This window comes from Hyalella azteca, unplaced genomic scaffold, assembly GCF_000764305.2.
Source record: "Hyalella azteca isolate HAZT.00-mixed unplaced genomic scaffold, Hazt_2.0.2 contig4178, whole genome shotgun sequence".
NCBI classification, from domain to species: Eukaryota; Metazoa; Arthropoda; class Malacostraca; order Amphipoda; family Hyalellidae; genus Hyalella; species Hyalella azteca.
In genome coordinates this window covers 1-72,089 of record NW_025934403.1, presented here as the reverse complement: position 1 = coordinate 72,089, position 72,089 = coordinate 1, and the positions used below count along the sequence as shown (strand labels likewise).

The 72,089-nt window shown below is 41.5% G+C and overlaps 5 protein-coding genes across 7 annotated transcripts; 3 read left to right on the top strand and 2 right to left on the bottom strand.

The window, feature by feature from the left end:
* Positions 1 to 891: 891 nt before the first annotated feature.
* LOC108677983 (CCR4-NOT transcription complex subunit 2) lies at positions 892 to 7,090 on the top strand. Its single transcript, XM_018166303.2, has 10 exons — positions 892 to 1,017; positions 1,547 to 1,839; positions 2,295 to 2,399; positions 2,654 to 2,792; positions 3,625 to 3,815; positions 5,017 to 5,056; positions 5,315 to 5,437; positions 6,078 to 6,201; positions 6,491 to 6,663; positions 7,010 to 7,090. Exons 1-9 carry the CDS (start codon positions 944 to 946, stop codon positions 6,644 to 6,646), a joined length of 1,245 nt encoding a protein of 414 aa, XP_018021792.1. The 5' UTR covers positions 892 to 943; the 3' UTR covers positions 6,647 to 6,663; positions 7,010 to 7,090.
* Positions 7,091 to 8,847: 1,757 nt separating this feature from the next.
* On the top strand, positions 8,848 to 13,885 carry LOC108677986 (peroxisome biogenesis factor 10-like). The gene is made up of 6 exons (XM_018166306.2): positions 8,848 to 9,139; positions 9,450 to 9,607; positions 10,256 to 10,507; positions 11,650 to 11,803; positions 12,311 to 12,455; positions 12,870 to 13,885. Exons 1-6 carry the CDS (start codon positions 8,956 to 8,958, stop codon positions 12,916 to 12,918), a joined length of 942 nt encoding a protein of 313 aa, XP_018021795.1. The 5' UTR covers positions 8,848 to 8,955; the 3' UTR covers positions 12,919 to 13,885.
* A 4,326-nt stretch (positions 13,886 to 18,211) lies between these two features.
* LOC108677987 (multiple C2 and transmembrane domain-containing protein) lies at positions 18,212 to 51,327 on the bottom strand. Of its 3 annotated transcripts, XM_047879911.1 has the most exons (16): positions 51,273 to 51,327; positions 49,159 to 49,267; positions 48,436 to 48,465; positions 30,312 to 30,463; positions 29,313 to 29,471; positions 28,878 to 29,064; positions 27,877 to 28,073; positions 27,395 to 27,520; positions 26,757 to 26,844; positions 26,052 to 26,197; positions 25,118 to 25,247; positions 23,623 to 23,715; positions 23,016 to 23,027; positions 21,453 to 21,559; positions 20,330 to 20,537; positions 18,212 to 19,189 (listed from the first exon to the last, which is right to left on the bottom strand). In XM_047879911.1, exons 1-16 carry the CDS (start codon positions 51,314 to 51,316, stop codon positions 19,109 to 19,111), a joined length of 1,869 nt encoding a protein of 622 aa, XP_047735867.1. In that variant the 5' UTR covers positions 51,317 to 51,327; the 3' UTR covers positions 18,212 to 19,108. The 3 variants fall into 3 exon arrangements, with proteins under 3 accessions (XP_047735867.1, XP_047735865.1, XP_047735866.1); XM_047879909.1 differs by lacking the exons at positions 48,436 to 48,465; positions 49,159 to 49,267; positions 51,273 to 51,327 and adding an exon at positions 32,351 to 34,050; XM_047879910.1 differs by lacking the exons at positions 23,016 to 23,027; positions 48,436 to 48,465; positions 49,159 to 49,267; positions 51,273 to 51,327 and adding an exon at positions 32,351 to 34,050.
* A 4,409-nt stretch (positions 51,328 to 55,736) lies between these two features.
* LOC108677982 (circumsporozoite protein-like) lies at positions 55,737 to 56,453 on the top strand. Its single transcript, XM_018166302.1, has 2 exons — positions 55,737 to 55,753; positions 56,015 to 56,453. The coding sequence occupies exons 1-2, from the start codon at positions 55,737 to 55,739 to the stop codon at positions 56,451 to 56,453; spliced, it is 456 nt and encodes a 151-aa protein (XP_018021791.1).
* A 167-nt stretch (positions 56,454 to 56,620) lies between these two features.
* On the bottom strand, positions 56,621 to 61,794 carry LOC108677981. The gene is made up of 7 exons (XM_047879908.1): positions 61,789 to 61,794; positions 61,473 to 61,538; positions 60,660 to 60,747; positions 59,751 to 59,861; positions 58,576 to 58,742; positions 56,871 to 56,973; positions 56,621 to 56,631 (listed from the first exon to the last, which is right to left on the bottom strand). Exons 1-7 carry the CDS (start codon positions 61,792 to 61,794, stop codon positions 56,621 to 56,623), a joined length of 552 nt encoding a protein of 183 aa, XP_047735864.1.
* Between the last annotated feature and the right edge of the window lie 10,295 nt (positions 61,795 to 72,089).

Here is a 72,089-nt window from a genome sequence, read left to right as displayed (position 1 = left end):
TGACCGTGCTCTCTATAGGCATGGATAACCTCTTTGTCTGAAGACTTTTAAATGGTTGCATTTCCTGAATCTCCTTAGACAACACAGTGTGGTGTCACCTAGTGTGATTTGTGTAACAGGTATATACCTATATAGCTAATATGTAACTTAGGAAGTGTAAGAATTGATACCTGATGTGATACAAGAATTGACATGAAATCTATTGAATCTCTCCTTTTTTAATACCTTATATGCTCAATGGAATATAAAACACCAAATGATTTATACATACAGAAGCATTTCAGTAAATCTAAGTATTGATCAGGTTTACTATATCAAAATAAGTAAAGTTGTTCAGCTGGCTTATTCTAAGAAAATAATTATGAGAAAAGGCTTGCAAATGAGCCAATTTTATGGATATATTGCAAATCATGGATGCATGCTTTAAGAAACTGAATGCAATAAATGACAAGAAGCTTGTTTTTAATGCATAAATTTTATGTATAACAAAAAAGATATAAATAAGTTTAAATGCACAATTAAAATAATCATTATTTATGAAGAAAGCCATTTAACCATGCTCCTCTCTTTGCAATGCACAACTCATTAGGCAAATTTCCTGTCCTTAGTCTTTTCTAAAGCAAAGATGAACCGATATACTTGTAAAGTAAAATTTGTATCATGTATTTTAAAACTTCCTGTTGTGTTTTATTATCAAGCATTTTATTGATGTGCAGTCCTTCAATGATCTTAGCTTAGGAAAAAAAGATTTTCTCCTCTGGTTTGCATTAGAGCTGCTTTAAAAGACTCTTTAGTTGTAGCTCTGTCCAGAATGCTGAAGAATGAAAGTAGTTTGTAGTCAGTAGGTATTTTCTTGTTTTAATCACTTAATGCAATACAATATTTTTTTTACAGATTTCCAGCAATTCTTTTGAGCCAAATTTAGTATAAAATTAATGCCAGGATGACTGGCAATTTACCTCCATACCAACAACGGAATCCTGTTAGTGATGTCCTGCAGCAAATTCATAGACTCAAGTAAGTTATGTTCATATAATGAATGAGATGGATGTTGTACTTGTATATCCATTCTTCTTGTTTTTGTTGATGAATTCATTTTGATTATGAATACTTCAAAAATATATGGTACCTATAATGATGATTATAGATAATTGGTAACAGAATGCCCATTCTTCAATGAAGATGTAAAAGTTGATGTATTTCAAAATTCAGATTTTTCTCTATTCATATAAGTAGGTATATTTAACATCTCGTGTGAATTCATTGAACTTCTGCACATTTTAAAGTTTAAACCTCAGCATTTTGGCTGTGCTGGTTTATGTTGAATAGGCTGTTTCATTGGTTGGTGTTGCAAATTAATATGCCTCTTAGCATTACCTATATTATGCATCTTGGGCTCCCAAGCTCTGTGTCCTGCAATAATCTTAGCGCGAGTCTTACAGGTCAAGTAAAACATTATTGGATATTCCTGCTCTCGACAATAATACAGCCAACAATGTAAGCATCACATAACAATTACTAATAATTTTTAATTTATTCTCAACAGTCCAATGGGAGGCCTGATGGGAAGAGGGAGCAGTGGCTACAACCCTTCTAACTCGGGCTCATCAATTTTGGGCCCATTAAATACAAACTTTACCGGCACCAACAGTGGCGGTGGGGGTTTTGGGGGTGGAAACTTCCCCACAAGCGCCTCAGAGACTGCACCCTCCCCTTTAGACTTATCTGAATTCCCCTCCTTGAGTCGTAGTAGTGGAGTGGTGGGAGACTCCATGACAGTTGGGGGCACTCATGGTGGGGGACGCACATCTTATGGTAGTTTGGGGCATGGCTGGGGTGGTGAGTAGCGCCTTTGTTTTTCATTTGGTTAATAAAAATAACAAGCATTCTTTGGCTCTGATTAGTTTCTCACATTACTAGGTTTCAATTCAATCAATATTGGTGAAGATCTTATATTTTGTGATTAAGATCAAGAAAGGGCAATGTCAGAATTAGTGTATAAATGACAATAATTAAATTGTGATTAGTTTGTGTGTATTAAGCCACTTTGTTCTGTCAAAGAATTTAAACACTACTTGAAGATTTTTCCTAGATTGTTTCTTTGTGAAGTCAATTTTAAATTATCTTGCAAACCTATATCAATATTCATCACATTATTATAACCCCCCAAAAATCGATTTATAGTTATGCTCTCAGAATTAAATTTAAAATACTTATGCATATTTTCCAGTAAAATTATGGCAATCCATCATGACTGCTTGAAACTTGTGCATAATATTTTTTTTACTGTGCAGGCATGGTGAAGCAGCCAGTTTCAGAGCCCTCCGAGTTTACTATGAGTAGTGAAGATTTTCCTGCCTTACCAGGGTCACATATGAGCAAAGCTAAACAACAACACAGTGAGTGGAACCTGATGCTGCTCTTCTTGTTGTCATTTATCAGTGCATTATATAGGTACCAAATTGAGGAGGTATGATATATACTGCTGTAATTCAACTACTTTGGCAGATAACATAGCTACTTAATAAATTGATAGTTATGTACTAGCAGGTAGTTAGTGAATTAGTCTGCATACCTACATCTCATTGTTATATGGATGATGAAAAGAAGGATTTTGTATTGCCCTCCAGTAAATTTGTTTGATTCATAACAGGCGAGGCATTTGGAGGCGACAGCAAAAAGTCAGGTGGTGCCAGCAACAGCGGGGGTGCTGCTACTGCAGGGTCTGGGGGAGCTGGTGGCAACAGCAATGCCGTCTCCTCAAGTAGTTCCTTAAACATCACTTCTGCAGGTCAGTTTGTGGCTTGTATGCTAACAAATTATTTTGTTTAAGTCTAGAGTCTTGCTTCTATGATTTTATTTCATAGCTGATACGTATGATAATTACAGTATGCTAGATACCTGCCCAACATGAGGCCTGGCAAAGCATTTTGTTTAAAGTTAAAGTATCACTTCTTGACAATGGAAACTTATTTTTCACAACAAATTCAAGATTGCTGTATTTTTGAGTATATTTTTATTTAAATGTCTCAAACATATTCGTGCAGAAATAAAGCAGTATAATGTTATGATAATTATTTTATAAGGTGATGTTGGTATGAGCAAATCAAAGCTTCTCCTACAAGGGAAAAATTGTGTCTCTAAGGAGGTAAGGAGAGAAGTTTAAACATGCATGTGTTAATTTGAGAGAACTGGGCCACACATAATGAAAATTATGATCAGAGAGGTGGGAACTTACGTGGATGATAAATTTGAGGATAAATGACACACCAGGAATTTATTGAGCATTTTTGTTCTAGTCTTTACAACCATGTTAATTAGGTAAGGCTTTTTTTTTGTATCACAATTCACTATCATAAACCCAGAAAGTAAAAGTTTGATTTTGATAAAATGTATTGATGAAGGAGAAGAAACAAACTTCTTGTTGCTGCGAATGGATGGGTTACGATGAAAAATATCAGCAAGCAACAGAAAATACTCATTTGAGCAAGTGAAAGTTAGTGGAATGTATTGAATGTTAGTGGGATGTATTGAATGCAGAAGCAGATGTCTCAAAATAATAAAATACAGTAAAGTATAAAAGCAAAGTAGATAGTGTAATGCTGATTCTGTGTCATGACTTGCAGGCTCAGACATGGGTGCCGGTGACGGCCGAGGGTCAGCTGGCGTAGGCGACAAGAACAGCCAGTCTAAACGAGGCATACAAACCTGTCCTGACGGTTGGTGCTCCTACTGCTTCTGCTTCCTGAGTCTGCTTCCTGCCCCTGCTTCCTGCCTCTGCTTCCTGCCTCTGCTTCCTGCCTCTNAGATCAGGCGTGTTAACCAGCAGATCAGGTGACAGTGAGGCGTGTTAACCTGCAGATCAGGTGACAGTGAGGCGTGTTAACCAGCAGATCAGGCGTGTTAACCAGCAGATCAGGTGACAGTGAGGCGTGTTAACCTGCAGATCAGGTGACAGTGAGGCGTGTTAACCAGCAGATCAGGCGTGTTAACCAGCAGATCAGGTGACAGTGAGGCGTGTTAACCTGCAGATCAGGTGACAGTGAGGCGTGTTAACCAGCAGATCAGGCGTGTTAACCAGCAGATCAGGTGACAGTGAGGCGTGTTAACCTGCAGATCAGGTGACAGTGAGGCGTGTTAACCAGCAGATCAGGCGTGTTAACCAGCAGATCAGGTGACAGTGAGGCGTGTTAACCTGCAGATCAGGTGACAGTGAGGCGTGTTAACCAGCAGATCAGGCGTGTTAACCAGCAGATCAGGTGACAGTGAGGCGTGTTAACCTGCAGATCAGGTGACAGTGAGGCGTGTTAACCAGCAGATCAGGCGTGTTAACCAGCAGATCAGGTGACAGTGAGGCGTGTTAACCTGCAGATCAGGTGACAGTGAGGCGTGTTAACCAGCAGATCAGGCGTGTTAACCAGCAGATCAGGTGACAGTGAGGCGTGTTAACCTGCAGATCAGGTGACAGTGAGGCGTGTTAACCAGCAGATCAGGCGTGTTAACCAGCAGATCAGGTGACAGTGAGGCGTGTTAACCTGCAGATCAGGTGACAGTGAGGCGTGTTAACCAGCAGATCAGGCGTGTTAACCAGCAGATCAGGTGACAGTGAGGCGTGTTAACCTGCAGATCAGGTGACAGTGAGGCGTGTTAACCAGCAGATCAGGCGTGTTAACCAGCAGATCAGGTGACAGTGAGGCGTGTTAACCTGCAGATCAGGTGACAGTGAGGCGTGTTAACCAGCAGATCAGGCGTGTTAACCAGCAGATCAGGTGACAGTGAGGCGTGTTAACCTGCAGATCAGGTGACAGTGAGGCGTGTTAACCAGCAGATCAGGCGTGTTAACCAGCAGATCAGGTGACAGTGAGGCGTGTTAACCTGCAGATCAGGTGACAGTGAGGCGTGTTAACCAGCAGATCAGGCGTGTTAACCAGCAGATCAGGTGACAGTGAGGCGTGTTAACCTGCAGATCAGGTGACAGTGAGGCGTGTTAACCAGCAGATCAGGCGTGTTAACCAGCAGATCAGGTGACAGTGTGGCGTGTTAACCAGCAGATCAGGTGACAGTGTGGCGTGTTAACCTGTAGCTCACATGACAGTGTGGCGTGTTAACCTGATGAGCCCATTAATTGCGTGATGTGTTGTGACACCGCACCTTAACATGAGCTTGTTTTCTTATCTTATGTTAAAGGCAACGTATTACGATGTCATTTACAGCTGTGTCACATGCAGCGCGTTAGTTTGTGTCACATACTGCACGACACTAACGTAGCTCTAGTCACAGCTTGTAGCATCCAATAACTTGACTCACGTTGCAGCATGTACGGCAGAGCTGGTAAGCTGGCGCCCATCCAGTTCGAGCGGTACGGAGAAGACCTTCTCTTCTACATGTTCTACTCCAATGCCGGCGACGTCTGGCAACTTATGGCTGCTGCTGAACTGTGAGCTCAACTGTAGGCTAGGCTTCATTAGCCTTTGTATAGAAACGATATTTTCATGCAATATTCTCGGACAATGGTGTTGAATTAATCAGAACAATGCATTTGATCAATGTTACTTGAGTACTTGCGACGCCCTGTTGTAGTTCGCTGGTATGCAAAAGGATTATTCAGAAGGGGTTGTAAGCCACAGAGGATACGTTATGCTGAGGTTATGCGGCGCCGAGATTTTATTACCCTGAGGATGTACTACACTGAGGGTGTACTGCACTGAGGGTGTACTACACTGAGGGTGTACTGCACTGAGGGTGTACTACACTGAGGCTGTACTACACTGAGGCTGTACTACACTGAGGCTGTACTGCACTGAGGATGTACTACACTAAGGGTGTACTACACTGAGGATGTACTACACTGAGGATGTACTACACTGAGGCTGTACTACACTGAGGCTGTACTACACTGAGGGTGTACTACACTGAGGGTGTACTACACTGAGGCTGTACTACACTGAGGCTGTACTACACTGAGGCTGTACTACACTAAGGCTGTACTACATTGAGGATGTACTACACTGGTTATGTACTACAATGAGGGTGTAGTACACTGATGGTGTACTATACACTGGTTATGTACTGTGCAGCTACAACCGCGACTGGAGGTACCACAAGGAGGAGCGCGTGTGGCTGACGCGCGCGCCTGGGATGCCGCCCGTCGAGAAGGCGCACGCGTACGAACGCGGCACCTACTTCTACTTCGACGTGACGGTGGGTCCCTACTTCTACTTCGACGTGACGGTGGGTCCCTACTTCTACTTCGACGTGACGGTGGGTCCCTACTTCTACTTCTACGTGACGGTGGGTCCCTACTTCTACTTCGACGTGACGGTGGGTCCCTACTTCTACTTCTACGTGACGGTGGGTCCCTACTTCTACCTTTACTTCACATGGGTACATATTTCATTTCTCGTTTCCTGCTTAATTTCTTTACTATTTGAGTGGATGAACTGCACACAAAATACCACTTTTGTTGCTGACTGCGTTGCATGTGTTGCAGAACTGGCGGAAGGTGCCCAAAGAATTCCACCTCGAATATGACAAGCTCGACAACCAACCCATGACCATCCCGCCTCTGCAGCAGAAGCAGCACCAGCAGCAGCAGCACCTTCAGCAGCAGCACAATCTCCATCCTCCCACCTCGGCACTAGCGTAGCAGCATTAGTCTCACTAGTACGTGGTTGCTACTAATGCTAGTTGCTAGTTTATTATTTCGCTACTAGTTTGTAAACTGAAGAAACTAGTGTTAGTAGTATACAAAGGTCAAAGGAGTAAGTTTAACCGGTTTCCCTCGCTTATAGCTTTGGCTCGAAACTGTTCTCTGTTACAGGCATGTTCTCTTGTCTACCTAAAAATCGTATGAAAATCAAGCAGCGTGAAACCTTTGATTTTGTTCTAAATTAGATTATTGAAGTACGGCAACATTATATACTTTATTTTAGATTCAGCCAAGTACATTATTTTTGGCACAAATGTTCATCTGAAACAGTATATGTCAATATTTTCCCTGACCTCCCAGGCTGTTCGTGCAATTACCGGTGACTTCGACGTGGTGGTGGAAGAAGAACGAGGGGAAGTGGAGGAGGAAGAGGGGAAGTGGGAGGAGGAAGAGGGGAAGTGGGAGGAGGAAGAGGGGAGGAAGCAAAGCCGTGTTGTGAGGAAATGCAGGAGGAGAAGAAGGGAAGAACGGGGCTCGTAAGAAGTGTACCCGCTTTTCCATCGTGTATTATTTAAATTTCTTCCTCTTTCAATAAAGATGACGTCTATAGTGGACCTGTCAATAACCTGTTGTTAGATTTTTAGCGACCTGTCATAAATTTCAACAATCTGTAAATGGCAACTACAGATTTGATTGTACATTTTGAATTATGGTTATAATTCGTGAAATGTGGTTGTACCATTGAAATATATTGCTCGAAATTTGATTACAATTAATTTGATTAATAGTTAATCATTATTCATTATATCTACCATAAAATATTCTGTTTTTCTTTTTTTTTAATTTTGATGCTACGAAGGTCTTACCTATAGTATCAATTCTTACCTGTCGTCTGGTCAAAAAATTTCTCCTCGTTGGATCTAATCCAAAATTGAATCTGACTTTGATACGTTTTTTTTTCGGCCCATATTGTCAGTGGTGGCTTGATTTACTTTAACACACAGACTCGGCTGAAATGCTTACTTAAATGCAATATGCACACTGTGCTGTGTTTAGTAGTGCCTCCTTGTTTACCTTCGCCCTTGTCCGCACCCTCTAATTTTGTCGCCTGCAGGGGAACACAAGGGGAACTGACGCTCCCCCAGGCCATATCCTCCCCGAGTCAAGTTTTTTTTTTTACTTGTAGAATGTTAATCAGGGGCCAAACTACCATATCCCGCTTTGATACACTCAGCGGTTTGAGTGCACGTAGCGACCTAAGTGCATCTAGCGACCAAAGTGCGCGTAGCGGCAGATTTTTCGTCTGCGATTGTTGAGTTGCTCCCAAGAAACCGTCAATTATTGGCTGATGGAGCTACGAACTCTTAAATGATACCAGGTACCTTATCGTCTATCCGTCTTGGTGCTCTTTTTACCTTCTGAAATCAATCTTATAATCCTTATCCTGAATCTTATACCTAATAATGAATCTAATGAAACATTAATTAAGACAAAATTAATTCTTTTTAAAACTCGGCAGCTGATAGAGTTGCCAGAAGGGCCACTACTTTTGCCGCCGTGCATTTGCCGCAATACTTGAAAACGATGTGCAGTGTTGCTGGTGAACCTAACTAGTGCCAAGACTGAGGGTTAGGTAGCACCACTAGTGCCAAGACTGAGGGTTAGGCAGCGCCACTAGTGCCAAGACTGAGGGTTAGGTAGCACCACTAGTGCCAAGACTGAGGGTTAGGTAGCACCACTAGTGCCAAGACTGAGGGTTAGGTAGCACCACTAGTGCCAAGACTGAGGGTTAGGCAGCGCCACTAGTGCCAAGACTGAGGGTTAGGTAGCACCACTAGTGCCAAGTCTGAGGGTTAGGTTGCACCACTAGTGCCAAGACTGAGGGTTAGGTAGCACCACTAGTGCCAAGACTGAGGGCTAGGTAGCATCACTAGTGCCAAGACTGAGGGTTAAGTAGCACCACTAGTGCCAAGACTGAGGGTTAAGTAGCACCACTAGTGTCGAAACTAAGACTTGATAGCGCTTAGTGTTTGCCGGCACCTTTAGTCTTTCTTTATTCACCGCTCAAACTCAAGTCTGTATTCAGTATCAATCTCCTGAATTGTCAGTGCATTTAAATAATAAATGATTCGCTTCATTATATCATTCAAATGTTTGTAAATGTTAATGTTCTAACGTATACTTCATAAAGCTTGTTTTCAGCTTATGCAGAAAAACCATGGCTAGTTTTACTTTGCTTAATTAGTCTTAGTTAGCTTAGTGTCTCTCGAGATGCAACGTTCACGTCGAGTTCAAAAATCCCTGTGATGGCTTCAGCTGTAGGAACAGCTGCTTCAGCTGTAGGAACAGCTGCTTCAGCTGTAGGAACAGCTGCTTCAGCTGTAGGAGCAGCTGCTTCTGCTGCAGCGATATATCGTGCCGTGCAGAAGGACGAAGCGTTCCTGCAGCAACTGCACGCAGCTGTTGCAGATGTTGTGCAGCGTCTTAAAGGTAACAATAACTGTCACTATTTACACTGATTTGACTGCAGCAATTCTGGATTTTACCCTTGTAAGCATATTCCCTCACCACCCTCGTACCGACCATTCCCTAGTCACCCAGTAATCCATTATCCGTGTATCCAACATATAACATAGTAATATATAACATATATAATCCACGTATCCAACATATAATATAAGATAATGTATAACATATATAATATATAACAAGGATAATCCACGTATGCAACATATAATATAACATAATATAATATATAACATATATAATGCACGTATTCACCACCCCCTCCTGACATCAGGCGGGGCGTTCTACCTACAGCACGACGCTGTGGTGACGCTCCTGACGCAGCTGACGTACGGCGCCCTGACGACGCTGTCGCTCAGGCAGACGTTGGGGGAGGAGTACACGGGGCTACTCCTGCTACATTCCTCCCGCGCATCCCTCCCATCCACATGGGTGAGTCCATACTTGTTGGGCTACGGGGTTGGGGGGGATAGTGAACTCTGGGGTTGTTGTTGTTGTGGTTCCCCGGTCTCGCTTTTACAAGAGACCCCCTCGCGTAAGTACGACACCACCGACAGGGGGTCGCTCAGAGCTGTAGGGCCGAGGTTATGTGGTGAGGTACCCCGGACCAGGGCCCGGGGTGGGGTTGAGGTCGGGGAGTTTGGCCGCCGAAAGTCGCACGCTTCCTCCGACGGGTGCCGCCACTGCGCAGAGGCAGGTTGATGGTAGTGGTGGTGCCTGGTTGATGGTAGTGGTGGTGCCTGGTTGATGGTAGTGGTGGTGAGAGGGGGCGCTCTACTCGAAGAAGCTCCCACATCCAGCGGCTGAACTCTGGGGTTGATGGTAGTGATGGTAAACTGTGAGGGGTGATGATAATCGGTGTGAAATGATGGTGAGCCATGCTTGACTGAATGATTTTTGATTTCAGATTGTCTACGTAGTTTTCAAAAACTAAAATTAACAATAAAAATGATTGTTTGTATCAATTGTATTATGATGACAGCTAAAACTGAAATATTGAAGACAATTAAGACTTGTATAGAGTTTAGGAATGATGATAGAACTTCTTCGTGCAAAATAAATTACTGAATTTTACGGCAGCGCCTGCACGCGGTGGTGTGGCTGCAGGCTCTAGGGGCGCCCCTGGGGCGCCTGCTGCTGCGCCTACTGCAGCAGTCGCTGTCCCAGGGCCTCCTGCACTCGCTCCTGCACCCACAGCTGTGCCAGACACTGCTGCTGTGCTCTAGTGCACTGCACCGCCTCGCTGCACCACTGCACCGTCTGCACCTTGCACTCTTCTTCATGCGGGGTGTGCACTACCACATCGCTAAGCGTGTCGCCGGCGTGCGATATGTGAGTCAAATCCTACCTCTCTTATCAGGCTTTATTAAGAGCGATAACAACTGATGTGATTACTCTCATCAGGCTTAATTAAGAGCGATAACAACTGATGTGATTACTCTCATCAGGCTTAATTAAGAGCGATAACAACTGATGTGATTACTCTCGTCAGGATTAAGAGCGATAACAACTGATGTGATTACTCTCATCAGGCTTAATTAAGAGCGATAACAACTGATGTGATTATCTGTGGCTTTATAATTTATTTCATCGTGACGTTCATTGCCGTTAATGTATTAAAAAATATAACTCAGTAGTCTCACTGCAGTGAGCGACAGAGAGCGCATTTTCTCGTCGACGAAAACTTGAGGTCACGGACGGACAGACGGACATGGCGAGCACAATAGTGCATTTTTTCCATAAATGGAAAATGCGTAAACTTCTGTTTTCTGAGGAGAAACAAGGATTTACGCTCAAGTAGCATTGATGAAGGCAATGTGTCTGCAGGCTAATTGTGACCAATTCTAGTTCTTAATACAATCGTATCATATAAAATTTAACGTGATCGCATTAGTCTTGTATTTCTTTATGTTCATAATTAAGTTTTATTCCCAACAACGGCTTCCAAGTACTATGATTTTACTCACCAAATTCAGTGAGAATTACCTCTGAAAATAATGCTGATATTCTCATCTTCAAGTGTTAAATGTTTATAATGATTGAATTCTTGTAATAAATATTGCGAGATTAAGACAGACTGAATGCTCAGCTTCTCAACGTGGTTTTCAATAAATCATGTATTGAAATATTTTGTATTATGATACCGTAGGCATATTTTTAAAAATAATACTTTTGAATAATTAAACATGAATTGCTTTTGGGAGTTCATAAATGGTCATAAGTCTCTGAAATTATAAATTGAAATTATAAATATTAAAGACGTTGCAAATTTGAAATTCCTTGTAATTGTGTACACGAATTCAAATGAACTGTATTATGAGAGCCATTTGAATGGATAACTGCATTGTCGAGGCCATTTAAAAGTGTCAGTGAATAGCTGAAGCCATTAGAAATTCTGACTGTATTTCTGATGTCATTTGAAGCTTTAATTGCATGTACTAATTTCAACTAGTAATTGCTTATGTCTGTTTCAGGTCTCGATACGAAGCTGGCTTAACGACCACAGCACCGACAGTTCACTGCGCTTCTTAGGTCGCCTGATGCTCCTGCAGCTGCTGCTACAGGCGGTGCCTTCCTTGTGCGCCGCCTGCAGCAGCAGCGAGCGTCCTGACGAGGGCAGGGACGAGGGTGAGTAGCGGGGACAGCAGCGCCTGTCCTGACGAGGGCAGGGACGAGGGTGAGTAGCGGGGACAGCAGCGACTGTCCTGACGAGGGCAGGGACGAAAGTTTTTAAATCCAGTCAAAAACAAGAGGCGTGTAGCCTGCGTTTATGAAGTGTCTGTGCAATATTCAGGCGTCATGCAACACTTGACGTTGTTTCACGTCTTCAAACTGCAGGTAACCACTGACTGGCGTTGATGATGACGTACGCGCTAATTACATGCAAACGAAGTTGTAGTTAAGACGTAGCGTTATGATGTCGTCACTCTTCCCGTCAATAAACATACACTACTGCTTTTTGCCGTGGGTATAGCAACCAACCGCGGCATGTTGCGTATAGTATTGCCTCCCTTTAGGAATACTATCCATTTACGTGCATGTGGTTAGGTAGACTACAACAACATAAATGTGGAAACGAAATAGTTATAAGTTAACGACAATACAGAAGCTTTTCAGTATATGTTTGCACTGCAGGTGTAGAGGTGCAGGACGCAGAGGTGTGCAGACTGTGTCTGTGCAGACGCACTAACGCCGCCCTCTGCCCCTGCGGGCACGTCTTCTGCTGGCGCTGCATCCACGGCGCCCTCGCCGCCAACCAAGCCCGCTGCCCTCTCTGCAGGTGAGGGGACACCCTGAGGGGCATCAGGTATTATTGTCTGAGGGGCATGAGGTATTATTCCCCGAGGGGCATGAGGTATTATTCCCCGAGGGCATGAGGTATTATTCCCCGAGGGGCATGAGGTATTATTCCCCGAGGGCATGAGGTATTATTCTCCGAGGGGCATGAGGTATTATTCTCCGGAGACACGTGGTGCCTTCGGAAGAGTTGTAGATTTCTGGGGTAGTTTTAATTGACTCATGAAGTACTTAAATGGTTCGCAGGACATCCTATCAAAATTAAGGAAGCTCCGAGGGCTCTAAACTGTCTTAATTGAGAGGACATCTCATTCCATAATATTTATAGCTATTAATGTATCGTTAATTTTATAATACGCCTACTAAAACGTCCCCTGTTATTTTCTTTGTTGAGCAGATATGCAGTGCAGCCGCGCGATGTCATTCCTCTGAAGAACTTCCAGTGATTCATTCCTCACGAGAGCGGCGAGAGGCATGATCCAGGCTGTTGTTGTCATTCCTCAAAATTAATATTTTTCGAGGCAGATCAGCGACTACATTGTGCACATGAGATCCGTCCTCGCACCCGTCAATGCATTGGTAGTATACCTAACATTGTTCAAATCATGTCTCATATTGAAGTATATATGGTAGAACGTAAGTACCAGGTCTCTAGATATTTGAAGATACCACGTGGTAAATAGCTCTACGATACCAAATATTCATGTTTTAAACCTCATCATGTTGAGGTATTTTGATACCGCACGGGTCCGAATACCATTGTAACTCGGTACTAATACTTTTTATTAATTAATAAGAATGATAATGCTTATAATTTTTCGATTATAACGAATGAAAAGCTGAAGGATGCACACCGCGGATAGCTGTTGTTCAGGTTGGCTATGCTGGACTTTTTATTTAAATTCTTACGTTTAGTATAGCTTTTTAAGATTTTTATCAGAAACAATTGCGTACTTCATCGTAATAAATGTTTGTTTTTACTTTACAACACGTAAAGTGTACGAAAAGAAAGGAGGTTTCCCACGCGGTCCCGCCTTTAGGCGGGCAAAGAAATTCGTGTCCAGGGCTGGAATGCTTAAAAAAATCTCATCAAATCGCATTATGTTATAAATGTATATAAGAACGTATTGGGCGTTATTGTGTGTATTGGGACTTGACTTGTTAAGCGTTCGATAAGAACGGGTTTAGCCTTAAGTGCAATTATTGGTGTAAGTTATTCGTTGTTTTCTCGGTTACTATTCTGGTCAGGGTTGGTGGACGCGTGTTCTTAGTGCGGCAGTGCACGTCACGTCAATAATTTACGTTAATTTACGGGGCATGAAACGTGCGCTTCTGATGCTGGAGAGAATGTCGTTTGTTGCGTGTGCCGTCGACGCTGCCACTTGCAATACAAATAATAATACTAATAATAATAGCGGTTTCAGCGTTTATTAGGCCGTAGGCACGTCGCCGATTCTGACCAGAAACTGGCGCACAGAGCTGGGATCGAACCCGCGCCTCTCTGCTCCAATCTTGGTACTCTGAACTTTAACCACTGGGCACTGTAGCCAATAATTAAGTTGTATTGCTAATGCCGAAAATGTTACAACAAATGACGAAGTTCTCATAACAAATGCCACTGTTTTCATAAAAAATGCTACTTACAGCGCACGAACTATGGTTTGTTAGGTCATGGCTTACCAAAAGTTCGTAAACATTAAATAATGAATGCAACCGATAATTGATAATTTAATGGAAGTGACGAGTCTGCTTCGTCTGAGAAGTCAGCTTGTTTATTATACTTTGTTTTGTTTTTCTATGTCCATGGCTGTGCTGATAAATGTTTTGAAGTATAAATACATGTAGGTTGAGAATACTGACGTGTGTTAATTACATTCCCAAGGTATGAACTATTAGTAAGATATTAATCTTCTTCAGGTCTTTCGATATGCGGTCACGGTTTACGCTTGTAAATCAATACACATTTGTGCCCGAGAAATCTTTAAGGAAAAATGATAAAAACAGACTAGACGAAGCTATGCAGGAGCATATGTTCAATCTTAAAATGCCTAGCAAATTACGGAGCAGGCAATAAGTCCAGCAGCTATCTCAATCAATCGTCAGCTATGGAAAGATCGGGTTCCAAAGGCCGGATCCCTTGTGAATCAAGTCACGAAAAGTTCAAGAATCGGCAACAGGCCATGGGCCTATTTCTTCAGCGCCGACACTTCTATTCTATTCTATTCTAACAGCCTTCGTAAATCAGGAAGATGATCAGCTGGTCAGCTCTTAACTCGTTAAGAGAAATAAATCTTTGTCCAGATATTGATAAACTTCTAACATTTCATTCTAACCCAGTTTGACCCGGAAAAACTGGGTGCCAGTGCTACGTCTGCTCTCTGCACTTAAGAAAGTGTCACCATTAGGACAATATGACAATAATATTTTTTTTAATGTGGCGTTCGCCTTCAATGATATTCCAGTCTTGTAGATTTCTTGTTATACAGAAGGTTAAAAGAGAAGCATAATAATTGATAGAGGGAGCTTTTTAAAAAACGTAATAACCTTATGTCTTATACAACCTGTTAACAAAATAGGTGAAAGCAGCGTGCTTTGAAAGCATAGTTATAAGGTGCAAGACAAAGACTAGATTAAACAGACAACGAGATAAAAATGCCCGATAGTTATATAACAATTGTTAGACAACAATAAAATCATACGATTCATACTTCAATATTACAAGCTAATATATTTATTTCTATAAATGACTCGAAATATCACATTTTAATTAATCAATGGCAGCGACAGCATATCAGAAAATATTCCTTAATGTTTTAAATATCTCAATTTTTTTAATCAAATTATTACGTGAACTGTAATATACATAAAAGAATAACAGATTATCATAGAATTATTTTCCAATTGCTAGATTTGACCAACAGTTCTCGTGACATGATACGTGACAATGCACAACGAACGATGCCATAATCAACGATTCGTAGCTACAAATATCGGCGCACCACAATCACGAATCGTTTATCACACGATTCGTATCGTGTGATGAACCTAAATTTAATTTCATCAAATTCAGCACCTAAGTTAATTTAATGGAGAGTGGAATCCATGCCACGTCACTCGCCACTGTCAACTTGAGCTCGGATTCGTCAAGAACAATACTAGAAACATAGTAGTGCAGTATCAATACTAGTATAGATTACTCTTAATATTTTTACGTTGTAACAGATGTTTTGTCAATACTTTTATTAATTTCCCTTCTCGTTTTAAATAGTTTTATTTTTTCAAGCACACAACATGCTTGAATGAACGTTAGCTCAGTGACCAAACCTTATGATGCCGAATATCTACGGACGCCACTCTGGTTTTGCTCGACTGTACATGCAGAAAGAATTTTTTGGTACATATAATTAGCATTACAAATAAGATATGATATGCGCGAGAAGCTCAAATCAACAGAGTGCATTTAAATCTACAAAATAAATATGTTTCCTATCAAATGATATGCAATCGCAAGCTGCGGAACTCAAGGCAGGCAGTGCATCCTGGAACACGCGAACTTAAATGCAAATCTTACAAAATTGTTTTCTCGTTTAATAATTACAATTTCAACGCTCGCTCCAAGAACCTGTTATTATATTAGCTGCTTAAATGGATCTATCAAAATGCTTGACTGGAAGGTACGACAGTAGCATCAATCACCGTCTATGTGTACAAACTCCACCTGAAATGCAACAAATAATGCTTATGGACATGACGTGGCCAATATAAAACAATTTTTGAACTTACCTGATGATATAACTGGCGCAGATGTTAGAGTTATGAGAATGAGACTGACTATTGGTAGTAACTTTACGTTCAGACGATACCCGCGTATAGCAAGTGTAGTGATGATACTGATAGCCCGTGATGTTACTTTCAAAATTTTCTGACGTCCCAAGAAGTTGCGGATTCTGCGCAATACGGACTGAAGTGGACAACGAAAGGGAAAAGTGTGACCGCGTTTAAAGTGATAAGACAATTCAGTGATGGAAAAACATTCATCAAACTCGACGCAATTCAATTATTTCTTACAAATTATTACTTTTGCCCAATTCATTATTCAGCAAGTCTGGGTAAGAAAGGCTTTCCTCTGAACTCAGTTCAGTCCACACAGATATTGCGTTGACTTCACCAATAATCATTATTATTTACACGAAATATAAATTCAAACAGCTTAAAACATCTTAGCAAGGACTTCAAATCTCAGTTGATAAAAAAGTGGCTAGATTAATAACCATTCATCCTAAACCTTAACTTTGCTCTACAATCCACAATAGATTTATAATGGACTGTTTACCAAGCGCAATATAATATTGTACAGCAGGTTATTGACAACCTATGTATCTCTTCGCATATGTTCACACTAGTTATAATCTTAGACAAATTCAGGTATAAAATCTTGGCTATTACGGAAAGCGTTGTACGCAGCTTTGAACGGAAGACACCGACGGACAAACACTGAACGAACAACCGTCGACACTAAGTGGAATTGCATAATTCAGACCCCGATATGGTCACTATATTAAATTCAGACCCCGACAAGCTACCATATACATGCAGCTCAGACCCCGATATGGCCACTATATGAAATTCAGACCTAGAAAAGATACGCCTCCATATACAGCTCAGACCCCGATATAACATTGAGTTGTTCGTTTCCTGTTCCAACGCATACCGAGACGTCATAAAAAATATAGAGTCCACGCATTAGACTAGAAAGAATATCCCTTCAAATATGAAGAAGAGCAGAGAAATTAAAACAAAACTACGTAGGGAAAGCGTACATCAAAGAACGCAGGATTCATAGAGTTAGTATTCAGAATTAACAGCGGCTGATTTAATCAGAGATCAGATCTGGACAAACTATGAGGAATGGACTCGTATATACGAGGGAAATGGTGGCCGTTTTTCTTGATTTTGACGCCAATGGTGGAAATGATGGCATTGAATCTATTGCATTGCAGACCAAAAATTGCGACACGCACACGCTGAGTCTTGCAGTACTAAAAGCATAGATTTAATTAATCAAGAAATCAAAGTTGACATTGATTTAACATTGAGTGCAACATCCAAATGTGATGATCAGCTCCAGTTTCGGTTACCTGGCGTAGGTATTGTACAGTTTATTTTGTCAACTCGTTTTTGTACAAAGGAATTGGGGAAGTTCATGAAGAAAACACTGAACAAAACTAACGGCGGACCACACATTCATAGAAAATGCTGGGTTTAAATTATTCAAATATTGACACACTTTCCAACCCACCAAGACGAGCAGAGTGCGGTCGTAGCACTAATACGTCGCCCTTTTGCTGGGCCAAAGTGGGTAAGGATGACCCACGTAAGAGCAAAAAGAGCATCGCCATTAGGACAAAGTTTCACCCATTTCTCTGAGTATAAACCAAGTGAACATCTATGGAATTACTCACGACACAAAGCCCTGTATTTCCTCTAACTAAATAGACTAGATATTCTCACTAGCGCGGTGTAAAAATAAACCCTGTTCAAACACATCAAAAACACACACTCGCACTTAAAATTACTCTACAAGACTAATATCAATAATAGTAATGATGATATCTGAATTATCTATCGTAAATCTATTAATACTATCATAACAGTATAACAATGGCATAGAAAATCAAACAACACTTAAAGTCTAGTATTGGTGCATTCCTCTTACTCTTACTTCCTGCTTCTTGTGGACACTTCCTGCTTCTTGTGGACACTTCCTGCTTCTTGTGGACACTTCCTGCTTCTTGTGGACACTTCCTGCTTCTTGNAGCACGTATCTTCTCACTCAGCACGTATCTTCTCACTCAGCACGTATCTTCTCACTCAGCACGTATCTTCTCACTCAGCACGTATCTTCTCACTCAGCACGTATCTTCTCACTCAGCACGTATCTTCTCACTCAGCACGTATCTTCTCACTCAGCACGTATCTTCTCACTCAGCACGTATCTTCTCACTCAGCACGTATCTTCTCACTCAGCACGTATCTTCTCACTCAGCACGTATCTTCTCACTCAGCACGTATCTTCTCACTCAGCACGTATCTTCTCACTCAGCACGTATCTTCTCACTCAGCACGTATCTTCTCACTCAGCACGTATCTTCTCACTCAGCACGTATCTTCTCACTCAGCACGTATCTTCTCACTCAGCGCGTATCTTCTCACTCAGCACAACACAAGCACAATAACGCGTTATAAATCTAGTTCTAACGTCACAAGAACTTTCTACTTGCAGCAAAGTTTACTAGATTTTTTGCATCAAGAACTTCAGCAATCCTCGGTCCAATTCGAGCGCTTCGGTGCACACGATACACTTTCTCCCTGCATAGGAATCTTGTAAAAAAATCAATTTGGTTTACCATAAAGAGAAATACTAGTGAATTCTAGTCCGGTCGATGTCCGTTCGTATTTCCAGGAAAACATTTCATCCAAAACATGTCGAAGACAAGCACTTCCAGTAAAGTTTACTGAAATTTTCTGCCATAACTGTTACTGGTCTTTTTTCAGTGCAAGGAATAACGTTTCTTGTGCAGAGCTACTGAAGAGACTCGTGCATCAGGACCACTTGGAGGGGCGCTGCCCCCTACATCAGTTGTGCTTCCTCTTCCTCATCTCTCTTCTTCTCTCCTCCATCATGGTCGGGCTCAGTCTTATCTCGCGGTAGTCTCTCTGGAACGAGAAAAAATTGCTGTTTACCAGACATTTTTTCCTTAAATTTACGCCAAATTGATATTTACCAGCCATCTGGCGTTTAATTTACTTTCATTAAACGTTTAGACCTTGAATTTACGCTAATTAAACAGTGCTCCAACGTCATTTGCCTTTAGAGTAACTTCTTCGCCTGGAAGAATATACATGACGTAAAAAAAGTCCAAGTGAGAGAACTGATCTGAAATATGCAAACTTAGATATAGTCACCTGGTATCATGGATCTTCTTCATAATCCGCAACATTTAAATCAAGTAGGTAGAAGAATAACAGAAAAAAAGAGACATTTTCCAAGAATCCGCTCAGCGATTTTATGCACATCAGCGGATTCTGATTATTTTTTGTGATTAGATGCCTATTTACAAGGAATTTTTATTATTCGATATGAATACACCCTATAGAATATTCTAATAAGAAAATAATTATTTAGCTAGGTATAAAATGTTGAAGGAGCTACTGGATTTTCATTTGGCAACTGATCAGGACTGATATAATGAATTTTTATTTTCTAAAAAGTCGATCCATTGAAATTATTGAGAACAAACGTTCAACTTGAACAACAGATATTATATATTATAAATTTGTTTAATTATGTTTTTAATTATGCAGCGCATGATTACTGTAAGTTAGTGATTATTGCGAGACTTCCGAAATAGCAAAGTTACGTACATTAGCTGTTAGTCCTTAAAACGTATGCATTCAAAATTCAATTTACGCTGACTTATCGTTAATTGAACTGAAAGACCTCGAATTTTACAATGAAAAATAAATATTCAAACCAAAAGAAAGAATGCTATTAAGTTATTGTCATAATTTAAGGTAAAAAAGTTTGTCAATTCGTTTAAGATAAATGTAAAAAATATGCCACCTTCAAGTACCAGTCTGGTTTTACTCTTAAATATTCAGTTCAATAACGAAAACTTAAGAAAAGCACAAAGGAATACGAGAGGATTTCGAAAGCCGATAGTGATACTGGCATGACCTGGTCGAAAGTTTGACGGCTTAGCGCTAAATATTACAAATCAAACTATTTCAGAGGCTATTCTCATTAGTAAATAGTATAAATGCAACTCAAATAAAAGAAATTAACAAGATACTTACCAAGTTCTCATCGTCAGGCACTCTGGAGAGGAAGTCGACAAGTTCGTTGTTGTTGATGGCGTTGGGTCTGAGGAGATTCTTGAGGAACTTGTTAACTCCAACGACAAACACCAACGCCCTCAACGGCACGTAATACAACACCAACGCCACGCACATCAACGCAAACACCATCATCCACGAGAGCAGCGGTACGCTGAAGTTGAACGTGCTGCCGTGAACGAGAAATGAAGTTCACATGATGTCAGTTTGGTGAAGTATGAATATAATATCATGATAGTTTATGAATGATTTTAGGTAGTCTATGAATGATGCATGATAGTTTATGAATGATGCAAGGTAGGCTATGAATGATGCAAGGTAGTCTATGAATGATGCAAGGTAGGCTATGAATGATGCAAGGTAGGCTATGAATGATGCAAGGTAGTCTATGAATGATGCGAGGTAGGCTATGAATGATGCGAGGTAGGCTATGAATGATGCGAGGTAGTTTATGAATGATATGTAAGTAGTCTATGAATGATGCAAGGAATAAATGATGACTTAAATATCACTAAATATTGTAAAAATGGGACGCAAGGATCATGGTGCTGCGACTTGGTGGTAATATAGGTAGTATAGTAAAGAATAGTATCTTTGGCTTTGAAAAATAAGCCTGTCGCCGATTCTTATATTTTTCTCTACTATACAACGTTAAAGGCTAATTGGATTAATTCTACGCTTCGTGATGAACCTATTAAACAAAGCCAGCATTTAGTAACATGCTATTATTAATAGGTGACCAAATTGTATTTCGGGAGCAGAGAAAATCAATGACCAAATGAACTCCATCTTCACGCCAGTCTCATTCTTGAGTATTGGACTCAACATCACTGGAGGAAAAATGAGAGATTAGTAATTCGGGTAATACTTTATAATAACTGAAATGAACGGGCCGGAGAACGCAGCGCTGACTCACTTTTTGATGGCAGTTCTCACCACGCGCGTCATCTTGACTTACTTTCTTATGTCAGTTCTCACCACGCGCGTCATCTTGACTTAATTTCTTATGTCAGTTCTCACCAAGCGCGTCATCTTGACTCACTTTTTTATGTCAGTTCTCACCAAGCGCGTCATCTTGACTCACTTCTTGATGCTCTCCTGCGTGGAGGCGATGAAGCCGATGGCGTTCTGGACGGTGGCGGTCACCTCCTGGATGGCTGTGAGCCGCTCCTTCAGCGACTTCTTCTCCTCCTTTTTTCCGAAAGACAGAAATAATAATTATTTTTATTCACAATATTTAACTTTCTCATAATAATTACTTTCCATAATGATGTCCTAATTAATTTAGAATACCTAGAAATATCCGTGAAATCTTGATTTTTAACTGGAAAAGTTTGCTTATTTTTCAGAAAAAAATTTTGCAAATCTTCGTAAGGTATTTACGTTTTTAACTGAATTTAATTATGAAGTGCAATCAAGGCTTCGAAAGTCTTTGAAAAATTATAAATTAACGCTCAACTTGAAAAAGAATAGGTATTAGTTGTAAAAAAAAACTTCATAAAATCCGAAATGGCAGTGGAAAGGGATTCCAAAAAAGTAGGCTGTTATCCAATAAAAAATACCAGTTCAGCGTAGAAAAAGTCCGAAATACCATGGAAATTGTAAGCAGTTTTCAGGCAAATAAATAGTATTGTTCAGAAGTAGTTTTCAAGTCACCGTCAAATAGTTACAGCTTATAAAAAAGTAATATACATAGTAATTACCGAGAAAGTTTTCATTATTATTTTTCAATAAACCGAGAAACCCAGAAAGTTTCAAAATAGCGTCCAGGGAGAAGAACCACGCCAGGTATCAAAATAGAAACATTTCCTGGTAAATTATCAAATCAAAATTATCAAATTATCAAATTTTGATAATTATCAAATTATCAAAAAGACAATTCTGATGGTTTTAAAACCATAATATCGTCAGTCATGAAAAGATCCGGTCAAATGACACGATTTTAGATCTTCTGTGAACAACGTACAAAAAGGAAAAGAATCGGCGACATTCAGCGCTGACATCGCTGTGTTATGTTATGTTATAATAAAATTCAGTGGCATTCATAAACTGCGATGATCCTCAATAGGGGTAGACAGGATGCTAGGCAAAGCAAGGAATACTTTGAGGAAATTGCACAAGCAAATTTATATTATCGAAGTAACGAACACAGACATCACACGAACTGGAAACCAGAGGCCCTGGGAGGAGATGTGGGCCATCTCGGTATGGAAAAAATGTAACAGCAAGTAAGAAGAGATTAAAATCAAAACCGGGGACCGAAGTGAGAGGAACAGGGCAGAACGGGACAGGGGCCGTACTATCAAAAATGTTCAAGAGTTTGCAACTCCATCAGCTAAATTCATCAATTTCCACGCTGAATCCAACAATTACAGACGCGAAATCGACCGTTAGGAGTCCTCGGCCGTTACTTGTACTCTGGCTGGTACTTGTACTCTGGCTGGTACTTGTACTCTGGCTGGTACTTGTACTCTGGCTGGTACTTGTACTCTGGCTGGTACTTGTACTCAGACTGGTACTTCTACTGAGGCTGCTACATCTACTGAGGCTGCCATTTGTACTTAATCGAGTTTTAATAGTACGACCCTTGGACAAGAGGGCACATTAAGCAGTGTTGTACAAAGCGTTCATGGCACCGCACGCTTACTTCTTTAGTTATCTATTGTGGCAGCAGCAGGGTGGCACCAGCGGCGCGACGCAGGACGAAATAACGTTAGTTGGGCACACGGGCGAGAGGAGGTGGGGAGGGATTAAGAGGGATTAGAGAGGGATTAAAGGGACGTGAAATAAACAGAGAACAGGAAGGAATTCGGTGAGAAATTGGCAGTTAATCGGGAATGAAAATTAGGAGGATATCTGGGTGGACGTGGGAGAAAATCATGCATGGGGGAAAGGGATGAACTGATGGGGAAAATAGGGTCGATAGTTGCATGCACATTGAATGGCGGAAAGAATACATTATTCCATAAATAAAATTGAAATAATGTTTTCTATACAAGTTCTATTCCTAAACAGAACTAGTGGACGCTTCTTTACATGGTATTGCTACTCACAAATCGAACATTAAATATATGAAATAATATGACAATTAAGTGAACAATAACACTTAAGAAATTTATTAATAAAATAACGTATAAAGACCGTTCTACATGATATAAAAAGATAAAAAAGATATATAAATGACACTGGTCTTCTACATATCCTATTTACATTTATATTTCTATATAAATAAATGACGAAGGCTGGCCACTGACCTTATCCTTCTCGTCGTCATCGTCGTCCTCGATGTCGCTGCTCGTCTCGAGCTCATCGTCCTTGTGCATGAGGCTCCCCACCAGCGAGATCACCTGGGGGGTCATGAAGGATCATTACCTCGTCGAGCACATGTCATTGTCATCATTCTGTGGTTCAGAACTAATGATATTCTGTATCATTACCTCGTCCAAATGTAGGAGTAATTTCTCGTCACCATACATCACACGTCACCACATCACACGTCATCATTCTGTAGTTAATAACTAATGATATTCTGAATCATTACCTCGTCCAACACCTATCATTGTCACCATTCTGCATTTCAGAATTAAGGATATTCTGAACATAAGGGAATAAAACTTGTTCTAGACCAGTGATTCCCAAAGTGGGCGCTATCGCCTCCCGTAGGCAGTGGAAAGATCTGGGGGGGGCGGTGATGAAGAAAGGGGCAGTAGGGGGCGGTAGTCCGCGAAGTCGAAGTCAGAAGTTCGTTCGTTTGTTTGAAGATTTGTATACAACACGTGTAGAATATGGCTCCGACTCGAATAAAATTTGAGAATCTAAAAATCACCATTTGATAGTTAGGAATTTATATTCAAAATTTCGTTCAAATCTGTTGAGTAGTTAGGAAGAAATTCTTTTATCACTGTGAATTTCGGCCTGCATCGCCCTATAACTCCCGAATGAAGGTGAAATTAAAAAATTTTTCTCGAGCTAAACATCACCGTTAGGTCCTAATGAATACATTTTCTATGTTTCATTGGGCTGCGTTCATTAGTTTGGGAGATATTCCTTGGTCACTGAATTTGGAGATTGGCCGTGAGACCGATCACGAGTCTGGCCGTAAATTATTCCGAGCCATCTTGAATTTTGAGTTCTGAAACAGTTAAATCTGTAAAAATATATATTGATTTACGAAATGTGGTTCTATTTGTGAAATACACATTTGTGTTTAACCTTTCTCTTTTAAAATAGCAACATACTAAATGTCAAGAAAGAGTCGTTTGTTTTTATATGTGTCTGTCGGGTTGAGGGGCGCTAGAAATTCACTGGGAAGCTAAAGGGGGCGCCAGCCGGAAAAAGCTTGGGAACCACTGTTCTAGACTAAATAGACTATAGTCTATATAATCGAGACTACATAGACTATAGTCTATATAGTCTAGACAATACAGCGCCACTCGTGTTACTACACTAAAAAATTTTATGTTTTATATTGTTCAAATGGTGACACATTTTTTTACCCACAGCGAGTGCAGACGTAAAGCACTGAAAGCAGACGTATCACTGATTTTGACCCGGCCGTTTTGCCGGGTCAAACCTGGTCAGAGTGACCCGCACAAAGACAAAAGTGCATCGCTATTGACATAGTCTCAGTTATATCTCTGAGTGTACATGGCATGCTTGTCTGCACGACGTTCTTGTTATGTTATAACCCCGAGTTATTACGTCACACGTCACTCATCACACGTCACCACATCACACATCACTACGCACGACATAGTTCTTGAAGAAGATGCCGAGCAGGGCCAGAGGTATCATGTACATCTCGAAGAAGTACACGCCCAGCAGGAAGCCTACGAACGCCATGCTACTCTGCAGGGGGTTCTGCCACGTGAAGATCTGACTGCAACACACGCGGGGGACATTAGTCAAGACTTAAACAGCAGTCGAAAATAATAAATTAGTAAAACATTGACTTAACATAAGACACATATGGCCGATCAGACTGGCAAGCGTTTAGGAATACGTGATATAGGAGTGAGCAAATGCAAATTATATACGAACAGAGTACCAAATCGCTTGAACTCACAGATCAACGTTCGCTGGTAATCGACTTAATTTTGCGAGAACAAATCCACAGTTTGAAAGTAAAATTTAATTTTTGAACTGTAAATTTTCGTATTGTTTTAACTGTTAGATTTGGGTAACTCAAGCTCTGGGATATGCAAATTAAAAGATTAGACGTTCACTGCTCAAGCCTCTAGTTGGTATAAGAACTAAGCCCAAGCACCACAAGCTTCTCCCACTTCCCCAGACGCCCAAAGTGATCAAATTCATTCCCACCACACCCACACTTCATCCCCTACAAACTAGATCCCCAAAGTGGGATTCCACCGCCCCCACAGTTCCCCCAATGTCCAGGGTGGTACGCAATCGTAATGTCCCCTTCCCCTCCAAGGACCCTGAGTGGGACCCAACACTTCCACACTTCCCTGCACAGGACCCAGAGTGAGACCCTTCCACTTTACACTTCCCCCTCCATAGAACCCAGAGTAGGACCCCACTTCTACGCTTTCCCCTCCAAAGGACCCAGGGTGGGACCCCACTCTTATTTTTCAAATGTTCAAGCAGGTCTCCAGTACAACTATTACTGATGAATTCTGCACTACCCCCTCCAAAGGACCCAGAGTGTGTCCCCACGACCCACTTGATGATGACTCCTCCCTCGACCATCTGGTTGATGGTGCCCTTGAGTCTGTTGACGTTGCGGATGAAGATCTGGCGGTTGAACTTGAGGTCCTTCTGCATGTACTTGTAGTCCCGCGGCGTGAACGTGCGCACCGCCGCCCGCAACTGCACGCACAGAAATACATCAGAGTTTGTCCAAATAGCCACGCAGTTTTTGCTTGGGTCGGGTCTTCTTCACCCACTTTGCCAAGGCAGATCTCGATTACGAGTGATACGTACGGAATGTTTATCACTATTTGGACAATGTTACCCAGTAAATTTTGTGATTGAATGATGTGATGAAAAAAAGTGAAGAGTACATGAGGAAAAGATAAGGAAGAGAGCAAATAGAGATGGTAATTGAATAACAGTGGGAAATGGGGAAAACGAGATGAAAAAGATAAAGAAATTATATGAAACAGACAAATAAGAAACCCGTAAAAACGGAAAATGTGACTGACCTGCAGCTATCTATACAAAACATTAATTATTGGTGATGTATCCGATAAGGAAATATTGTGTAATATGAAAAACATTGGATTGTAATATCCTAATGGACGCACAATTCCAAAAAAAATTGTATTTTTCGGAAAGAAATCAGGAAACTGAGTAAAAACTGTAATAAAAAGCTAATGTACAACGAATAATTTCAGGGTGTAAGGCAGTTAAGGGTTCATGAGCCCACCAGGTTCCAGTGCACCGACAGTTCCATCAGGATCTCAGGGTAGTGGCCCTTAGCGCGCGCCCTCATTTTCTTGTCCTTAAGGGCGTACCTGAGAGGGGGGAGGGTTATTAAGACCTGGTTTATTCTCAAATTATCATCCTATTTTCTATTCCCCTCCCTTTTCCCCATTTTGCAACGCCTCATAAATCCCCATTTTAAAATTAAAAGAACCGGTCAATTGACACGATTTTAGATCTTCTGTGAACAAGGCACAATAAGTAAAAGAATAGGCGACAGGCCACATCAGGCCTACACTTCAGCGCCGACATTGCAATGTTATGTTATGTTATTTTATGTCCCGGTAATATACCGACACGGTAGATATTGCGTATGCTTGCTTCAATAGTTCAAGTAGATTGTTGGGCGCTCAAAAATCACACATTAACTTTCAAGGAAATATAATTTAAGACTAAACAATATCTCAGCGGCGTGTGGAATAAAATAATTTAAGAGAGAACAACAGGAGTGAGAATATGCTGAGGGAGATATGCCTGTAGTGGGTCACAGTATGCCTGTAGTCACAGTATGCCTGTAGTCACAGTATGCCTGGGGTCACAGTATGCCTGTAGTCACAGTATGCCTGTACTAGGACCACGCACCACTTCTTCTCGCCGTTGTGGATGCGCAGCAGCGGTACCATCACCTTGCCCAGGAACTCAACTTTGTGGTCGCGGTCCTCGTCGTACACCGTCACCTCCAGCACGCTGTGGATGTCGCGCACGTTCCTGCACTCGGAGAAATGCAAAGATTTTGTCTTAATGAAAAGACTTTGTCCTAATCAAAAAATTTTGTCCAAATAAAAAGATTTTGTCCAAATGAAAAGATTTTGTCCTAATGAAAAGATTTTGTTCAAATGAAAAGATTTCGTCCAACTGCAATTTTTGTCTTTGTGGAGGCCGCCATACAGACCTTGTTTGCTCGGCTAAAGGACGTGTCAGTGTTACAATGTGGAAGTTTGTCTTTATTTGGACATTATAAGCCTTTCACTAGTCTGAGTGTGGAGGCGCAATGTTGGGGTCAGGGTCTTGTACTCGGTGTGGGTCTGGACCCCAGCAAGGGGTTCAGACCCCTGTCAACTCACATGACGAAGACCTTGTTCCATGTTGGGGTTAGGGTCTTGTACTCGGTGTGGGTCTGGACCCTGTCGTTGATGAGCTCCACCACGCAGAAGGGGTCGCTCTTGCCCCCGATGTCTGCAGACGCGAGGCCCTGCGCTCTGTAGATCTTCACCGTCAGGTGACCAACATCCTTCAGGTTCTGCAGAGACCTCGACCATTTCTGCAGGGCACAGAGGGTAAGAGGAAAGACCACTTCTGCAGGGCACAGAGGGTAAGAGGAAAGACCACTTCTGCAAGACGCAAAGGGTATGAGGAAATTCCATTTCTGCAGGACACAGTAGGCACGAGGTAACTTATCTGCAGACGTAAGCAACTTATTTCAACGCAGCAAACCTTCAGTAGGAGTTATTAATCATGTTAACAATGATAAATGACTAATTTTACTTCCACCTCTTGATAATTTTAAATAATACATCACGCATAATATGTTCCATCACCTAAAATAATACAGACGATTTTCATCAAGCAACTGACATATAATTTCGATATCCACGCATAGAGTCGCGTAAGTTAATACATCCAATAGACTGCATGGGCTGATCAGACGCTCCTACGAGTACCTAGATATAGAAATGATGAAGCTGTTGTTCACCTCTGTCGTGCGCCCGAACATAGAGTTTGGAAACGTTTAAAATGCCTCGTACCCTACGGAACAACTGATATCTAGAATCGATTTTAAATCTACCGTCCGTTGAAAAGATCTGATCAAAAGGCCAGTCTAGTCAAGAAAAGCACAAGAATCGGCGACAGGCCTATCCAGGCCTACTCCTTAATGCCGAAGATACTATACTATACTACTATACTAAGTGAGCTACGTCTCACTTGGCATGAGACTCGCGCATCTCTCGTGCGTCTCTAAGCATGATAACCACGTATCAGTGACACACGTATCTCCGCTGCATCAATACTCACGTATCTGCGTTGCGTCTAAATCATTAATAATACTCGCGTATCTCTGACTCACGTATCTGTCCAGGATCTCTCTGATATCGTCGGGGTTGTCCCTGTGCATGGCGATGTCAGAGGCGCAGTTGTCGGTGGTGAGGCCGGAGATGGTGAGCAAAAGATGAACTTTCCCAGCGCCGTCCAGCAGATCCGTCCAGATGTCGTGGGTCTTCTCGCGCTCAAACTCATTCAGGTCCAGGATGGATCTGACGGCGAGGGTAGGGATCACTCATAGTTTAAGCTGAATAACACTCGTAACAATTGAGAGACTTTGTCCAAATAGCGATGCACTTCTTGCCCTTGTGTAGGCCATCCTGGCCCAGTTTTGCCAGGCGTATCGGTGCTATATGCACAAGGACGTATCAGTGCTACTTGCACAAAGGGTATCACTATTTGTACAATATGATCCATTGATTTTTTTCAAATGGGCCCCCTCAGCGTACCCAGTACCCACTTGCCCATGAAGTCATCCTTGGACCGGGCATCCTTGTCCCAGACGGTGACCTCGAGGATGTGTGTCTGGTCGTCGTAGAGGTGGAAGTCGAACTGCTCCAGCCACTTTGGGTTGAGGGTGCGGGCGTCCGCCTTGCTCTTGAACTTTTCATTGCCGAGTCTGTGGTCGAAAAAAATGTTATGTCATTCATTTCTGTCAATTTCAAGTTTAACAAACTTTAAATTGACATTAAGGTCTCAAATTCCTAGAATAATTTAGCTCTAGTTTTAGTTGAAGTGCCATGACCTCAGCGTCCAACATGCATGGAGTCGTCCGTTGGCCCTATGTCAGGGCGCTGTTGGGTCGAAAATGGGGTCTGGTTCAAGTCTGGGTCGTAAATGGGGTCTGAGGTAGCGTCTGGGTCAGAAATAGTTAAAAATTTAGCGTCTGGGTTGAACATAGATGTTGGGTCAGCTTCTGGGTCGAAGATGGGGTCTGTTTGAAGATGGGGTTCAGGTCAAAGATAGGTCTGGGTTGGCAGTTCCAGTTAAACTAGCTTGAAAAATCCCACGCTGTACCTAAGTTCTTGTTAAATGTACTCAAGATTACCAGGCTTCCCTAAAAGTTTAGCTTAAACCAACTTGAAGTTCACGCACTTCAGCCCAAACTTCCGTAGAGTCAACTAGAAACCAGATTTGATCTAACGATAAAGTTTCGACTTCGATGAAAGTTCCACAATTATTCCTAGTTTTAAGTTGAGATAACTTTTAATTGTCTGCCTTTATCTCAGGTTGAGCTCAGTGAAAGTTACCATCTCATTTTCCAAGTTAGAGAATAAATAAATGAAAGCGCTACACTTTATCACAAGTTGAGACTAGTCGAAATTGCCAGCCACTTTTTAACCCAAGTTCCAGCCGAAATACAAAATCGGTACCTCATATTCCAAGTTCAAGTCATTTCAAGTTCAAGTTGATTTACCTGAATTTGTTACCCCATACCTTAAGTTTGAGTTGAACCCACCTGAACTTGGCATAGGGGTCGGAGAAGCCATCAGGGTCCATGGGCAGCAGGTCGCGGCCCTCCACCAGGATGATGTTCACCACGGCGCTCCACAGCTGGTTCTTGAGCCGCCGCTGCTGCTCTGCCAGCTTAGAACTGCCGCGCTGTAGGTACTGAGAGCAACAGGTTCTTAGTGAGCGTACTTAGAACTGCCGCGCTGCAGGTACTGAGAGCAACAGGTTCTTAGTGAGGGCTCTTAGAACTGCCGCGCTGCAGGTACTGAGAGCAACAGGTTCTTAGTGAGGGTACTTAGTGAGGGCTCTTAGAACTGCCGCGCTGTAGGTACTGAGAGCAACAGGTTCTTAGTGAGGACACTTAGAACTGCCGCGCTGCAGGTACTGAGAGCAACAGGTTCTTAGTGAGGGCACTTAGTGAGGGCTCTTAGAACTGCCGTAGTGTTGATTTATGTTTTCTGTTGATTGTGATGTATCTCTGGATAAGAGCCTACAAACACGTCCCTGTTATCGCGTACTCAAGTTTCAACTCAAGTTAACCATTGGCTGATAGTTGGCAAAAAATTAACTTGAACCAGTATTTGTTCTGTGATTATCATTGAAAAGTGCGTTGTTATACAGTAACTTAATTTGCCCAATCTTTATCTAAACCCGGAGAATGCAAGCTCTTGCCTATCGTGACGGCTTAAAAAAGAAATTATTTCGAATAATCATCGAAAACCACACATTACCAAAAATATTATTCAAGAATACGTAACAATTATATTAAACCGTGTTTTCAATGCGGCTACCAAACAACTCAAACAAATTTGTACAGGCAATATGTTTGCTTCCATAGCTCGGGGTTTACATCCTCAGGTCTATCCCCAGTCTCGCGTGTGACGATACTATGACAAATTAACAATATAAACTCTCATATATGAACGCCCACACAATATACAAGGCATTATAACAGGTAATTATACTGTATATACAAGCTTACAAATTATAAGTTGAGAGCATTTGACACTTTACCTTTATAGTGCCTGTACAATCTGATTTGTATTTACAATACATTATTTCCAGACTGATTATTTACTAAGAACAACAGAGATTAGTGAATTTATGATTTCACTTGTTACGTAAATTAATTATCCATTCTAGACAAGTACCTATCATGTATTATACATTTTAAGAATCAGTTTAGAAGAATAGATGTTTAAAATTAAAACTAAATATGATGGAAAACACAGCTAAATTTTTAGTAAACAGTATACGGAATAAAGACCGAACATTCAAGTATAAGCCTGTGCACGCCAAGGCAGATAGTTGAAACTTCCCTCTATAATGATACTTCCTGTATATACATTCTTGCATGAAAAAATTAAAAATAAAGTTTTGCAAAAATAAGAAAAGCTCAACGTATATTTCCACAGTAAATCAGTAATATCTATGAAAATCAAAAAGCTGTATCCGCGGAATGAATCACTAATTTAAAAAACTGAATTAATGGTCGTGCTAGCGATATTAAATTCTTATGGCCAGTTGAGGAAAATAACAAAAGTAGAAAATTTTGAGAGAAGCGACCGTGAACTTGAGAATATTTTAGACCAACAAACGATTTAAATATCAATTATGCTGATAAGCCAAATTCTAATTTTCTCACTCCCGTTCTTGTTATCAACTTATTTCTATTAATTTATTATCTAATATTTATTGATGTATTCATACTAATGAGATTCTACTATTCTACTATACGATTCTACTATACTATTCATACTAATGAGATACACACATGAGATACTGGTTGCCTTATGCTAGTCGATCGGCATCTGAAACAGGAGAAGTATAGATTCCACACGCACTAAAAAGTTTCATATGGCCATCGTTTTACATGAACAAATTACTTTTTTGAAGCGATTTGTGCATTGGCGTCAGAAATTGAGAGATAAATTCAATAATAAATACATTCATCGCCTTGGAGACAGAAATATTAATACAAAACCATTAAGATTCTACAACAAATGTCCTCAGCTGCCGAGCTGTGGTTTTCCCCGCGTCACTCACTTTACTGATGGTGAAAGGCTTTCGTCTCCTAAAGCTGCCAAGCGACGCCAGCGAAGTGTTGTCTTTAGCAGCGACGACCAACGCCTGGGAGTTTGCCGGTGCAGGAGGATCTCTCTTGAAAAAACTTCCTATTAACCGCGAGCGCTTGGTGGCCAAGGGAACGATCCCTGAGTCTTCGACCGTGCTGCTCTCGTTGCTGTTGTTGTTATTGGACTCCTCGAGGTCGATGCTGCTGTTGTTGTTGCAAGCTAAGGCACTAGCAGCAGCACCAGCAGCGACCGCAGCCAAGCCAACGCTGCCTAGCCCACTTAGGTCAGGGCTTGCGGCGAAGCTATTGCTGCGCGATCTGCTTTCGTTTGTGACGTCATAGCTGTGGCTGCGATTTTTCGACGTCTTTGTGGCCAAGAAGGATCGTGATTTCGGTTTTTGGTCCACAGATATGAAGCTCGCGAGCGATGTGGTGTCTGGGTGCTCATGTCTTCTGGCGTAGAAGGTTTCGCTGTCAGTCGAAAAATCGGACGATGCTGTTTTTGAAGAAGGATCAATCGTAATCGATGAACGTCTTTGGTTTTCTGGAGGATTGCCAGAACTCAATGGGAGCTTCTTTTGGCCGGCCTTGGAAGCTGGAAGAGTCTTGCACCGAGCTGGCCTTGAGGGAGTGAAATTAGAGGGTCGTGTATTTTTCATGAGTGAGATTTTGTGTTTGACCAGCGCAGATGATTTGCCTTCACTACCGTCGCTCTCCCTCTGGTCAGTCCAGGACTCATGGCTGTTCTGGCGAAGTCGATCGAGATCGTGAGCTGATGCCGACTTACCGATCGATTTGCAGGCGGGTTCGGTCTTACGGAAACTTAGAGTTAGGTTTTTTAATTTGTTAGATAGGTCCATGAGAGAAGATTGCTTCTTTTTCAATTCGCTTTCGGACCTTACATACTCAGTATCGTTATCACTGAACCTCCTTTCTCTCACAGAGAAACTGAGCGCGTCCACAGGCAGAGAGAGCGAGTTAGTCAAGTTTCGCTCACTCCCAGATCGTTTTTCATTATTCAGAGATTGGTCCCACGATCCATGACATCGAAGATCATCTTCATTCACGCTCGGCTCAATTAAAAACCTGGGCATTTCACCGTCAGATGATCGCTTACGATGGGACGAAGATTCAGAAAAATTCCGACTGAAGGTTTCGGCTTCACGATTATTTTTATTCCAAGTTCCTGGAACGCCTTCATGTGATTCAAGCGAATTATCGTTGGAAAGAGCAATCTGCCGATTGAGTTGCGATTTCGAACTGGCAAACGAACTAAAGCTTTGGTTTACCGAGTATTCTTCCAGGCTTTGGGTGCTGCCTTTAAACCCTTCATCTGCCAGGATGTTCCTCTTTTGACGATAAGAGATCCAAGGACTAGAACCAGGCTGGAAAAAACAAGATTCTAAAGACGAGGCGCAGGCTGAGGCCATAGGGGACTCCATGCTACTCGACACCAAGATCTCATCTCCCTCGTTTGATGTCACTGACACTTTCCGTATAACGGAAAATGTGGGCCGTAGGCTGGCAGATGATGAGATACCAGAGGGCTTGCCGTCACGATGAACGCTACCCAGGCTCTGGGGACCATCGGAGGAAAATTTACAATTTTCTGCCGTCAACTGAGGATTTTTCTCAGGGAAATTTGACCGAAAACTTTTCTCGAAAAGTGACATTGTCTTGGTTCCCGATGAATTATCGTTTTTGATAGCAGATAAAAGTTTGAATTCAGCGCTCTCACTTTTGTTTAATTCATCTCGGTTTCCGTCATGGTTAGCTTCGGTAGAGTGAGTTTGCTCCGGACGCTTCTCGCTCTCCGGGACAGTAACTGGAGGAGGACTGGCAACATTTTTGCTGAAGACTTTCTTGAAGGCGTTGACAAAAGGGCCAGCAAAACTCCTGGCGGGCTTAACAGGCTGGCTTGCCTCCCCGCATGTCGCGAATGAATTATTTGTGGCTTTGCTGTCCTCCTTTTCTGCAATTTGATTGGCCAGTGTCTGAGGATTTTCCTTTATATCTTTTCCACATTTTTGTGCATCGAAAGACTGGGAAATTGAATGACTTTCTGTATCATCCAAATTATTATTATTATTGCAACCTGTCTCAAGTAAATAATTTCGAGTTTCACACGTTAAAACGCTGCCAATGTTGTTCGATTTCAAAGCGGCTTTTTCGATCATCGTTGAGTTCGAATTTTGATCACAACAAACAATTGCATCGGGGCGAGAAGTCACTAAAATGTCACTTTCATTTTGCTGCACGGCTGGATTAACAATAACCTCGATATTTTCTACGCTTGAACTCGTCATAGCGTCATCAAGCTGCAATCCATTCATTTCTCCTTCCTTCACATTGTTCTCATTGAAGTGGATCGTACTGTTCTCAGCAACGTTAACGCCTTCATCCTCAACTCGATACATTATGGATGTTTTATGTTGTTCTGACGACGATATAAAACACAACTAAACTTGAATTCATCCAGAGTCCGGAAAAATGTAAATTCTGAATATTTTCAAAGGCAGACAAAAGACAAGTCAAAATATAACTTCCGGTTCAGTCACAATGAAGAGAAGCGCCAAATTTTCCAAAGATGAGACAAAAAAACATATTCTGCATATTGAATTCCAATCAGATTAATATAGTTTCTGGATCTTTTCTACGAAAATTAAATTCAATTATTATGAACTGCAAGAGGATCTGACATAACACGTCTGGATTAAACCTGAGAGAAAACAAAACTTAAGCATTAATAATTAACACACAATGTTCGCATCGCATGCCTACAAACACTAAAGTTAATAATTCTATTTCCTTCACATGAAAAAAATATCTTTCACACAATCAATTGTTTCCGCGGTCAATTATCGATGAAATTACGCCGGCAATAAAGGAACAGAGATTAAAGGTTCAGAATAAAATTCGTTGTAAGAAAAAAACATCACGTGGCGGACACTCATAAGAATGAGGGAGACAATGCCCTAATAACGATGCACTTCTTGCCCATGTCATGCTAAACCTGAACCAGTTTGGTCGGGCAAAGGTACGCGTGCGTGCTTACTCTTACTCTCTACTTAGGCTAAGGGTTAAAAAGTGGGTTACTTTTCGAAATATTAAGCCAATGATTTTTCTGAGTGTGATTTTTATTTAATCACGAGCCTAGCGACATTTGAAGGTCTCAGTTACTGATGACGACGCCGGTGGTCAGTTTAGTGTTCACTGACTGCAGATCAGATGGCTCAGCAACTCTTTTTAGCGCATTTTCTCATTTATGGAAAAAATGCACTATTGTGCCCGCCATGTCCGTCCGTCTGTCTGTCCGTCTGTCCGTCCGTCCGTCCGTGACCTCAAGTTTTCCTCGACGAGAAAATGCGCTCTCTGTCACTCACTGCAGCGAGTACTGAGTTATATTTTTTACAGATTGTAGGTTACACTTGCTCAGTCGCTGGATAAGAACCAAGAGGAAATTTTTGGTTGAGCACAAGGATGACAGATGGATTTCCACCCGCCGGATAATATATGAGCTGTACAAATGCCCTCGCATATATACTCTTACACACGATCTTAGTCTTACACATCAGGCCTTATATACTCAACAGAGCAGATGGCTCTGGTTGGCGAATATATACGGATAAGTTAACCTAACACTGAATGTCTCACTTCACAGATGAAACCAATCAATAAGGCGTGAATGTCGTACCCTATTGAAAACTAACGGCGCCGACAATCGCTTATTCAGCGGCCAGATAAAAAATGTGAGTTATTTTCTCAAAGGTTTCCGCATTCATGTCATGGGTTCTTTTAAGGGACAAATGTTGCTCAAAATTTATTGAGGGTCGTGAAGCGACACAAATATTCTTGACTAGGTCATGGGCGGCATAAGCATACGAAAATATCGCAATGAAAAGCAAAATAAAAAAAATTATGTTTTGAAAGAGCAGATCTCAATAACTGAGGCAATAAAATTGTCCTGAATTGCTAAAATAAAATTTAATTAGGTGTACCCTAAGTTAATCCTGCTTTGCATGCGGCCAAACTGTGGCACACTTGGCATGTAGAGCCGCCGATACGAGACGTTCATTCTAATTTATTATGAGGGCGGTAAAACTGTCTCGTTGCCTTAAATCGACGATTAAGGGGAATTTAAATAACATTTAAAAGAAAAAAAGACCACAAAAAAGTAAAAAAAAATCGCAATGGATGAAGCTATATATCCACTGCACACCCGTTTCTGCCAACCGACTACTACGTCATTTTGTCATATCCTCTCAGTTGTCTACAGTGTAAGTAATATGTGCAAACATAAAAAGTGTGATTTTTTATATCCTCTCAATTGTCCACAATGAAAATAATATGTGCAGACATACAACGAACAACATACATCAGTGGTTTAAAAGAGAGAGGCAAAGGTCATACGTCGCTATCAGAAGATCTCCATGACGTCGCGTTGTGTGTGTCAAGGAACATCGATAAAAAAAACATCATCGTACCTTATTGAAAATAAAAGCCGCAGCAGCGCCGGTCATCGCTTTGTTTACGTTGAGGAAGATAATGAGGGCGATAACGTTGCCGTGACGAGGGCAGGAGTAACGAGCGTCTGCGTTGACAAGATAAACGCAAGCTGGGGCTTGACGTTCAATATTGGGGAGCAAATTTAAAGTCTACGTGTTTGTTAGTAAGAATCCTAGCTCAATATTTATCTACTAGTGTATTTAATCACTTGGTAGTGAAATTGGGGCAGCAAATTTTAGATCTATACGTGTATAGGAGAAATATTCCTAGGTCGATATTTAGAAACTTGATACGTCAATCTGACCGGCCTGGCTATTCACGTGCCGCAGTTCGATCTTTGATGGAAGTACAAAGTTTCTATTCGGTAATAATAATTAATCATTGTGAGACAGAGAGTCGTTTAATTTTGAAATGAATGTCAGCAGGAAAACAACTCTATATTCACCAGAATACTAACATCGCAGTCCCTTTCCATCAGAATTCAAATCAAACTTATTTTTCTAGAAGCGAATAGTTCTCCTCTATTTGTCGGAGTCCAAATCATTGCTATCTTATATTGGCAAAAGTTGAGTCGCGCCCTATTTATCAGCAATAATGTTGAGTGCTCTAGATAATGCTGTAAAAATGGGAACGATGGATGTGCATGATAGCGATACAATGCAGCGCCGATATCAAGTATTTGATAGCGTAATTAATATAAAAAACATGTACAATATATAATACTTTAGCCAAATCGTACGGGTTTTGATAAAAAGGAATGGAGGCGACGGTGAAGTGGAGTGAATTCATCGAACTAGAGCGAAGCGGTAAGAAGTTACGCGTCGTCGTGCGTAAATACGCGCCAGATCTGGCACAGAAATGTGGCAAAAACTGCCCTAGAAATAGCAGATGCTTGACGTGTAGTAAACGCAGGCGCTCGGCGTGTAGTGTACGCAGGCGCTCGGCGTTAGGGTACGCAGGCGCTCGGCGTTAGGGTACGCAGGCATTCGGCGTTAGGGTACGCAGGCACTCGGCGTTAGGGTACGCAGGCGCTCGGCGTTAGGGCACGAAGGCGCTCGGCGTTAGGGCACGAAGGCGCTCGGCGTTAGGGCACGAAGGCGCTCGGCGTTAGTGTACGCAGGCACTCGGCGTTAGGGTACGCAGGCACTCGGCGTTAGGGTACGCAGGCGCTTGGCGTTAGGGTACGCAGGCGCTCGGCGTTAGGGCACAAAGGCGCTCGGCGCTAGTGTAGTAGTATAGTATAGTATCTTCGGCATTGAAGAATAGGCCTGGATAGGCCTGTCGCCGATTCTTGTACTTTTCTTGACTAGACTGGCCTTCTGATCAGATCTTTTCAACGGACAGTAGATTTAAAATCGCTTCTAGATATCTGTTGTTCCGTAGGGTACGAGGCATTTTAAGACTAAACATATGCTCTTGCATGGCCTTGTCTAGTCTGTTCTTGAAGGCGTTCATACTCGGAGCGTCAACAATATCTTCAGGGAGGCTGTTCCACATGTCAGTGACTCGAAGCGAGAAGAAATGTTGTCGCGTGGATGAATTGCACCGCAGTTTTTTTAGTTTATAGCTGTGGCCCCTGGTGTTGGTTCTTAGGGGTTCTCCCCTACATTAGGGGAGCGCGTAATGCTGTACGCAGGCGCTCGGCCTTTGTGTACGCAGGCGCTCGGCGTTAGGCATTTCAGCGTTACCCGTTAGTATGGACGAGCGCAGATCCAATCGCCGAAGCTAGTTTGCGACTAAGACTCAAAAAATCTTTATGGCCACACAGATAAAAAATTCGAAAAATCAACATTTATGGAAAAAAAAACATTCGCCAAATCGAAAATCAGACGAGAATATTTATGAAAAATGTCAAAGTGAGCCAATAACTTATCAAGTTCAGTAAATTATTGAGTAGCTGAGTTGTATGAAGCAAGCATGCATTCATCAGATGATGATGCAGCATGACATCGAGGCATCACGATACCAGCAAATGTATCACATATTGAAGCAAGCATACGTCGCTGACGCCATTCTCGCACCACGGTTCCGAACTATCAGCCTCATCATTAAACTCATGCTACTTATTAAAACATTACACAATATAGTTCGTTTAAAACGACAAAGTAATGTTTTTGCATCACAGCGGGAAATTTAAAACACTTAAATTGTACTGAAATTGTTTATTGGCACAGTTTTTGTTGATTAGTATTGGAGGCTAATTTCAATTATCATATAAATTAGTATTCAAAAATATCAATGAAGATTGATTAATTTTTCAAAATTATTCGCAATTACAATTATAGATTAATAAAGATAAACATCGTTGGTAATACTTTTTAGAGAATTTTCGATCGTTATCAGCAGACTGTCGTGACGGCAAAGACAACGGAGAACCACGTAAGTTTTTGTCTTTTGATTTAACAAAGAAAATCGATCAGAAGAGCAAGGCCATGCGGGGGCTGTCTGCTGGGTGATCAATGCTGCGATCCCTGCTGCAACACGCAGGCATCCCTGCTGCAACACGCAGGCATACCTGCTGCAACACGCAGATATCCCTGCTGCAACACGCAGGCATACCTGCTGCAACACGCAGGCATCCCTGCTGCAACACGCAGGCATACCTGCTGCAACACGCAGATATCCCTGCTGCAACACGCAGACATCCCTGCTGCAACACGCAGGCAACCCTGCTGCAACACGCAGGCAACCCTGCTGCAGCACGCAGGCAACCCTGCTGCAACACGCAGGCATCCCTGCGGCAACACGCACGTAAACATATTGCTAACTGCTGTGCAAGCTTGTGGTGCGTTAATTTAAAAGCGGGTATGTACCCGCTCAAACCCGGATTGAGGGTTTATTATTCAATAAATATTATTATTCAATAAATATTCAATTCAATAATAAATTATTCAATACCATATCAGTACGCAGACCGACTAAACCGGGCATTTTATTATATATATTTTACCCGCTCACTCTTAACATAAAGAGTCATATTATTCATCGTGATTTCGAGGTTAGGTCCTAAGTTCAGTATGATGAGCGGTGCTGTACTAACGTCACATCGCCCGCACAGCTGTGATGCCGTGAGTCACGACGCGCAGCTGTGGTGAGAGCAGCTGTGGTGAGAGCAGCTGTGGTGAGAGCAGCTGTGGTGAGAGCAGCTGTGGTGAGAGCAGCTGTGGTGAGNGAGAGCAGCTGTGCTGAGAGCAGCTGTGCTGAGAGCAGCTGTGCTGAGAGCAGCTGTGCTGAGAGCAGCTGTGCTGAGAGCAGCTGTGCTGAGAGCAGCTGTGCTGAGAGCAGCTGTGCTGAGAGCAGCTGTGCTGAGAGCAGCGGTGCTGAGAGCAGCTGTGCTGAGAGCAGCGGTGCTGAGAGCAGCTGTGCTGAGAGCAGCTGTGGTGAGAGCGGCTATGTAAACTACTGTACCGTAGTGCACAGGCGCCCAGCTTAAGTACAGTTCAGTGTTGTGCAGTGCTTATGGACTGCCCATGCACAGACGCACAGCTCAGGAACACGGCATACCAGTGTACAGTAACTCAGCATCGGCACACGGTTCTACAGCTGTACAGCACAGGTGTACGGTTGTACAGCTATGTCCAGCACATGTTCTTGCAGCTGTACACGCAGCACCTGCGCACAGCAGTACGTACAGCGTCCATCTGCTCCTGAAGCCCGTCCACTGATAGGAGATATCGGCAGGACAAAAGCTGATATCGCTGCAGCGTCACACGAGACCGTCTCACAGCGGCGGTATAATTGTGCCTTTTGAGTGGACAGCGCTGAAGGGAGCTGCACGCAACGTGGGTGGGAGTTACTGGACTGTGCTGGACTACGCTGGATTGCATGGAACTACGCTGGACATGGAACATGCTGGACATGCATGGACTGCATGGAACTGGACAGTAGTGCAGTAGCAGAAGCAGCATTGAACTGAACTGCACTAGACTGCATTGGGCGGCACTGTACTAGACTGCACCGCACTGCGCTGGTCTGAACTGAACTACACTACTCGACTGCACTGCACTGCGCTGTGATGCACTGAACTGCACTGCTGGACTGCACTGAACTGCACTACTGGACTGCACTGAACTACACTGCTGGACTGCACTGAACTGCACTGCACTAGACTGTACTAGACTACTTACAGGTTCAATATATGTGGTCTAAAGTTCCCGAGCCTACCGGCCTACCAATCAAATGCGACTTTTTGGCGCCTTATCGTGAATGTTTTACTACTTTTGTCTATCATTGTTTCTTTGATACTTCTATACAAGTCAAGATATAGAAATCGGTGAAAATTAAGCAAAATACAATTCCGCATCAACTGAACTTTTATCCCAAACAAGTTCACCACATCACGATGACCATCAAACCCCATCAAGTTGGTCATTAAACTCCATCAAGTTAACTATAAAATTTCATCAAGTTAACTTAAAAACTCCATCAAGTCAACTTTAAAACTCCGTCAAGTTTACTATAAAGCTCCATCAAGTTAACTATAAAACTCCATCAAGTTAACTTTAAAACTCCATTAATTTAACTATAAAACTCCCGTCAAGTTAACTATAAAACTCCATCAAGTTAACTATAAAACTCCATCAAGTTAACTTCTAAACTCCATCAAGTTAACTTCAAAACTCCAACAAATTAACTTCAAAACTCTATCAAGCTAACTTCAAAACTCCCTGTTAACTATACAACTCCATCAAGTTGACTATAAAACCCCATCAAGTTGACCCAACTAACCACATCAAATAAAATTGACCAGCAAGCCACATCCGTTGACAATTGAATGTCATAAAATTGATAATCAAACCAAATAAATTTTAACATAAAATTATATCAAAATGACCATTAAACCACTTGAAATAGACCAGCAAACCACATAATTAAGTTGACCTAAAAACCGCATCAAATTTACCAGCAAGTAACCATATGTTTAAATAGTCCGACGCATGGCTGGTATCCACAGTTTAGCCGTTACCACTCAATGGCCTTACAGAGGATAAACCAAATGACTCTAAGGTTCGTGACAGTCGAGCAGCTGTCAAGATCTTGTTCCTCTCACTATTTTGATCGTGACAGACCATGGACGCAGCCTGATGCGCAATCTTGACTTCAGAAGAAGACAGGAAAAATCGCATTATTATTAGGATTGTTTCAAATATGAAATTCGGCTTAGCTCGAATTGAGGGGTAATAGATCTTGCGGAAATTTCGAGCATGTTGAGCCTTTGTGATCCCTCTCCTAGCGGACTGCTGCCAGCTGTGGACCCCGTTCACGAGGACCCCGTGAACACCGTTCACCCCGTTCTGGGCGCAGTGCGGAAACTGGAAAAGGTGCAGCTAACATACACGTTTAGGATCAGCGGGATGGAGAAGTTCAACTACAGGAAGAGGCTGGAACGCCTGTGTCTGTACTCACTGCAGAGGAGACGAGAGAGGTATGATAACTGGACTGGCCACAACTTTTAAATTAAGACATTCAGGGTTATGACATGTCACCGTAAAATAAAATGGAGACTGTGCAGGATACTTTCATTACACAACTGAGCTACAGCATGAGTCCAATCTCAGAGGGATGGATCCCTTTGAAAGATGGAACTGAGGCTACTTAACGCTTTGACGATGAATCAGAAAGGATGGGATTTCTCCAGGAGACCTTCAAGAGGCGGCTGGATGTGTTCCTGTATACAACCCCTGATCTTCCGCCTCTGCACCACTACCATCGGCATTACGACAGCAACAGCATCGTGCATCAGCTGGGTCTAAAGAGGGCATCAACTGGCACAACTGAGGGCATCAGCTGGCCCGAATGAAGGCAGATGCCTGCTAGCTTGTTCTACTGCCACTCGGGCCCTAACGACGCAGAAGACTTGGTCACCGGCAGCTGGGAAACAGCGGAAGACAAAGGTGGTGCTTCAGAGCGGCTTGGGACTGCTAAGTGCAAAAGTCTTATCAAGAACATAAAAGAAGAGTACATTTCAAATCATGAACATTTGGCCGCCACACAACACACGTGAAAATAGAAGATAATATATGTACGGATTATTCGTGTGTGCACAAATTCCCACACCGTAACATTTCAGCATATGCGAGAGTGAAGTAATGAGTCACTCACGGTCATACGTCTAATGATAACCCTACCTACACTTGAAGTACTCGTATGATATCACGAATCATACCGCCATGAGATATGAACGACGAGTGCCCTTTATCGGGATTCAATTCATGCAACATCATGTCCGGCATGAAAGCACTGCGAACAAAGGCCTCACTTACAACCCTCTCACGATGAGAAGGGTGCACATTCATTAAAAAACGTATTTTAGCGTCTTTTTTGCATAAAAAATTATTAATCAAACCTCAGTGCATCATCAAAGTATTACATCCACACGCATAAATCTCGAATTAATTCATAACCATTTTGTTCTGAAACAGCGTATTAACAGTGAATCGGCGCAATATGATCATATTAATCAAAAATCAATATATTTATCGTCTGGGATCTGACCAGCAGCATATAAATAATAAATCATCAACTATAAGAAAAATCATTCGCCACCGATGCCGCACCTACGATTCTTCACTTCACCGCAACTCCTCGTTGAGTGTGGCTGCTAGAATCGTCTCCGGAACCTGAGAAATTAAAGCTGCTTCCGCAAGCGACACGACTGACAGTGAAGATTTTGCTCGAAAACTAACTTAAGAATATGATGCTTGTTTCTATTCTCTGGTAATCACTAATGTGCACGAATAATGTACAGCAGAGCAGCACGATCAGCTGATTGCACCGCAGCTGCAAACTGAGAACGCAGCTGCAAAATAGGCTATTTAATGACTAATGAGTGAGTGGCTGTGTGAAGAATGGCTGTGTGGCAAGTGAGAGAGACGATGTGAAATGAGGAATTCGCTGTGTGACAGTAGATCGGTTGAGTGATGAGTGAGGGACGTGAGATGAATCAGTGGCTGGGCGATGACCAGCTGTGATTGCCCTGCTGCGTGTCAGCACCAGCTGCGTGTTAATACCTGCAGCTGCGTGTCAGCACCAGCTGAGTGTCAGCACCAGCTGCGTGTCAGCTGCGGCAGCTGTCACCAGCACCGTCATCCACGCTAAATAAAACGAGTACATTCATGGCATTCACGTCTCAGCAGTTGAGTGGCGAATTGTTTAGGCTGTTTGTACCACAGGAAGCTATTGTTTCATTATTGAAACCATTATATGTGGCTGCCGTTATTTCCAACCATTGAACATAGAGGCGGCAGCTGTTACTATTGTTTAGCGCAGTTGCTCCGCGCGTCGCGACGCAAGGCTTGAAAACTTGAGAACCCTCAATCACTCAATAGTAATCGTACCTATAAAGGGCGATAATGAGATTATCTAACATCAAGATATACAAGCTGAATAAAGATAGTATGAATAGAAAACCTGCAACGCGGCCATTGACATAAGAGAACGTGGTCGCTGGCTAAGGGAAAATATGCGGGTCCGACGATGACTTGCACAACTGAACAGGTTATACGCAGTAGTAATTTCTAGAGCAAAAAAAAAATAATAATAATTGTACCGTCACAAAATATTTATGTTTGCAAACTGCTTGGTGAGTTCATGATGTATGTAGCGTGTAGTTTGTGGAGTTGTGTGCAGTTAATAATGTTATTAGTGTGCGAGTTGAAAGTTAGCTAACACTCCGGAGTCGCCGTACAAATTTTGATGATATTGCTGCCGAGTGATTGAATTGATCAGCAATAGAATAGAATGATGACGTATCTCATTTGGATAAACGTTTTGATGGCGCACCTAAAAATAGATTGAATATACTTCATCTATTGAGACACTCGTTAACTGGAAGTGACACGAGTGAACTTTATCCAGGTAAACATCAACTTGAACGTGATTAACCTAGCCTTAAACGTTGCGAACGTCAATTAGATCCTAACAATAGTCAACTTGAACGTTAAAAACGTCAACTTGGAAGTAACAAAGGTAACCAGAAAGTGCCGTGGACAAAGTAACCAGACAAGTTCCAGCGAGATCTTAGCAAGCTTCAATTTTTACTTAATCCTGCAAGTCAGCGGTACGACTTGTTACAAAACAGTCTTGGTGCTCGAATCCCCCAGACACATTCATCTGCATTGAGCGTGGAAAATTGGTCCAAGCCAGCGGATCACTTAACGAAGTTGAAGTTAAGACGCAAGAAGTTAGGGTTGTTCATGTCTCAAGTTATGAATTTTATCACCGCAATTCGTTAAGAGGAACAGCAAATCGCTTGTACAGCGAGCAGGGCACTTTGGTTCGGAGGAAGAGTGTAGACTCGGTGAGAGAGAGGAAATGAAATTTCGTCAAAGCGAGGTTGTTTTGAGGGAAACTCAACTGAGGACGTCTTCTATAGGCTTACGACGATATCACAACATAAATGTCGAACGCTAATAAACAGCCAACCAAAATTTGCGATCAGCGTTATAATGAGATGGCCGTGATGCAAGCAACAAACCTAATCTCCAGATGTTAGCGCCATAGTACAGGGAGGGCTACGGCTGTGAGACCGTGATACGTCTTTCGAAACTGCGTTAGCGGTTAAAGAGGTAGAAAACAGTCTACAAGCGAAGCGACAACCACTACGGCAACTACAGCTCATAATACAACACGCTACAATTATGTAACTCAGACTAACGTTACGGCTACGTACAGTTATTGTCCGGCTACGACGGTCGTGAGACGGTTGCATGAGATACCAGACCAGGTGGTAGCTATGGCAACAAGTAATCAACAAATGGCGGTTATGTGGGCTGAGCCTAGTACGTTAACTACAGTAATAATAAATACGGTCAGGACGGTCGTGAAACGACGCGAAAAATAACGAGTTACGTGAATTCCCCCACGACGGTCTAATCTACAGGGCAAGTACGGTTGAGGGCGTCAGACCTGGCGCGGTATACGGTTGTACTGCATGGGCGCTGCCCTGAGAAATCAGGGCAGCGGCTGAGTTGTAGAAATTAATACGGCTGAGTTGTAGAAATAAATACGGCTGAGTTGTAGAAATTAATTGGTGAAGGCAAAATCATGCCCAAGTCGTGAAGGGAACATCATGCCAAAGTCGTAAAGGCAAAGTCATGCCAAAGTCGTGAAGGCAAAATCAAGCCCAAGTCGTGAAGGGAACTTGCCAAAGTCGTGAAGGCAAAGTCATGCCAAAGTCGTGAAGGCAAAGTCATGCCAAAGTCGAGAGGTAACGTCAGGTAATAGCATCAGTATTAATTAGCAGAATTTCTGATTGAAGCAAGCAAATTTGCAGCCACTGCTGAGGTGAGACGAACAGGAAATGAGGTTTAAAACTAAATGCATGGCCAACGCTTCATTAATAAAATTACTGAAATCTTGGACATTTTACAGTAAATTTTTAATGATTGCATAACATTATAAGGGGAATGATGCATCATTTTAGCGATCTTAAATGTACGGATTAACATTCCTTGAATTCCACCTTGCAGGAGCTACTGTAAAAGCTGCGCAATTTTTGTTTCATATCCACAGCGTTGCGGGCCCGGCGTCAGCGACACACGAGGCCGGACTGACTGAACTCGGAAGCTTCTTTATGTGCCATTGTCAGCTACCAGCAAGTGTTCGCCATGCAAAATCGTCAGCCATCAGAATAATGACAGCTTGCGTCAGTTGTTTAGAACGCAATCGGCAATTTCCAGTAGTAGGCAAATGTTAACAGTTACTACGAGTCATCTTTTGTCACACTCGAAACTTGAATGTCGGTTATTAGTAGTAATAGAGGAATTGCATAGAATTTTTCAAATACTTTTTTTAATAAACCACAAATTACAGCATAAACCAACGATTTCAAGTGCCATATTTTACACGCTAATTATGAGCCTCGGGATTTGGAACATCGCAACAATACCGAAACGCGGTCAAATACGGAAGCTGAAGTATAGACGAGGAAAGTTTCTTCATATAAATATTAAATACGAGGTTAAACCTAGACCATATCACATGAAACTTGATATGAAATCTTACAAAAATCTTTAATTGCACTTTTGATAAACAATATACTGAGTGTTAAAATCCATCTCATTTTTTTATTAAACTGCCATGAATCTTGATTTATTTATCACCAACGAAACACGCACACAGCAAAAAATAACACACCACTCCCCAGCACCGCCGGCGGCACACTGACGCACTTGCCGGCAAATTGTGAATTCTCTCCGCACGCGCGGATCTAATAACTTGCCTCTAGATTCTGGAAATATCTTCGTAAATTTTAACGGCTTTTCACACCAAATGAAATGCAAACAATATCAAAATCAGCTTTTTATTATAAACTTTCAGGTTTATAATAACAATTGTTTGCCCATCTTGTCCTAATTATCCGCACACTTCATACGTAAACTTCATGTTGTTTGTTATTATTCATTCCAGAGCTGTTAGTTGTTTCTTCCTGGTCATACCTGAACATTTCCTCGCTGCTGCAAACCCATCGATAACTGTTTTTTCGTTTAATTATTTCTGCATCGTAATAACTGTTCATCATTTAACTTGTACAAGAGTATAAGCTTTTAATATACAAATCATAATTGAGAACAGTGTTAGTATCGGTTGGCAAAATTTTTTCTTTTAAACAGGTTTGATTGAAGACCAGAGTATTAGTTGCATTGACAATTTTCTTATTAGTTTTTATTCGATCTATCAATGCAAGCGAAAAATAATGTTCGATATATTGAAAAAACTTATAAGAAAATTGTCGGTAAAACTGCATAATTCTCTGGTCTTCATTCGATCCTGTTTGAAATGAAAGCAATGAATAGATAATCGTGACAGTAGCAGCAGGAAACATCAGCTCAACGTAAATCTTATGGTAACAGCCATTTAGAAATCCTATAGCAAAAGTTTCGCACAAATCTTAAAAACAACAACTGTTAATAAATTGTGAACAACAGTGCAGATCGCGAACAAATTACACGTTCACTGTAAAAGCAGCAGGTAAACGTACATATTTCTTAGGTAGAATGCGTATAAATTGTAGAACATTGGTAAGATGCTAGCAGTAAAAATAGCAGCATTACATACTATGTATACTTTGAAAACAGCAAGTGTACATACATTTCAAAATGTACATTTCAATTCATTACAACTATTTACGAAACCTAAGCGTCTGTTGTGAATGTACAAGTTTTGTAAAACCATAACTGTATATAAATCTAAAAACAACAGAACTTTGATAACAATTAACATGTAAATCACACAACAAATCTTCATGAATATAACAACGATTGTATTAATATATCCTAATCACATAAATTAATATCTTACAAGTTTTCACACAAGAGGCGTATGTACAGCGCACATTCTGAGGAATGAGGGAGGCTTTATCCAAATAGCGATGCATTTTCGCCATTGTGTGGGTCATCCTGACCCAGATTGGCTAGGCAAAAGAGCGTATTAGCGAAACGTTCATGAATTGTATCACTATTTGGATAATATACCCATTCATTATTATGAGTACATGCCAGAGAACACCATCGTCAACACAGCGCGTAGTTACGCAAGACATCAAACTCACGTTGATCGTAGCGCTCATGTAGCCCGCCCCCTGGTGGCGAGCACCATTAATTTAACAGAAATAAATTTATGCGCTTGTTTCATAAGATTATAATACCATCGTATGAATTTGTTCTGAGCATGGAGGGAATTTAATGAAGGAAATCAAGATTTTAATTGTAAAAATTGACATGAAGAAATGATTTATAACTGGGAAAATTTTGATTAACAAATTTTTAACTCATGAAAAAGTAGAATTTATTGAGCCAACATCGAATGCAATTAGTCAAGAAGAAATACTGCAACTAATAAGATGAGGGTTACATCAACAATCATTTAGTTTAGAATGAAGAAAAAACAATAATTAGGAGGAAGGAGAATTATATCCATCGATCAATCAAGAATCAGTTAATGAATTTAGGGTAGAGGTAACGACAGCCGCTGGAACAGAGGGTAATGACTGCCAGCTGAAACAGAGGGTACCAACAATAACCTGAGGGTCGAGGTAATAATAACCAGCAGGAGCAGAGGGTTCTAATACTAAAATGAGGGTCGGGGTAATAACAAACAGCTGGGGAAGAGGGTTCTAATACTAAAGTGAGGGTTGGGGAATAACAACCAGCTGGAGCAGAGGGTTCTAATACTAAAGTGAGGGTTGGGATAATAACAACCAGCTTGGGCAGAGGGTTCTAATACTAAAATAAGGGTTGGGGTAATAACAACCAGCTGGGGAAGAGGTACTCACGAGTTCCTTGTCCTCCTGGGACTTGGGGACGAGCAGGGCGTTGAGGAATAACTTCCCCATGTAGTCCTCCTTGCCGGGGTCTGAGAGGGTCAACTCCAGCTCCGTGGGTCTGTGGGGTGATGAGGGTACGGTGGGGGACGTGGGATGAATGTGATGAGATGACAGGATGAATGAGAAATTAGATGAGATAAATTATGCGAATGAGACGTTGAGATTAATGAGATGAGTAAGATGAATGAGATGAGTAAGATGAATGAGATGAGAAAGATGAATGATATGAGTAAGATGATTGAGAAGAGTAGAAGAGTAGAAGAGTAGATGGAAAAGATGACGAGAAGAATGAGCTGATGAGATGAGTGAGAAATATGAAATGATGAGTTTAATGCGATTGATGAGATGTGTGTAGAGCCTAGTTCGAGAACGAATTATTAGATTAATTAGGTTATGAATTTCATTTAAAGTTATGGCGTTGATATGGCTATTTCTGTTGTGTCGTGGAATGTGGGATGAAACGGTGTAGTGTGTGTGAGACGCGATTGTTCTCGAGACCGAGCGTTGTTAACATCGAAGGTTGGCTAGCCTATCACGAGGAAATCCATCAGTTTAGGAAATCAGCGTCCATTCGCGGGTTAGGCTTAACTTTGCGCCTATATAAGGTCCCTAAAATGTGCCCCAAAGGTTGTTACTTCGAAATTACGGTCAAGTACGGTCTGCAGTTCAGCGGACGTCGTGACGGTCCGTGGCCGTGAGGTTTTTCGTGCCTCCGCTCCGCTCGCCCATTTCCGAGCACTACCGATCGCGAGAAACTCACAATCACGTTCCCTGTAATGGAATCTACAAACAACGACCAGGTTTTCGCTACATGTCTGTACGGCCAAAGCTAAAGCAACGGCCGCACCGGCCGTTATTCAATCGCGAGACGTCCCCAAAATCTGCCGGATTTGCAGCGGATAAACAGCAGGCAACTCATTCAAGTAACATATCGAAGGTAGAAGGTACGGTCGGACACATCAGCAGCAGTACGGCCACGAGCTGGCAGCAACGCACTTAAGTAGAAACCATCACAACAATTTCTAAGTACGGCCGTTGACAGTTTACGGCCATGCGAAACTTGAGATTTCTTTCGCAGAATAATAGCGGTACGGCTACTTGGAACATCATTATAGTGTACGTCAGAAGGCCTTCTTGATTGATACGGTCACGACATTGTAATCGTACCACTACGGACCAACGCACCAAGAACCGAAATTTTCCGGTTAAGTAGGAAAGTCGAACAGCGGTTAGAGATTCGTTGAAAGATTCGACCTGTAGATTCAATTTTTGATCGGGAACTAAAAATGATGTTACCTTAAGGATAAAATGTCAAATTCTGAATTTACTCGCATGTCTTGCTTGCGTAACTGTTTTGTAGCTTAGGATGTGCATTGATTATCGGCAGTTTAAATATAAATGTTGCAGTGTTTTATTTTGACACTTATGTACTCTATTTACCCTGATAAATTCCTAGAGAGCCTTTAACAAAACCACGCTTTATTGGCCGTCTCGAGCCAGACACGCTACCGAGTTTACCGATCCTTCAATGCGCTAGCAGTGCGAAAGTTAATCTCAGAATAAATATTAACAACAACAAACAGACTTCATGCAGATGAATGAGATAAGCCAGATGATGAGATAAAAGAGTTAATGAGATAAGTGAGATGATGAGATGAGTGAGATGAATGAGATATTTGATATGATAACATAAATACAATAAAGGATTTGATTAGATGAATGACATTCAATGAGATGAGATAAATAAGGTAATACAAACAATCGTGATGATGATAGAGATGAAAGCTATGATTGTATTGAAAATGATCACAAATATATTAAGATAAGTGTTACTTCTCTTCATAACTTGACAATTATGCAAGACCTTCAACGATGACAAAATATCATTAGCTCCATGCATTGGTAAAGTTACCGAAATGAAACCCCTTGAACTGAAAATTATAATGATCATGATATCAACAACCACAGTCACAACCACAACTAAATCGTCAAAATATCAACAAAATATCAATAAAACTATATTTTTGCCAATAAAAATGAAGAGATCAAAGGCCGCCGCTCACTTGTTCAGGTCCAGCGTGGTGAGATCGAGTTCAGCCTCTCCCATGAAGTCGTCCTGTAGCCCCCAGTCTGTCTCTTATACACATCTAGATGTGTATAAGAGACAGGTGTTAGTATCGGTTGGCAAAATTTTTTCTTTTAAACAGGTTTGATTGAAGACCAGAGTATTAGTTGCATTGACAATTTTCTTATTAGTTTTTATTCGATCTATCAATGCAAGCGAAAAATAATGTTCGATATATTGAAAAAACTTATAAGAAAATTGTCGGTAAAACTGCATAATTCTCTGGTCTTCATTCGATCCTGTTTGAAATGAAAGCAATGAATAGATAATCGTGACAGTAGCAGCAGGAAACATCAGCTCAACGTAAATCTTATGGTAACAGCCATTTAGAAATCCTATAGCAAAAGTTTCGCACAAATCTTAAAAACAACAACTGTTAATAAATTGTGAACAACAGTGCAGATCGCGAACAAATTACACGTTCACTGTAAAAGCAGCAGGTAAACGTACATATTTCTTAGGTAGAATGCGTATAAATTGTAGAACATTGGTAAGATGCTAGCAGTAAAAATAGCAGCATTACATACTATGTATACTTTGAAAACAGCAAGTGTACATACATTTCAAAATGTACATTTCAATTCATTACAACTATTTACGAAACCTAAGCGTCTGTTGTGAATGTACAAGTTTTGTAAAACCATAACTGTATATAAATCTAAAAACAACAGAACTTTGATAACAATTAACATGTAAATCACACAACAAATCTTCATGAATATAACAACGATTGTATTAATATATCCTAATCACATAAATTAATATCTTACAAGTTTTCACACAAGAGGCGTATGTACAGCGCACATTCTGAGGAATGAGGGAGGCTTTATCCAAATAGCGATGCATTTTCGCCATTGTGTGGGTCATCCTGACCCAGATTGGCTAGGCAAAAGAGCGTATTAGCGAAACGTTCATGAATTGTATCACTATTTGGATAATATACCCATTCATTATTATGAGTACATGCCAGAGAACACCATCGTCAACACAGCGCGTAGTTACGCAAGACATCAAACTCACGTTGATCGTAGCGCTCATGTAGCCCGCCCCCTGGTGGCGAGCACCATTAATTTAACAGAAATAAATTTATGCGCTTGTTTCATAAGATTATAATACCATCGTATGAATTTGTTCTGAGCATGGAGGGAATTTAATGAAGGAAATCAANAGTGAGAGGGAAGAGTGAGAGGGAAGAGTGAGAGGGAAGAGTGAGAGGGAAGAGTGAAGGGTCAGAGTGAGAGGGCAGAGTGAGAGGCAAGAGTGATAGGGAAGAGTGAGAGGGAAGAGTAAGAGGGCAGAGTGATAGTGAAAAGTGAGAGGGAAGAGTGAGAGGGAAGAGCGAGATGGAAGAGTGAGAGGGAAGAGTGAGAGGGAAGAGTGAGGGGGCAGAGTGAGAGGGAAGAGTGAGGTATGAATTAATAGCGTGCTTCGAATCCTAGTAATTCAGAAACCCATTTGCCGTGCGTGATCCACGCCAGAGAGGCTGTTGGCATCGGCGCGAGCTATCCTCTTTAAAGTTCGTTTTCTATGTAACGTTTTCTATGACAGCAAAAACGGACTTGAATTGGAGACTAAAATAGGTTGCAATTGCGAGGTGATCGTTTGGAAAACAATGTATTCACCGGAATTAGATTATCAAGGAAGTATGATTCAACAAAGAAATAAATTTTTAGCCAAGCTTTCAAATTGTGGCTAACGAAGACTGAAACTGCGATTTCTCAAAATTTTCGACTCCAATTTTAGTCAACCTGAGACTGAGCGAGCCTCAAACACTTTCGGACAGTCACATTTTCAGCCACAAGCCACCCGACAGATCACATCCATTGAAGAAGAAAAGCCTGCTATATATGGCCCAGCATCGTCTGCTAATGCGCGAAGAAATTCTACAGAATAATTCTACTCGGACAGAGCACCGAAACCTTGCAGTGAATATGATGCCCGCCACCCAACCTTTCGCAACTTGTCCGTGCGTCGAATCAGCCTACGGTCGAACAGCCACTCGTCGTAGGACGATAGATTCCGAAACAGAACTATGATATCTGAAACCTAACCTCAGATGCTGCGAGCGAAAAATTATGTAACTTAACGATGCCCCGGAAGTCATATTCGATCTGCAGGCTTGTAGTGCAAGTCAGGATTCATGCTGTTCCCCGGAAGAGGTAGGCTGGTTGGTCGCTGTCCATTGTACGCTGGTGGCAGCTCGAGTTAAAGTCAGATTATGAAGGAATGTTTCGCTGGAATGTTCAGCGATGGACAATCATCACACTCAAGGCTATTCGCTCCCGTGTTTGGTGGAGTAAAGCTCATAATATTTAAAACAAAATGGTGTCATGGGCTGGTTACTGACGGCTGGCTTAATCCACGGCTAATTGGTGGTCTTACGGAAGTATGCTAGGCGTTTCAATCAGGGCTGATTGGTGCACGATAATTGATGGTGTACGGCTGCGCTCCCGATTATATAGCCATTTTATATTGATATATTGAAAGCCATATCAATATCTAGCAATTATATATTGCGACCACTGTATAGCGATAATAATGAGACCATTAAACGAACGCCATTAATTAAGAAAGGCACATTGCACAATGCCTGTCCATATTTCAAGAAAATAGAGACAAAATTAAGGCAAAATCTGTTAGCCATAAGTCATTTCTGAAAGAGTCATCCCATAATGCCATTCCATTTATGGTGCTATTCAAAAATATCATTTCATATGACGTGTTAATATAATGTCATTCAATAAAAAATGCCATAGCATATATAGTGCACATGACGGAGTCAATGTCAAGGTCATATCGTGAATGTTTCCGATGGCACGTCAAGGTCACGTGCGAGGGCGGGGAGGAGGAGGGGGGGGGGGCTGGCGGCAGCTGGGTACCAAAGTGGGGAAAAAAATAATAGTAAGATAAATGGCGAAGTGATAAAAAAAGGGAGAAAGTAAAGACTTATAAGAAGAAGAGTTTAGAGGAGAGGGAAAAAGAGAGGAAAGAGTGAAACTATTTTGGGGTGTGAGGAAGAGAAGCAGTATTGTAGGGGTGTGGGGAAAGAGGCTGTATTACGAAGGTGTGGGGAAGAGTGAGAGTATTGTGGGGGTGTGGGGAAGACTGAGAGTATTGTGGGGGTGTGGGGAAGACTGGCAGTTATATGGTAGTATGGGATCACGCTACAATCAATACGTTATTGGCTTTTATTAGCTGCTTGGGGAAGAAGGGGAATGTTAGAAGCCATTAAACGAGGAAAAATCAGATAGATTAAAATTCCCCACAGAACAAAAAAAAATTGGACAGAATATATTTCTGAATCCCAACAATATTTTTCAATAATGCATAATATTTCTCCAAACATTATGTAGAAAAATATAACAATTTATGTTTCCTCGCTTCTACCCAGAAATGGTAGAAAAGGGGAGCAATGGGGAAAGGTGGAGAGGCATGAAGTGGAGAAAAAGAGAGGCATGAAGAGGAAGTTAATTTAGAGGAGAAAACAGAGAATAAATAGAGGAGAAAGTAATTACCTTCTTTCCCCAAAAAGAGAAGTGGGAAATTGTAAGGGCAGATTGTTTGAGTGTTTCCGGACTGAACAAATACTCACTCCCCATCACATCCCCACGCCCTTCCCACTCCCATCACACGTCCCCCTTACGCCGGCGACCTCTGACATTTGGAGCACAGCTTGCCTCCTCCCCTCTTTGGAGCACAGCTTGCCTCCTCCCCCCTTTGGAGCACAGCTTGCCTCCTCCCCTCCTTTGGAGCACAGCTTGCCTCCTCTCCCCTTTGGAGCACAGCTTGCCTCCTCCCCCATTTGGAGCACAGCTTGCTTCCTCTCCCCTTTGGAGCACAGCTTGCCTCCTCTCCCCTTTGGAGCACAGCCTGCCTCTTCCCCCCTTTGGAGCACAGCTTGCCTCCTCCCCCCTTTGGAGCACAGCTTGCCTCCTCTCCCCTTTGGAGCACAACTTGCCTCCAACCCTCTTTGGTGCATGGCTGTTATAAAGCAATCTTGGCACAGAGATAGCAATCTCAGAAAAGAAACGGCAATCTCAAAGAAGATGTTGCAATCATCGGAGAGAGATTAAAATTCTAAAGAAGCTATGAAAATTTTGGAGAATATATGCAATCTTGGAAACAAGATATCAAGCTTGGAGGACAGAAGATAATCCTGGAGGACCGATAACAATCTTGAAGGACAAATTACAATCTTGGAAAAGAGATCTCACCTTCTGATACCTGATGAAAATCTTGAATAACAGATCACAATCTTGGATAACAGATTTTATAGTTTAAGAACACACAAGAATTTAGAGAAATTCGACAATTTTGGAGAACATCCGGAAAATCTTGAAGAACAAATGACAATTTAGAAGAACAGCACAAAAACTGGTAAACAATCCATCATGCTGCAGCCATGGCGTCAGGCTGGAGGCACGTTTCACACATCACCACTCAGAGCAGCCATCATCACGGCTAGTTCTCATCACATTTAATAAAAAACTTCATCATAACCAGCATCTCTTTACCACACTTCCTATTTCACTACACTTCCAAATTCCTAACTATACGCCACACATCCCCACACTGTCCCCACCGCACCATGCCCCAAATCCCCCGGTCTTAAAGCTGCGGGACTGAATGCCCAATCCTTCAGAGGGTACGTATGTAGTTAGACCCTCGTGCTCCACCCAGCTGTAGCCCCGTGCCCAACCCTACCGTCAACCCTACCGTCAACCCTACTGTCAATCTTACTGCCACTCCTATTGCCAATCCTATAGCCAACTCTACCGTCAACCCCACTGTTAATCCTACTGCCACTCCTATTGCCAACCCTACAGCCGACCCTACTGTAAACCCAACTGCTCCACCCGGTTGTAGCCCCATGCCCAACCCTACCGTCAACCCTACTGTTAATCCTACTGCCATTCCCATAGCCAACCCTACTGTCAACCCTACTACACCACCCGGTTGTAGCCCAATGCCCAACCCTACTGCCAATCCTTCTGCTTTTCCTACTATCAACCAAACTGGAAATCTTACTGCCAATCCTACAGTAAACCTTACTGCTATAACCTGTTGTAGCTCTATGACCAACCCAACAATCAACACTATTGTCAACCATTTTGTCTAACCCAGTTGTAGCTTCATGGCTAACCCTACTGCCAATACAATACAATATACAATAATCCCTACTACGAGCCCTACTGCCAACCCTGCTAACAACCCTATTGCCAGCTCCACTGCAAATCCCATTGTCAGCCCTTCTACCCAGAGTGCGATAACAACAACGTTATTATATCACTCTGACCCTAAAAATGTTTTTATGTTAACAAGGCATAAAATAATTGTTCATATAAGGAATTCTACTTCTACTCCAAATACTTTCAAGCAATTCTAATGCACAGAGGAATTCCATTTTTCGGAATTTAATTTCTATTCTATTTCAATTCAATAAATTCTATTAACATGTAATTCTATTTTCATTTTCATTAAATTTCAATGAATTGTAAGGTACAAATGAATTCTACTGCCCCTCGTATGCCCTCACCACAAGCGTCCTTAGGCACGAGGTCCTCCCCTCGTCTGAGGGTGACGGTGAGCTGGAAGAAGCTGTGCTGCCGCAGGGCGCGAGACCGTGCCAGCGCCGGGTCCTGGGTCATGGGGTACGTAAGAGACTCATTATTTATTGACTTTGATTTAAACCCGTAAAATAATATGATAAATAAACAAACTAAATAATATAAAAATAAATAAATAATAAATAATAATCAACAAATAAACCCGCAGGTGTTTGACATGCTTAAACCCAAAAAATAATGTTCCCACAAAAGTACTCGGCCAAAAAATGTGAATTTCATTGAAGTCTGCTAGCAAAAGTCTATGGTAAAAGCAACAAGGATTCAACTTACTTCACTGTCGCCACTCTCAGAAACTGTCAGGTGTTATTTCAACACTAATCACCAGACAATCATAAACAGGATAAATATTACAACTATTGTATTTGTGGGGGTATAAAAAGGCTATGAAGGGGCTATGAAGGGTACTTTCTATAATGCATCACCTATAATGCATCACCTATTTCTATAATGCAATGTTCGGGCAGAGCAAAACTTGAAACAAGTATCTATTATTCAAAGTTTAAATTGAATAAAGATGCTATGTAACAAAAATATAATAGAGAAAATCGCATTATTTTTGAGGATGTACAAAAATATTATGCTTGTGACCTACTTGTTTAATGAACAAATTTCGCAACATTGAACCAGTAATTCTTTAATCTAATTAGAAAGTCAGTTGCTAATCAGGAGTAAATGCAGCACTAAAAATGTGGAATTTCTAAACAACTACGATTTGTATGTCTAGGGAGAACTTAGGGAAATGTGATGCAAACACGAACTCCAAAGTAATTCATTACAATATCACGAAATTGCTATTCGTTTCTAGCCATTGTGCTGAAAAATGCTACTCATGGAGAGGAATGTTGCTCATGGAGACGAATGCTAGTCATGGATACGAATGTTGCTCATGAAGACGAATGCTACTCATGGAGACGAATGCTACTCATGATGACGAATGCTACTCATGGAGACAAATGCGACTCATGGATAGGAATGCTACTAATGGATACGAATTCTACTCGTGGAGACGAATGTTGCTCATGGAGACGAATGCTACTCATGGACACGAATGCTACTAATTGATACAAATGCTACTCACGAACACGAATGCCACGCACAAGCAACATTTGAGGTATACAAACCTCATGTATAGGAGGTTCAGACGGACGTCTGCTGACATGTCTCGTGGGCTAAGTGAGAGATTCGCTAAATTCAAACCCAGTTCATTCATCATTTCATTCATCAATTTATTCACGGGATTGCACGTCCTGCATTAATCATAATCAAGCAACTAAAAACTACAACTTCATATTATACGTGTATACTGCATAGATTGTACGTTGTAGTATATGATAATTCCACTTTTTAATATTGAGATTGGAGTACAATAATGATTAGTGATGAGAAGCGACTGAATTTCTAATTATTCTAAAGAGTTACTTCTTCGATGTATCGGAATGCGTTCATTAAACAAGTGGGTCATTAACGAGACATTGTTGCATATCCTCGAAAATAATGCGATTTTTTGTATTATAAATGGCCAGAAGCTATGTTTGAGGAAAAGCATTTCATTTATAATCACTACCTGAGCCATAATTGATTCGTCACTTAAAATCAAAGCACACCGCTTCTCGCCTTCACGCCACACACGCCACACACGCCACACACGCCACACACGCCACACACGCCACTCCACACACACCACACACCCCCAACACTCACGGCGTGAACGTCGTTCTTGTCGCTGGTGACGAGCGCTCTACCAGCCGTTGTTTTTAACGCCATTTCGTTGCCCTCATTTTCTGTCAAGAAACGAAACTATTTATGATAACTCTCCTCATGCTTTTAATATTTAACAAGAGACATAAATTGTTAAACCGATCTTCATTGCGGTAATTTATGGCTAGAATAATATTAGAGTTGAATTCGAGTAAAATTCTAGAAAAATTCCGGCTATGTAGGATCCAGTGTATCGCTGTGTGCTAGAGGTACAGTACCAGTGTGCTACAGCTGGCTGCTGGTCTATTACAATGCTACAGCTGGTACAGTACCAATGTGCTACAGCTGGCTGCTGGTCTATTACAATGCTCCAGCTGGTACAGTACCAATGGGCTACAGCTGGTACAGTACCAATGTACTACAGCTGGTACAGTACCAATGTGCTACAGCTGGCTGCTGGTCTATTACAATGCTACAGCTGGTTCAATACTTGCGTTTCAACTGATTCTAGGCTCAGTACAGCTAGGGGGTTTAGTTTTACAGGCTTCCGTTCGAAAAAAAAACAATCCGTAGAGCACGGACCCAATTTACCGGAACTTCGCTTCGCGAGAGTAACGGCGTCGTACGAGCCGTTGAATAGGCGGCGCACCGTGAAAAGTGGAAAAAATCTTCATGTGGTAAAATGGAAAAGAATGTCGGAAAGTAAAAATGTAAGAAAATGATTTGGCCACTTTTCAAGTTCGAGGACCCAGTTGAACGGGGAAATGTGGTGTCATGAACATGTGCTGTCTGAGGTACATGTTGTGCAGCATAAACATGTTATCATGTATTGGAAACAAATGTTATATTGAAACATTACGTTCGACTCAAATAAAACATGTCGGATGAGTATTTTTAGTGAAAACGACATGTTGTGTTGAAGGAAGATGTTACATCAACATGCTAAGTTTATTAATATTATATGTCGGAGAAATATATAAATTGAAAGGAGAACATGTGATCGAGGAAGGTGCTGCGTCCAAAGAACATGTCGTGTTTGATGAAAATGTTGCTCCAAAAACCATGTCGTTTGGAGGAATATTTCCACTCACCCCTCGGGGAGGTCTGGGAAAGAGGCCCATGGTAAGGGGAGGCTCCAGCTGAGGACTCATCCATGTCCTCAGCGCCGTCCGTGGTGGCCTCCCCGCGCTGCCCTGACGCATCTGAGGGAAGTGAGGGGAAAGAGGATGGTGTGTCATGATTCTGTTTATTATCTTCACATCTATCATGAATATTGCAATTGTGGTCACGGCTATAATGACTGAAAATTATCATGCATAAAATTATTATGTCCACACTTACTCCATACATGGGATTGAAATGAAAAATGACATCATGTAATGCAGTGGCAGGAATGACAGCAGGTAAATTGTCACTGTGAACACGCACAGCTAACGCACTGGGGATAATATCAGGAATGGTGATTTATGGAGCGACTTAATAACAGCACTGTTAACAACACCATGAACAAGAGCAGCGGTGGTGCAGTGGTGAGAGACTCTGTCTCCCGAACTCAGTTCCCGGGTTCGAGTCCCCCTGAGTACAAGTTCTTTCAGGTTGTTCAGCTCATGGTCAACTCAGTTATTCATCCATACTTGCATGATAAATGAGTAAGTGGCTTTCTCAAGGCGTTGTGTAATGCAATAATGTTTCTGACGGGTTAGCGAGCCAGTGATAGTCATGGAACTACCTTAGATAAACTGATCTACCATAAATGGGGCCAACAATCTCACTTTCCAAGTTGCCACTACCAGGATAGGCAATACAAACGTACGCTAAGAACAACACTAGAAGCAGCTCTAGGAGCAGCACTAGGAGCAGCACTAGTAGCAGCACTAGTAGCAGCACTAGGAGCAGCACTAGGAGCAGCACTAGGAGCAGCACTAGTAGCAGCACTAGGAGCAGCACTAGGAGCAGCACTAGTAGCAGCACTAGGAGCAGCACTAGCACTAGTAGGTCACCTAGTGGGAGGTTGCCTGAGGGTGGCTGGGAGTCGTGTCGTCTCAGGCTGTTCTTGCCGTCACGGCTGCGTGTGCGCTGGAACCGCGTCTGCAGGGAGCGGGGTGATAGAATCCGGTTAATTACCTCCAGTTAATTAAAATTGTTAGTCCAAATCAATTAGATTCATCAGAAATAGCGACATTAGGAGAAGAATAGTAAAAGAAAACATAGAAACTCGAGCATAAAATTAACTTATTAATAAATATTATTGGGAAAAGCCAATTTATCTGATGTGCAATTGCTTTGAAATAAGCAAAAGTCAGAAAAATTTGCAGTTATCGGTGGGAATGAACATGCTTGTTATTAAGAATGATGATAATGCCTGTGAACATGTTAGTTAAGTAGAATAAACATACGTCCTCATACGTTAGTTAAGTAGAATAAACATACGTCCTCATACGTTAGTTAAGTAGAATAAACATACGTTCTCACACGTTAGTTAAGTAGAATGAATACACGTTCTCATGCGTTAGTTAAGTAGAATGAACATACGTCGTCATACGTTAGTTAAGTAGAAAGAACATACGTCGTCATACGTTAGTTACGTAGAATGAATACACGTTCTCATACGTTAGTTAAATAGAATGAACATACGTATTCATACGTTAGTTAAGTAGAATGAATGTACGTCCTCATATGTTAGTTAAGTAGAATGAACATGCGTTCTCATACATTAGTCAAGTAGAATGAACATACGTCCGCATACGTTAGTTAAGTAGCATGAACATACGTCCTAATTAGAGCTAACGAGTGCCACCCAAAGGAGAACATGCCTTGTCAGTGTCGAGGTTCTCCTTCATGTTCTCGTCGAACGTGCGGTTGAAAGTTGCGAAACGCTCCTGTGGTGCGGAGGAACGTTAACAAAAACATGCAAAAGACCTTTAAGAAAAACATGCTAGCATGAACATGCACTCGGGAAATATTATCGTTGGGCAAAATATACGCATAAGAGCAAGAAATAAATATGCATGCTTAATCACGAATAAAGAACATGCTAAATACAATATTTATTTACAATATGCGAAATATAATATAAAGAGCCATCATGTCTATTGCATTTAACAGGTAATGTAACATGCATATGGGAACGCTCATGTTGCACATGCGACATACGTATCCGTTTTGTACATTTAATTTTTTACACAAAATATGAACTTTATAAAGTGCAAATAATATACGTTTAAAAATTACTTTTTAAAGACAACACTTCTAAAAAATCCAGTGCCTCCAATGTTAAAGATGTGCAATGAATTTCTCATCTTATTTTCGAATATTAAAAAAGTAATTTAATTTTTTAAATTAATTAATTTAAAAAATCAGGAATCATCAGAAGATATCAAATAAAGTTTGTCTCTCAATTATCCGGTGATAAGTGAACACCGCAGGGCTGCTGGTGTTATATTGTTATGTGATGGTGTTATATTGTTATGACGTCACAAAATGTTCATCAATAAGACATCAATTAAGCTAATATTAACAAACGGAACATCAACAGACGAATCATTAACAAACAGTACATCAGTAGACACAATATCGATCGTCAAAACGGACTGTACGGTCGTGGATTGTGACATTAATAATGAAGTAGCAACGCGTACGGCTGCGGTGTATGCATGGAGCATACAGCATGATGCATGCACAGCATGATGCGTGCATTGCATGCTGCGTGCATTGCATGCTGGGTATACAGCATGATGATGATGCATACACAGCATGATGTGTGCATTGCATGCTGCGTATACAGCATGATGATGAAGCATGCACAGCATGATGTGTGCATTGTTTATTATATGTATTAATATTATTATTAATAATAATATACGTTATTTATATGTATTTATATTATTATAAATAATAATATACGTTTATTATATGTATTTATAGCGGGGAGAGAAGTGCTGAGAGAGAAAAGTCGCTCACGATGTAAATAAATATAAGCTGTTGAATAATGGAATAAAAAATATTAGAGAAGAAGGCTGTAAAAGCATAGAAATAAAACGATATCTAAAAACTATACATGGAAAATAAAATTATACGATGTTATATAGAAAGTTATTTGTATATTAAAAAAATTGTGGATGTTTGAATAATCGTATCGTTTAGACATGAATTTTAGGGACGTGACCTATACTTTCATTACAATTGCCCTGTGAAAAAATATCTAGGATATTCTATGCTTTAAGCTATTAGAATGACATTTTTCTGAAACGAATAAAATTTTATTCGTGGCAATAGAAACAAAAAAGAATTTAACCGAAGCAAATGCCCGAGAAACTTCCAGCGTCGGTGAAAATTAAGATGAAAAATATAATAGTTAGCCATAATAAACTAATAACAGAATGTCCTCATGCAAATAATTCCCTCATATTACTGCTAACTATCTTCAGTTATTCAGTTAATAAGCAGTTTAATAGATAATTTATCTGAAAATATCTATGGACTAAATTGAGTAGCTTATTATTCAGTTAATCAGAAGTTTATTAAGCGCTTTATTCTACAGTGAACATACAGCGTCTGATTGTTAAACAAGCACGCACTCAGAGAAATTATTGGGATCTTGTCCAAATTGTGAAGCACTTTTTGCCTTGTCGTGCATAGCTTATCATGTCCCAGTTTAACTCGGCGTATTAATCCTACGTGAGCTCTATGTACGTACATTGGGTAAGAAAGTGTGTCGTCATTTGGACAATGAAACCCATTAATTTTTCTGGGTCCTGCAGTTATTTTGCTGTGTTTTATTTCAGCAGAGGGAAATAAGATGGAAATATGAGGGTGCTTTGAGGGTGCTTTGAGGGCAACATGAGGGTAATATGAGGGTAATACGAGGGTAATATGAGGGTAACATGAGGGTAATATGTGGGTACTATGAGGGTAACATGAGGGTAATATGGGGATATTATGAGGGTAATATAAGGATAATATGAGGGTAATATGAAGGTAATGTGGGGGTAATATGAGGGCAATATGAAGGCAATATGAAAGTAATATGAGGGTAATATGAGAGTATTATGAGGGAAATATGAGGGTAATATGAAAATATTATGCGGGCAATATGAGGGTTATGTGAGGGTAATATGAGGGTAATATGAGAGTAATATGAGGGAAATATGAGGGAAGCTGAACGTTTGGAGGTACCTCGCTCCCCACACGCGCGCTGCAAGAGGGCAAGGTAAGTATGAGCGACACTGCCCTGTCCTTCACCTGACAAATGGCGGACCAGTAATGTCACATTAAATAAAATTCTTCCAAGCTTAACCTTCATATTTCCTGAAAGCTTGATATTACTGAACACAGGGTTTTCTGCAATATATAAATTACTTACTAGTAGGATTATCACAAATTTACTAATATATGAATTTAAACTGCAATGTTGAACAAATGCAGACAGTGAACATCCGATTGTTAGTCATGCATATAGTGACACGATCAAAGTGTCAGCGCGGGAAGTTGAATCATCCGCTGCTCAACAATCATCCACTCCAAGACCACCGCCAGCTACCACACACCACTATATGCCACCAACACTCTCTTAAACCTATCACCACCAACTACAATTAGGATCTAGGAATAACCATCTTCGCCATGGACACCTTCATCACTGCTGGGCACAACCCACCACATCAACAGCGCAACCAGGCACCACCACTTCCTACACCACGGCTACAACCACCTTGGTCACCATCAATCCCTTCAACACCCTTCCTCTCTCTCCGGCCGTGCAGCTAGCCTTTGGCCACAAATTTAACTCTTAAACCAGCTTAAAGCCAACATGCAGCCTAAAAATACACTACACTTAGCCTGGGTGCTTCGAAGACGCAGACCATGCTTAAGAGCCACCGAAAGCCACAACAGTTCCAAACTGCCTTAAGCCCTATATTCTATATATAGCACCCTAAGTCCACAAACAATACTTAAGCCATTCTCGTGTCAATGGATGTTTAACCTTAAACCTCAAGATCAACCAGGTAACAAGCACCAAGAGTTCATTGTGGAACAACAACCCAAGGCCATGTGCACGCTGGAAGCACCACCTCTTAACGACAACCAAGCGCCGCTTACCAGCGACACCAAGAAATAAACTGAGCTTGCCGAGGCTCGAACCCGCGGCTAGCTCCTCTTATCTTTGTGCCGACACCACTGCGCATACAGAGGCACCAACCACTGCACTACAGTGGCACTCACCACTGCGCATACATTGGCACTAACCAAAGCGCATACAGTGGCACTCACCACTGCGCATACAGTGGCACTCACCACTGCGAAAACAGTGGCACTAACCACTGCGCATACAGTGGCACTAACCACTGCGAATGCAGAGACACTAACCACTGCACTACAGTGGCACTCAACACTGCGCATGCAGAGGCACTAACCACTGCACTACAGTGGCACTCACCACTGCGCATACAGAGGCACTAACCACTGCGCATACAGAGGCACTCACTGGCACTCACCACTGCGCATACAGAGGCACTAACCACTGCGCTACAGTGGCACTCACCACTGCGCATACAGAGGCACTAACCACTGCGCTACAGTGATTCAACCCCAGCACGGCCCTGCCTTCACACTTTCCCAACTCTCAACCATGCTGCACCCATACTGTTAGAAAAATGACCGTTAACAGTATTACCGGCGTTTCAGTGGCCGGTCGGCACTTGAAAAGAAACACCGTGTCGCCGTTTTTATTCTAATTTAACACTAGAACATATAACATCTGATAAAAAACGGCGAAACTGTATATTTTTACGTGGCGACCGGCTACTAGAACGCCAGTGGGACCGTTTTTTCACCGTTTTTTCTAACAGTGCAACGACCGGCGACTGTAGCTGTAGAATTACGTGGCTTTGTCTTAAAGCACGTAAATAAATACGCTATTTAACCCCTTATCTTGCTCAACAACTGCTAGGAATATGACCTGAAGGGTTAAATTAGGACTGTTGTTACTAGCCCGTCTCTTACCTCTCAGCCGAGCGCGTCCTGTGGAGGTCGCCGGCGGACTTTGAGACGCCGCGTCGCATGCCGCCGTCGCCACCGCGCTCACCAACACCATTCTCGCCACCGCAGCCTGGCGAGAATAGGTGCAGGTGGTAGAGGTAGATAAGGTTGTCTACTATATTAATTAATATAGTCTGCAGGGACCGTGTGTGGAAGCCATGTCTATAGAAGAAATTGGGGTGACGACTTCTTGTTTGGTAATGGTATCATTAACATTAATATTTGTAATATAACGGCAACAACATCAATGTTTGTAATATAGAGACAACAACGTTAATGTTTGTAATATGGCGATAACAAACAACATTTATGTTTGTAGTATGGAGACAACAGCAATGTCTGGAATATGGTGGCAACATCAATGTTTGTAATATGTGACAACATCAATGTTTATAATATGAGACAGCAATATAACTGTTGTTAGCAGTTTTCCACATTTATCCTGCATTAATATCATCCAATGAATGTATGAAGCCTTCACGTATCATGGATACTTATAAACATTACAATCGAGGACATAATCTTTCGAATTAATGTACGTAATTAAAAGTTGGCAGACTGAGAGCTGCTTGTTAGCACTGCCTCACTAAATATACCTAAATGAAAGTAATTTATGCGTCAAATAAGATCACTATCACTGACCAATAATCACTATCACTGACCAATAATCACTATCACTGACCAATAATCACTATCACTGACCAATAATCACTATCACTGCTCAATAATCACTATCACTGCTCAATAATCACTATCACTGCTCAGTCACCTGTCCATTAGAACAGAGCTAGCCATTAGAGCACACCTGTCCATTAGAACAGAGCTAGCCATTACAGAGTTAGAGCCATAGAACATGCGGTGGTCATCTTGTAGTCGTGTGATGCCATCATCCTTAAAGCTTCTTGATGGATTTATTAAAGTTAAATGCAATAGCAGCTGTTGCAGTCATGAAAACAGCTGTAGAAGTCATAAAACCAGCTGTAGCAGTCATAAAACAAATGCAGTAGTCCTATAATTAACTGTAGCAGTCGTAAAACAGCTGTAGCAGTCATAAAACAGCTGTATCAGTTACAGGAACAGCTTTAGCACTCACATAATCAGTTTTAGCAGCAATAAAAACAGCTGTAGCAGGAGAAACGACAGCAGCAACAACAGGTTTCACAGCAGAACAGCAACACCAACAGTTGTAACGGCAACAACAACTGAAGCGACAGCTGAGATGCGACATCAAGCAGCTGCAGTAGCATCAAAAACAGCTGCAGTAGCATCAAAAACAGCTGCAGTAGCATCAACAACAGCTGCAGTAGCATCAACAACAGCTGCAGTAGCATCAACAGCTGCAGTAGCATCATCAACAGCTGCAGTAGCATCAACAGCTGCAGCATTAGCATCAACAACAGCTGCAGTAGCATCAACAGCTGCAGTAGCATCAACAACAGCTGCAGTAGCATCAACAACCTGTCTCTTATACACATCTAGATGTGTATAAGAGACAGAGCATCAACAGCTGCAGTAGCATCAACAACAGCTGCAGTTGCATCAACAGCTGCAGCTGCAGTAGCATCAACAACAGCTGCAGTAGCATCAACAGCTGCAGTAGCATCAACAGCTGCAGTAGCATCAACAACAGCTGCAGTAGCATCAACAGCCTGTCTCTTATACACATCTAGATGTGTATAAGAGACAGATTAGAACAGAGCGAGCCATTAGAGCACACCTGTCCATTAAAACAGAGCGAGCCATTAGAGCACACCTGTCCATTAGAACAGAGCTAACCATTAGAGCTGTCTCTTATACACATCTAGATGTGTATAAGAGACAGCTATCACTGCTCAGAAATCACTATCACTGCTCAATAATCACTATCACTGCTCAATAATCACTATCACTGCTCAATAATCACTAACACTGCTCAATAATCGCCATCACTGCTCAATAATCACTAACACGTAAAAATCGCCATTCATAAAACTCCCACACATTATTCATAATAATCACACAGCCTTCACAACACCCAGTCACTCATTACTCAAACTGCCTCACAAATTATCACCCAAATATTTATCGTTAACGATTCACTCACCATTTACTCTCAACTCATCACCAACAATTGATCACTCACCACTCACCACTCACCACTCACCACTCATCACTCCCCACTCACCACTCATCACTCCCCACTCACCACTCACCACTCACCACTCACCACTTACCACTCACCACTTACCACTCGCCACTCACCACTCACCCCTCACCACTCACCCCTCACCCCTCACCACTCACCACTCACCCCTCACCCCTCACCACTCACCACTCACCCCTCACCACTCACCACTCACCACTCACCACTCCTCACTCACCACTCACCACTCACCAGGAACAGTGAGTAATTTACGGCGATGGCTTCCTGGCATCACACGGTGGTGAAGTGATGGTGAATGGTGCGTGCTCTGTACCCCCGCTGGTGTGGTGATCACTACGTGTTGCGGTCATCACATTCATCACATTGATCACACACTGCTACAATCACATTATTGACCTCCCAACCACAATTCAGGGGCCTTCATCACAATCATTGAGCAATAGCTGATGATGAATGGTCATTAATTCATTCATTTGTATTTACATTAACTAGACAGCCTTTGAATGAAGAAAGTTTTTCACTAAATTCAACATTATTGTATGAAAGACAATTTCTTATCGTCATTCATCACTTATGATTAATCGATCGCCTCCAGGTGAACTTATCACCAACAATTATTATTCACCACATTGCCAAGAGTGATGTCTATCCATTGCAACTATTGAACAATTAAGGTGCTGTAAATAGCTGCTAAGGAGCAGCTAATGAACAATTAAGGAGCTATTAATGATCTGTTGAGGCTACTAGGACTCAAGTACCGCTAACTACCCTCTACCATTACGAGGGTAGTTTGTATCTAACTTGAAGAGAGGGGAACGCAAGAGGGGAGAGAAAGTGAGGGTGAGAAAGGCTCTGCGGAAGAGTGGCTATTAAAACATCAGCAGAGCCATTAGAGCACACCTGTCCATTAGAACAGAGCCAGCCATTAGAGCGCACCTGTCCATTAGAACAGAGCCAGCCATTAGAGCTAACATATCGAGATGGACACAATCTAAATGACATTAAAATTGATTTTTTATCGATGGTTTATACATCATTTTATAATGCTTTAAAACACACAATAAATTTTGAGATGATGTTTCAAAAATAACAAAAATGCAATTTAATAACATGGCGAGAATAAGTCTCTGAATATTGTATTATACAATAGAATGATTTAGATAATACGATAGAAACAATAAACAATACGCGATCAACTGTATGAGATGGGGAAGATTAAAGCAAATGGGGAAGAGGCCTTTGGGGAAAAAGATAGCCTTTTCCCCACAGCACGACGCTGTAAACAACGTCTGCTGCAGCAGCCGCAACGGAGCTAAGCGCTGTAAACAACGCTGCAAATGTGCGCTGTAAACAACGCTGCCGATGTAAACGCAACTTCGCGCACTATAACGCGTGCATGCCCTATAGTCCTCCCACACACTGAATAAAATTGTTGGGCTACATTGTCCAAAGTACTGAGACGCCATTTTGTCAGGCTAAACTGTGTCAGGATGACCCATACAAGGGCAGAAATTGCGTTGCTATTTCGACAAGTCTCACTCGTGTATCAGAGTTTGGACGCCGATGCGACGCCTATAAAAAATCATCAGGATTACATCCCGCAAGCATTAGCACTGAATAAGTTGCCGATAAGTATAGTTTTGAACGGATTTATTTTTAACTATCATTACATTTGTTTGAAAATTATTGATGCGATTTCAAGTTACGAGAATTACGAATTTCAGATATTTTCTGACCCTAGAAATGGCTAGTAACTACTACTATTCTTTATGGCAAGCAACTACTTGTTATATAGTGCACTAAAATATACACGTATAACACATGTATACACACATACACGTATAACACGTGTATGGTCTCATATAAATAACCGAGCCCGAAAATGTCTATGAAAAAAATATAGAGTGACTTCCTAAAACGAGTCATGATATATAGAAATATCTTCAGAACAAGAATAGAACAGTTAGGTAAGAGATATTCATGGAGACTCATCGACAAGTAGACACTTTTCAAGCAACATAACTTTTCATTAGTTTTTCTTCACGCAGAGTAGCCAAACTTTCGACTGACATTGAACTTTAATTTAACTGAATTTCAAATTTAAACAAATTTTCTTCTTGAAGTTGGTGAGTGAAAATGAATAGAATAGTTTCAATATAAATAAATCAATGAAGTTTCCACCAAAAATTGCGACTGGAATCCACCAATAAATAATATGACTGCGGTGATCAGTGACGCCAGTAAATGATCTGGCCACACTCGTTCTATCAGGTAATTCACTATAAATAATGTCATATACTCGTGCATTAATAGAGTCATCTTGTTAAATAATAATTAGAACTCTAAACATCATGAGTATTTCCAAGAATTCAAATCCGATTTCCAACAACATCACAGATTTCTGGCGACTCCACGGAAGCAACACACACACACCACCACCCACGACGACAGCCCGAGGGCAACTGAACGGCCTACCCGAAATCCTATAGAAGGAAACAATGCAGTAAATGCCATCAAGTACACGGCAGTTGAGGGGCCAAGGGCACGACATGAAAGAGGGAAGAAACAACATCCGAGGGCAATGGGCGTATAACTGACGACTCAAAGCTCAGTAACTTAGGCCCGTTAGGAACGTTAACGAGACCGCTTCTTACAGCTCAGTAATGTGCATGTTAGGTACGTTAACTGGCGCGCTGCTTGAACATTTATCGAGTTTACAGCATTCAGCCAAGATATATTTTATTCGTCAGATGGAACAAATTGAAATCAGTATTTTGGGTTTTTTAAATAAAATTTCTAAAATTAATCGGATAAAACTGAAGAAAACGCCTGAATAAATCCCATGGTTATGTATACATCGCTTGTGCTCAAGTGGCAATAGTAGATCCATTGAAACTAAGTATTTATGCGTTTTTCAAATAGCAATGAAAGCTTTACAGGAAAAAAACAAAAAAAACGTTTTTGAATTGAATCATCAAAAATGCATGGGTCACGTTGTCCAAATCGTGACACACTTTCTTACATAAAACGCGCGCAAGTGACAAACTTAGCATTTATACGACCTTTCGCAGGGCCAAACTGGGTCAGGTTTACCTACCTAAGAGGAAAAGTGACTGGATATTAAGAAAAAATCTCACACATTATTCTGAGTGTAAACACGAAACCGCGAGTTTCAAACTTCGCTGCGCCAGTAAAGTTGCGGGAAACTTGATACGACAACTTATTCATTATTTTGAGTGTAAAAGCTTCAGGCTGCGAAACAAGTTTCAAGCTTCTTTGCGCCTGTAAAGTTGTGGGAAACTTGATATGGCAACTTATTCATTATTTTGAGTGTAAAGGCTTCAGGCTGCGTAACAAGTTTCAAACTTCGTTGCTCCTGTAAAGTTGCTGGAAACTTGATATGGCAACTTATATGACAACTTCTTCGGAGTGACTTCTTCATCTTACCGACTCGGGATTGCAAAACTTTCATGAGTGACATTCGTGAGTGAGAAAAAATTGGGAAAGTTCATCTGCAGAGGCTGGGCTTGTGCGAGAAAAACTATACTGTTTGAACTTTAAAAATGAATGCCGAAAAGTTAATTGACTGTCAGCCATCAAGTTTACTTTCAGTGATGCAAGTCATCAAACATGTTTACTGCCTTTCACCAAATAATTGCTGTGTTCATATAATACTGTCAGCCATCAAAATTACTGTCAGCCATCAAAATTACTGTCAGCCATCAAAATTACTGTCAGCCATCAAAATTACTGTCAGCCATCAAAATTACTGTCCGCCATCAAAATTACTGTCAGCCATTAAAATTACTGTCAGCCATTAAAATTACTGTCAGCCATTAAAATTACTGTCAGCCATCGAAATTACTGTCAGCCATCGAAATTACTGTCAGTCATCAAATTACTGTCAGCCATCGAATTACTGTCAGCCATAAAAATTACTGTCAGCCATCAAAATTACTGTCAGTCATCAAATTACTGTCAGTCAAATTACTGTCAGCCATCAAATTACTGTCAGCCATCAAAATTACTGTCAGCCATAAAAATTACTGTCAGCCATCAAAATTACTGTCAGTCATCAAATTACTGTCAGCCATCGAATTACTGTCAGCCATAAAAATTACTGTCAGACATCAAAATTACTGTCAGCCATCAAAATACTGTCAGCCATCAAATTACTGTCAGCCATCAAAATTACTTTCAGTCATTAAAATTACTGTCAGCCATAAAAATTACTGTCAGCCATCAAAAT

Bases quoted from the DNA above. Each gene is read 5' to 3' on its own strand.
- LOC108677986 (XM_018166306.2), top strand. From the start codon at position 8,956: ATGGCTTCAGCTGTAGGAACAGCTGCTTCAGCTGTAGGAACAGCTGCT. The intron at 9,608-10,255 runs GTGAGTCCATAC...ATTTTACGGCAG, and splicing joins CATCCCTCCCATCCACATGG to CGCCTGCACGCGGTGGTGTG. The intron at 12,456-12,869 runs GTGAGGGGACAC...TTTGTTGAGCAG, and splicing joins GCCCGCTGCCCTCTCTGCAG to ATATGCAGTGCAGCCGCGCG.
- LOC108677987 (XM_047879909.1), bottom strand. From the start codon at position 33,820: ATGGAGTCCCCTATGGCCTCAGCCTGCGCCTCGTCTTTAGAATCTTGT. The intron at 29,065-29,312 runs GTGGGTACTGGG...CCTCGCCGTCAG, and splicing joins AAGGATGACTTCATGGGCAA to ATCCATCCTGGACCTGAATG. The intron at 26,845-27,394 runs GTGCGTGGTCCT...CCCCCCTCTCAG, and splicing joins CACAACGGCGAGAAGAAGTG to GTACGCCCTTAAGGACAAGA.
- LOC108677981 (XM_047879908.1), bottom strand. The intron at 59,862-60,659 runs GTGACCTACTAG...CACTTCCCTCAG, and splicing joins CTCAGGCAACCTCCCACTAG to ATGCGTCAGGGCAGCGCGGG. The intron at 58,743-59,750 runs GTGAGTGGAAAT...GTTTCTTGACAG, and splicing joins TTCCCAGACCTCCCCGAGGG to AAAATGAGGGCAACGAAATG.